This window comes from Littorina saxatilis, linkage group LG12, assembly GCF_037325665.1.
Source record: "Littorina saxatilis isolate snail1 linkage group LG12, US_GU_Lsax_2.0, whole genome shotgun sequence".
NCBI lineage: Eukaryota > Metazoa > Mollusca > Gastropoda > Littorinimorpha > Littorinidae > Littorina > Littorina saxatilis.
In genome coordinates, this window is record NC_090256.1 from 80,840,902 (window position 1) to 80,894,452 (window position 53,551).

The window sequence follows — 53,551 nt, forward strand, 5'->3', positions numbered from 1 at the left end:
ACGAACTCGAGATGAGATTTGTTTCTTCTGGTTGCTAAGCCTACTGTTTACAAACGCATGCGCACTAATTGGGATTCCCCCAATTTTCTCGACCTTGACCTCCGGACTCTCGAAGCCACTACTTCGGCGTTCAAGTTAGCTCGTGCATACCGAGTAGCAGGCAACTTTGCTTCCGAAGTTCCCACTTTCAAAGTTAATTTTCAGGGTCTCTCACTTGACATCATTATACGACGATATCGCATCTTAAAGGGTCCTTACCCATCTAAATGAACCCCCCAACGCATACTACAATTGCAGGACATTCCGGTTTTAAAGGCAGCTCATTGGGAAATGAGCTCAGACACAATATCGAAGACGTGAAATGCGTCAATCGAGCAACTGTCGTAACTTGGCTACAATGCAACGGTCGGCTACCTTGCACCATAGACACGAACTGTGACATTCTTGTTTGATTTAGGTGAAATGCTTGAAACAGAGTGGCTCAAAACCGACAGTTCGATCAGTTACTGACCGAAAAAAACGTGCTCGAGTCATTCGGCGAAGGTGGCGAGCTTTCAAACTATCACGACTGAATAACTCATAACACATCTTTTCATCATGCTTTTTTCCACACGAGTAGCATAGTGCAGTGGTTACGGTTTCGGAATTTTAATTCGACGCTCTGGATTCAAGTGCCGCTGGGAGCTAAATATTTTTTTATATTTTTTTTTATTAATCTTTTTCTTTATCGCATCTCAATTGCATTCAGGCTGCAACATCCGGTTTTTGCCTCTGTGTTCATTTTGTTTAATTGCGTACAGAAACTGTCCTATGCTTTCAAAAACAAATCCAATCTTGACTTTCAAATGTACATAACCATGTATCGCCATCGTCATCGGAACCCCAGGAACCCCCCCCCCCCCCCCCCCCCTCCAGATCCGGCCCTGCACACACATACACACACGCACACTCTCACACAAACACACACTCACACATGCACACAACGACGCCCATTTACATAGAAACACCACCTGTATAAGCGGGGATGAAAGAGTGGTGGCCAGTGACCCAGAACGAACAAAAGTCAAAGCAGGCAACTCAGGTTTGTATTCAGGGACATTTGCACGAAATGCACGCACGAGATACGACTTTTCCTTATATTTTCTCTCTTTGGGACTTTCATTTGTGTTAGCTCGGTTTGATATGAAAAACCGAAGAAAAGCCCTGCCATTTTGCACTGAGAAACGTTGGAAGTAGCGTGTTTAACTCTTGGGTCTCGCTGTAGAACAATTACCCTCACTTACTTCCTCGTTTGCTTCCAAAGTAAGCTCTTTTTCCGTCCCATGCATGCGAAAGTGAGAATGTACTTCCGATGTCGCTCAAAACTTTGGAAGTAGTCGCAAACTACCCTCAGTTACTTCCTCGCTTTGCTTCGAACTAAGCCCTTCTTCCGGCCCATGCATACGAAAGTGAGGCAAGTACTTCCGATGTCACTCAAAACTTCGTGAGTTGTCGCGAATTACCCCCATAAGCATACGGGTTCAGGTGTGTTCCGAGTAAACATTTCGTTCAAAAATGTCACTCCCCTGACGAATAAATAACCAATAAATTACTCCACCTTAACACGAGCAATTTAACTGCCCACGCCAGGTGTACGAAACTTTTACTCCCGTGTCCCCTGTTAGTCCTGGCAGTGTGGAAGGGGTGGGGGGGGGGGGAGGGGTAGCGCTATATTCGTTTGCGCAAGAACGCATATTGGCATTATCCCTTCGCCCGCATCCCGATTTCGCGTACGAGATTTTTACTGGCAGTAAAACAAATGGGGAATAAAAATTTCGTGGAGGGAGTAATTTTTTCGTGCCTTGGGGAGTTCTTTTCTTGTACGACGAGCCAATTTTTCGTGGAGTAAAAATTTCGTCTTACACCGGGGCTTTCAAGAAGAACAGCGACACCGAGAAGACGCCAAGTTAAAACATAAAACCGAGGAGCGACATATGAACACAACAAACTGAAACTGTTCTGTACGTGTACAACCACTCCCACGGCGGCACTAGCTTATGTGAAACAGCTAATTTATCAAAGCAGAATATTCGTTCCAGACACACATGCAATCAATAACAGCTACAAAAATCCGTGGATATTGTTCCCATTCCTGGACAAATCAATACAATGTAATATTGTCGAGTCAAGTCACAGTATTTCCTAGAGTTTACTCGTAAATTTGGTTTCAGACAGAGAGCTTTGCTATTTTTAGACTGCAGAAGTTGTGCATGTCTACCCAGTATCACGTGCCTGCGCATTCTGATTACATCGCTCAACGGCTATTGCCAATTATCTCTCTGACCGGACGCGAAAGTCCTACGCGAATCTATCAAAACAAGTTATCTCCCATATGTTGTTTGCGAGCCGTGTTCGCGAGACGAAAATCATTGCAGATTGGCCGACTTCGACAGTGATCTCCGTTCTGTTCTTCACAGTTATGATAAAGACATCGTTCTAAGGTCAAAACAAGTCGAAATTTTGGGACTGCTGCCGGAAGGAGACCGTAATATATGGTTGTATCACTACAGAAAAAATCGTCTGCTTCAGCGAACGCCGAAACCAAACGGTTGATTATCACGTGACACTTTTGCCATATTTAGAGTTGTTTGCACAGTAAATACAGCCGCGAAAAAATAGCTCGCTTGAAACAGTCTTACATATCAATTCCTTTGTAATTTAAAAATTACACAACACCATGACAAATCATTATCGACGATCGCGAATCTGCTTATATCCATAATACATTACAAAAAGCTCTAAATATGTAAAAAAAAAATCGGTTTCCTTGCCAGACAGGGAAACTCAAGGCATCCTGTCAGGGAGAGAATGAGTCGAACTCAGTTTGACCTGAGGTCAGGATGGTGCCTGCGGTGTTTTTGTGGCGGCGCCAATACCGTAACATTCACAGTAAAAAAAAAAAAGCAAAATAATTAAAATTAAAATTAAAATGTTAGAGGGTTCGGGGGCGGGGACAAACATATTGTGTGTCTGTGATGGGGAGGGGGGGGGGGGGGGTCAGTGATTGGTGGAGAATCAAAAGCATGTGATGTTTTAGTATCACAAACTTGTGAAATGTAAAGAATGCTAAGAAAACGATTAACATCTTCCGTCGTACACTACAATGCTTTTTACACCCCCGGTATAGGGGTGTGTATAGGTTTCGGTCGATGTGTTTGTTTGTTTGTTTGTGTGTTTGTGTGTTTGTGTGTTTGTGTTCGCATATAGATCTCAAGAATGAACGGACCGATCGTCACCAAACTTGGTGAACAGGTTCTATACATTCCTGAGACGGTCCTTACAAAAGTTGGGACCAGTCAAACACACGGTTAGGGAGTTATTGGTGGATTAAGATTCTACAAGGACTTATAGAGAAACATATTCATGGTCAAAGGGAAATAACCTTCTCAGTTGGTGGCAGTGAGAATGGGTGCAGTGAGAATGGTTATTTCCCTTTGACCAACGGGGGTGTTTTTCCTACCTCGAAGGAATTTCTTGTTTTTACATTTAGTCAAGTTATGACTAAATGTTTTAACATCGAGGGGGGAATCGAGACGAGGGTCGTGGTGTATGTGCGTGTGTGTGTCTGTGTGTGTGTGTGTGTGTAGAGCGATTCAGACTAAACTACTGGACCGATCTTTATGAAATTTGACATGAGAGTTCCTGGGTATGAAATCCCCGAACGTTTTTTTCATTTTTTTGATAAATGTCTTTGATGACGTCATATCCGGCTTTTCGTGAAAGTTGAGGCGGCACTGTCACGCCCTCATTTTTCAACCAAATTGGTTGAAATTTTGGTCAAGTATTGTTCGACGAAGCCCGGACTTCGGTATTGCATTTCAGCGTGGTGGCTTAAAAATTAATTAATGACTTTGGTCATTAAAAATCTGAAAATTGTAAAAAAAAATTTCTTTTATAAAACGATCCAAATTTACGTTCATCTTATTTTCCATCATTTGCTGATTCCAAAAACATATAAATATGTTATATTTGGATTAAAAACAAGCTCTGAAAATTAAATATATAAAAATTATTATCAAAATTAAATTGTCGAAATCAATTTAAAAACACTTTCATCTTATTCCTTGTCGGTTCCTGATTCCAAAAACATATAGATATGATATGTTTGGATTAAAAACACGCTCAGAAAGTTAAAACGAAGAGAGGTACAGAAAAGCGTGCTATCCTTCTCAGCGCAACTACTATCCCGCTCTTCTTGTCAATTTCACTGCCTTTGCCGTGAGCGGTGTAGTCAATCTGTTTAGCACCAAAAAATGCCATCAGAAGGCATTTTTATATAGCAATCTGAAATTTGCTGTGATGATACCTAACACCATGCTGAATATAAAAAATGGTAGCAGCCAATCTTGAACACTCTAAGTTAGACAGGGCTGTGTCCGCAATCTAGGTCAAATAAAATACCCTTAGAATGCTCGTATTTCTAATCAAGAGCACAGGTTATTACTTTTCGTACACGTTTGATGCTAATACAGCTTAACAATGATAAGAGGTAAACATTTACTTCACACAGATAACAAGATTCAAGAATACAATTTTAAGTGTCTGGCCTGACCCCATAAAAATATACCCCCCCCCCCCCAAAAAAAAAAAAAAAAAAAAAAAAAAACATTTCGTGAGTTCGGCTTTCACAAACAAGTTGAGTATGAATTTTCACACTCGTTAGGACAAAATGAAATATGTTATAGCTCTTACCCAGTCAGATCTCTCTTAACTCTACAATGACTGAGCATGACGTACATCTGTTTTCACTCACCCGAGTATGCAGTTAATCCTGATGACAATCCCCACCACAGCCACAAAGCGCAGTACACTTCAGATGCACTGATGCACACTTACAGCGGCCTCTGCACACTTTCTTGCAACCACACTTTATGAGTTCGTAGCAGGCATCCTGGGCCTGACACAGTGTCATCCACACAGGCTGCCAGAGCTGGCCTTCCTTTTTCCATCCATACTCAGAAGGAGAAGGAAGCTCCGGAGTTTTTTCAAGGCACTGGCTCCACACGCGTCCTTGAAAAGCTGCTCGGAGGACATGTTGCCTGAGAGCATCAGATGTTGGTGGAATGAACTCGATGGATCTGTTCCGCTGAGAAAAGAGTTTTTCTCGTGCCTCGTTCACTTTCAAACAAGAGCTGCTGCGGTCATACATCAAGACCACAAAACGTTCTATGATTTCAAAGGTTGAAGCAGTCACTTGCTCGCTGCAGGATGCGATCCGAAGAAATGCTTTTGTGACTTCAGGATACACGCTCCACGTCTGCCATCCCTTAGCTTTTCCGTGCCCTGCAAAGAAGGAAACCGTATCACACCCCGTAAGGGCGTGGAATACTGGTAACGACGTGCACTTGTCCGGGCCTAAAGCTGACGCAATTTCGTGCGCTGGGATGTTCCTGAAATGCTTCCCAGTTCCAAACGCCACCCGCATCTCCTCTGCTTGAAGTTTACGTGCAACGGAGACGGCAAGTACGATGACGTCAGTGTCTGCAGTCCTGATGATGATCCTTGTTTGGCCCTGTTTGACACAATCCGCAGCATGCAGAAAGAGCCTTGTGTCTGCCTCCTCATGCGTGCACGGCTCCAATCCTTCGGTTGTGTAACTGTTATTAGAGTAAACAACTTTGAGGTAGACATCTCATGCTCAAAATTGCTGACTAAACGTGCAATTTCAGGACCTGCTGTCACCCACCGCCGCAAAGCTCCTGGATTGTTGGTTAGTCCCACAGCACCACCGTCACCCTTCACTGTTGCATTGCACTGTTCATGGGCATGATCCAAGGTTATTGCAGAGAAAGGGCGTTTTGTTTTCTTGATGGTGAAAGCTCCACAACAGAAAGCTTGATGAACACAAGGATGTCGCCTCCTCATTTCAAACAGATCTCGGAGATGCACAGAGACCCAGCGTGCATAGTGCACATGGTCAAGAGAAAACCATGGCATTTGACTGGTGAGGGCTTCGATGAACTGTTCGAAGTCTGATGTTCTGAGTGCGTGGATGACCTGCAGCACAGAGAGTTCCAGATCTAGGACCAACCCCCAAAAGGCAAACATTGGTTGTTCTTTACTTGTCTCAAGGCACCACTGTTCAAAGTCTGATCTGGCATTTTCTGTGGCTTTCTGTTTCTCAAATGCTTTGTGTTGGAGAATGTAGAGTGCTGCAGCAGTTGTTTGGTGGGCAAGTCGTGTTCTTAGGACATGGGAAACCTTGAGAAGTGAGTCAGCAACACCTCCCCTGACAATTCCTGCTGTTTCAAGCATGGCGGTCCAACCACTTCCCTCGAGCCAGTCGCCGAGAAGTCGCAGTGCAGCCATTTCAATGTGGAGTCCTCCAAGCATGACTACAAATTTGTCTTCTCCAAGTTCCTCAGGAAATGACCACTGAATTTCTTTAGCCAGTGCATACAGCGGCTGATCCATTGCCAAGACAGGTGTTTGACCTGGATTGAGGTGAGTAATGCCGTTCTTTATCACTTGCATCACATGTTTTATGAGTGCTGGAGAGTGTGCATTGTCCATCAGAAGTGGCAACAGTGCAACCCTTTCGTCTCCTTGCTGCTGCACACCTGCGTGGTAAGCTCCCCAAGATACTGCTTGCCTTCCATCATATTCTTCAGAGGTATCAACACGTTTTTTCACCGTTTCCAGCCAACGATACTGTTCGGCCTTACGTGTTGTGTCGGAAGAAACAGGAGGCCTGCAAGGTCCGAACACAACAGGGACTTCAGCTTCTCGATTCAGTTCCACAGGTGACAGAAGTGTGTAGGTGATGGGCAAGGGTACAACAGACCTTCGGCCTTGAACTGCTTTGTCGATCGACAGAAACTCTGGCTTTCCGTCACAATCAGAGGGGTGTTAAACCATAGAAATGCTTGTTCCGTGAAAGGACTCTGTAGCTGTAGTGGAGCTTGGATTGTGGTCTATGTTATCGACCATAGCAACTGTGAAAACACCTCCTACAAGCTGTGGGGGGACAACCACACCCTCTCTCTCAAACTTTGTGCACACACTGTTGGCCAGGTCATTGGAAATGCTTATAACCCTATCATAGGACACTGACAGACCCAGATTGTACAGAATATCAATAATACCATACTTCCTGGTCTCGGCGTGTATTTTCAGTCCAAGGTAAACAGGAAGCAGAGTTTCCTTCTCTTTTGCATGGTTACGACGGGTGTCCTTCAAGGGATCTCTTGGTGCATGTTTTCTGCTGTTAAATACGAGGAGCTGAGAAATGGTAAGCGCTGCCTGTGACTGCTTTTGTCCTAATGCAGCCTCCTCTTGTGATGGATTGATTGTTTTGGTGGAGTTTCCTGGCCCATCCAAAATCATACTGACGAGAGCTTTCAACAAAGATGGTGTTGCATTTTCTTGGCAGTTTTCAAGGAAATCCCCATTGAAGTTTTGCTGCTTCGAGAAAATCTCTCTGCGGACAATCTTGCAAGCAGCAAGGCGTCAGAATCATGATCAACAACCTTGCTCACTGCATATCCCAGGTCACGTTTGAAGACAAGAGTAGCATCTCTTCCGCGACCTGTATTGCATTCTTGAAGCTCAGGGCATGCATCCAGTAGTTTCTGTCTGAGTCTTGTGGTATGCAGACTGCAACTAACTCCAAGTTCCTGTAGTCGAGTTTTGTACAGTGTGCAAAGTTTTGACATACGGAACACAGGGGCTGTTGTTTCGTCATGTTCAAAACTCTGGATATATGACACCAGCTCAGCAAAAGCAATGCCATGACAAACAGAACTGTTGCTCTGGTCACAGTTCAGTTCATTTTCGTATTTATTGGCACGATTGTACAGGGAAATCAAACATTTCAGATGATATTGTGAATCTGTAGCAATCATATCTCCAGCAGCAAGCTTTTTAAGCAAGTCCTTGTCTTGAAGAAGGTTAGCTGCATGTCTCACCTTATAGTCCAGTCCAAATGTTACTGCGCTGTACAACTTGCCAGAGCTCTCATTACAAAAGAAACAACTATCTTTGGATGACGCCGGAGTGCCAGCAGATCGTCTTGTTTTGGCTGAGCTGCAGGTGCTTGCTCTGTCCTCTGCCTGCCGTTTCTCAGCTTTCTTTTGAAGTCTTTCCAAACTTCGCTTGTCCATTTTTTCTCTGCAAGACTTATGCCACGATGCACTATTTTTCTGAACAGTCTCTTTAATCCCAGATTCATCATTTAGTTGAGATACCCCCACAGTTACAGGAAGGTCAAAACCGCATGCAAGAAACTGTTGGACATTTTCAGCAAACAAAGTGTATCCTTCGCCACTCCTTGTACCCACTGCTGGGCAGTTCAGATGTTCTGTTGTCTTGTTCTGACAGAAAATGCATCGACTCCAGTCAACAACAGGTGACTGTGAAGTTGAGGGTTCACAAAATGGATCAACATCTTTGTAGTCTTTCGCCAGAAAAAAAGTTAACGTAACTTAATAGTTTTTCTCAAATATGGTGTAAGCCTTTTCTGAGAGCAAAAGGGTCTTTTAACAAACAAACAAATAAACAAAAATATATATACAAGATTTTTTTTTCAAACGCACTCCGTTTATAGAAGACAGAACTGCTCCTAAAAACAGAAAAACAAAAATAGATAAATAAACAATGAAAGACGAACGTTGACACTGAAAGCCGTAGGGTCTGGGAAGCAAAACCAACTGTTTTTTCAGTATAATATGCTATCCTTACCAAAAAAACGAAGCTGTTTTGTGACCTTGCTCTCTTCTCAATATGTCAAAAGTCGCGTACCATACTTTTTCACTCGGCGACATGGGTTCGGCAGTCCAGCGGTGTACGTGACGGCAAAGCACGCGCTCGAATCGCGACAGAATATCGCTACACTGCTCTGTTTTTCCATTCTAACCTTGCTTTGGTAGGTGTCGTGTGTGTTATCCACACAACAGCTGACTGATGAGTGACATTTCCCTACATGAGCGTTGTAATGACGTGTCAAATCATGGGATGCGTCTGCTCTCAAAAACCAAAACATTGGCGGCAGAAAACGGAAGTGGCCCGCCACATTGATGGTCAGCCATCAGTGCCGCAACTTCATCGCGTGTTTTTTAAGGGTGGATTACACCCAAAGTAGGACTCTACAAGGTGGCTGCTACCAGTTTTTATACCAAACTAAGTACACTTTATCGTTTAGAAAAAAAAATACATTGCTATAAAGATTGTCATACTGAATGTATGGAACAGATTGACTGGTGGACTGACGATGTTACGAGTTTTCGGTCTTGCTGCGTTGCATTGCGTTTAGTTTCATTCTGTGAGTTCGACAGCTACTTGACTAAATATTGTAATTTCGCCTTACGCGACTGGTTATTCCTTTATTTATTATGAATGTATTCATTTATTCATTTGTTTGTATACGCATTTATGTGGACAACATTCCCGGTGGAAGGGTGTTTTATTTTGTTCTTGTAACCGTTCGGAATAATACTTTATTTCAAACTGTTCTTTTGTTAATACATCGACTGGATCAGCAACAACAACAACAACAACAACAACAACAAAAACAACAACAACAACAACAACAAAAACAACAACAACAACAACAACATGCGCCAATAAAGCTTACTAGCATAACCAACCCTAACTTTTGCTTAAGACGTACATTATAAAGTCGATCAAAACTCCATGTGTGATATGAATACTCCTCTTTTTGTGAATATCTTGAGTAAATGACTGTCAGGCAGGCCTACTTTTTCACAAAGTGATGCAGCAAAACAAGCACGAACACCCCACGCATATCCTTTCATTTCACGGTCAGGAGAAAACCTCTGCCTATGACCCTCAGTGTGGCTTAAATAAGTTCAGACTATTAATATATTGATGTATCGTACACAAGAAAAAGATAACAATGAAAATGTACTCTTCAGATGCATGGACAATAAACAAGTCGCGTAAGGCGAAAATACAACATTTAGTCAAGTAGCTGTCGAACTCACAGAATGAAACTGAACGCAACGCAACGCAGCAAGACCGTATCGTAGCATCGTCACTCCACCGCCCGTGGCAAAGGCAGTGCTAGTGGAATTGACAAGAAGAGCGGGGTATTCGTTGCGCTGAGAAGGATAGCACGCTTTTCTGTAGCTCTCTTCGTTTTAACTTTCTGAGCGTGTTTTTAATCCAAACATATCATATCTATATGTTTTTGGAATCAGGAACCGACAAGGAATAAGATGAAAGTGTTTTTAAATTGATTTCGAAAAAAAATTTTTGATAATAATTTTTATATATTTATTTTTCAGAGCTTGTTGTTAATTTATATGTTTTTGGAATCAGCAAATGATGGAGAATAAGATGAACGTAAATTTGGATCGTTTTATAAAAAAAAATTTTTTTTTACAATTTTCAGATTTTTAATGACCAAAGTCATTAATTAATTTTTAAGCCACCAAGCTGAAATGCAATACCGAAGTCCGGGCTTTGTCGAAGATTATTTGACCAAAATTTCAACCAATTTGGTTGAAAAATGAGGGCGTGACAGTGCCGCCTCAACTTTCACGAAAAGCCGGATATGACGTCATCAAAGACATTTATCAAAAAAACAAAAAAAACGTCTGAGGATATCATACCCAGGAACTCTCATGTCAAATTTCATAAAGATCGGCCCAGTAGTTTAGTCTGAATCGCTCTACACACACACACACACACACACAGACAGACAGACACACACACACACACACACACACGCACATACACCACGACCCTCGTCTCGATTCCCCCCTCTATGTTAAAACATTTAGTCAAAATTTGACTAAATGTAAAAACGAACATGTACACGTTATCTTCCTCTCACATGCCCGTAAAGAAGTTACTTTCCTTTGTACTGTGCTTCCCTGGAACTAATTCAATTAGTAAATGCTCGTCAATATGTCCAGGTGAAACCGTTATAGTGTGTGTGTGTGTGTGTGTGTGTGTGTGTGTGTGTGTGTGTGTGTGTGCGAGAGAGACAGAAAAACAGAAAGACAGGCAGACAGAGAAAAAAGGTGCGAGAGAGAAGGTGCGAGAGAGGGAGAGAGAGAGAGAGAGAGAGAGAGAGAGAGAGAGAGAGAGAGAGAGAGAGAGGGAGAGAGGGAGAGACACACACACACACACGCACTCACAACATCACTCACAACCACACACACACACACACACACACACACCCTCTCCTCTCACATAGACACTGCAGTTCTGGGAATAGCAATATAACAGAGGTATTTTACTGCTTCTGTCAGTTTATGGCTCGGGCAAATGTCTGCAGCTGTAGGCGGAATGTACATGTATATATATGCTCTTCTTTCAACTCACTATGATCTGCTTCTTTTTCTGCTTTGAACAAGAAAACAGCAGCTGCAAAAATATAACGGCTTGTCGCGAATTCACTGCACAAGACTGAAATTAAAATCCACAGGCATTACATTTATTCATTACATCAGCGTTATGGGCAGAATATACCTGCGCAGTTTCAGCGGCACAGACGACGCACTGCCTGTTATTTATGCCGCGATAGAGATTATGACAAGTACTTGGCCTGTTTTCCTTTCACGCAACGTGTAGCGGGCTGGGTTAATCAGTCTGTAGTTACATAGGTGTGCGCCGGGCCTTAGGTCTCCGCTCCCGGTCAGCAGCGGCGGTGTGGCTTGCCTCACTGTCGCCTAGCAACCCTACCACATCGCTTGAACATTCTGACAGCTATTTCCGAACATCGTCTATCGGTTTGGGGCTTAGCAAATGAAACTTCGAAGCAGAACCCATCAGCATTACGCCCGTGTCACGAACGAAAACTCTGCCTGAACAATCCCTCTCAATGCGGTCAATGCGGTCGTGAACAAGTCAACCTAACCCTAACCCTCACCCAACCCGGCCTAACCCTAACCCGGCCTAACCCATGGTTCGTTCGGTCAAAGGGTCGCATTTTTTAAGTCCACAGCATTGAGAGGGATTGTTCAGCAGAGTTTTCAGTTCGTGACACCGGCGTTGGTCACAGTCAGTGTTGTGTTTGTAAAACGAGTTCAACCGTTCATGCGCCTATGTCCATTTACGTTCGCTCTGGTACCGGTAAAGCGCACGCGCCAGTCAGTCGCCACTTCACGAGCGATCGAGGTGACGTCACACAGCCAGGCTTCAACCAGCGCTAACCGCCTCTCTTCGATTAGCTGGCAGTACTAGCAAGGGTTTGGGAAAAGCGAAGTCTATTGCACTATTGCGTAGTTCGAGAGAGAACCGGCAAGACTGAATCGCTTTCGGTTGTGTCATGAAAATATAAGCAACCGACAGTTGTTTTTACGGCAAAGCGGCGCTGAGAACTAAACTGGGGGCGAACGATTTGAGATGAAAACAGTGGCGTTATCTCTGTGGTCGCGTACGTGCCGCCTCTCTCATCGGCGCAACTGATAAGAAAGGGATTGTTTGGGTTTTGACATTGAACTTTTTGTTAGTATCGGCGGCTAGCCCAAACCATGTGACTTTAGAGAGGGTAAATAAAAAGAACCAAAACGCAAGACATCGAGACAAGACTGAGTGAGTGAGACCGAGAAACACCTATAGGCCTGCAGGCCTGAGAAACGAGTCTGATGTTGTGTTTTTTGCCAGCGTGCGTGTTCATGTGTCTAGTTTTTTAAGTGTCCAAGCGGTTGCGTAGCAGACGACATGTTCCGAAAACACAAGGTGACTGGTAGAAGAAGCAGAAGCATCGGCGAGGACGTGGTGTGGTGACTGTTGACAGAAACTCAGTGAAAGTGTTTGAAAATCATCACTGAGTGTTTACTATACACAGAGAGGAGAGCAGGCTAATTCTTCGCCGCTGTTGTTGCACGAAGGTTCGACTGACGCACTGTGAGTATGGGAACATGATGTGGGTGGTTTTTTGTTGTTGTTGTTGTTGCATATATATCCGTGATGCTATGCACGTACATGCTAGCTCTGTGTCGGTCTGTCTGTTTGTCTGTCGGTCTTTCTGTCTCCTTGTTTGTCTCTGTGTCTCTGTCTCTCTTTCGGTCTGTCTGTCTGTCTCTCCGTGTCTGTCTGTCTGTCTGTCTGTCTCTGTCTCTCTCTCTGTCTCTCTCTCTCTTTCTCTCTCGCTCACTCATAAGCATATATAATTATGCACTCTAAGCAGTCATGCACACACACTAACACACGCACGCACTCACTCACACCCATACATGTACTATCGTCAACACAGCCGTGTGTGTGTGTGTGTGTGTGTGTGCGTGTGTGTGTGTGTTTTCTTCTTCTTCTTCAGCGTTCGACGTTGTGATTGTATGTGTGTGTGTGTGTGTGTGTGTGCGGAGGAAAAGATAACATTGTTGCCGGCGAATTTATTACTAAATACATTAGCACTGTTTAAGTCTCCTGCGTGTGTATAGAACAAGAACAACAAGAACCATTCTTTATTTAACGAGGGTAATAGAGTAAGCAGTGATCTGCTTTTTTACATCTGGCCCTCGCCCTAAAGAGGGACTACTCTAAAATTGCTAAAGAATAAACAAGCTCCTGTGAGGTACTGCGAACGCGCGTTGTGTGGTTTGTGCAATCATGTAAGATTTCTTACATTACCTGCATCGAACTACGTTCACACAGTTATTTTCTTTAAACTTGAAGATTAATTTATGAGTTATTGCTTTGATGCTTCAATTGTTTTTGCATATCAATATGAGACATATCGCATGATCTGTGTTCTACGATTGAAACAATAACAACTGAATCATTTAGATACAGCGACAGCAAACACAAACACACACACACACACACACACACACACAACACAGAACACACACACACACACACACACACATATATAAACACACACACCCACACACGTACACACACACACATTTACACATCCACACACTCACACACAACACACACACACAAAACACATTTGTTTGAATGGAAATTGGAAATGATGGCGACACGTGATATGGCCGGCGTTGATGTTCTAATGTAATTCTCTGTGTATGCATCTTTTTGTTGGCACTTCTTCTTCTTCTTGTCGATCACTCAGATGGAAACGCCGGTGTAACACGAGAAAATTACTCCCACGAGATTTTTACTCCGGAGTAAACATTTCGTACGAAAAAGTTACTCCCTTTACGAAAAAAGCACTCCCCCATTGCACGAGAAAATTACTCCCCAAGACAGGTGAGTTCCGAGTAAACATTTCGTACAAAAATGTTACTCCCCTGACGAATAAATAACGAATAAATTACTTTACCCCAACACGAGCAATTTAACTTCCCATGCCAGGTGTACGAAATTTGTACTCCCTTGTCCCCTGTTAGTCTTGGTGGTGGAAGGGGTGGAAGGAGGGTAGCGCGACATTCGTGTGCGCGAGATCACTTATTGGCATTATCCCTTCGCCCGCATCCCATTTTTTGCGTACGAGATTTTTACTGGAAGTAAAAAAAATGGGGAGTAAAAATTTCGTGGAGGGAGTAATTTTTTCGTGCCTTGGGGAGTTCTTTTCTCGTACGAAAAGTGTACTCGGAGTAAGAATTTCGTACGAAATATTTACTCTGGAGTACATTTTTCGTGGAGTAAAAATTTCGTGTTACACCGGTTCTCCGCGCAAATGTTGCCGTGCGCTGTAGGTCGTCCAGACTGCCATAGAGCTTCCCTTGCACCGTGGTCGCCTCCGCCCAGATCTGGCTCCTGATGCCATCGTGTAGTGGGCAAGTCTGCAGCAGGTGTTCCGCCGGTTGTCATGCTGCCTGTTTGACAAGGGCACTGGTCTGACTGGCCAATTCTGAACTTGGTGAAAAGGTGGTGGTTCATTCGGTTGTGGCCTGTCCGCAGCCTGAATATGAGGACCTGCTCAGACCTTGTGAGCAGGTGAAAGGCGTCGTTTTTGTTGTAGTGTGGGTGCTGCTGCAACCACTTTTTGTGTTGCTTGGCCTTGATGATGGTCTTGGCTTCTTTGAAGGTGGTTGATCTGTCATTCTGGTCCTTCGTAGTGCCCTCCTTTGCCAGAGTATCTGCGGCTTCGTTGCCTAGTCTGTTGCAGTGAGAGGGGACCCATTGCAGCACGACTGTGTGGGCTCTGCACAGGGAGGTCAAGGCGGATGACAGGTCATTCAGTTCCTTGTCTCTGGCAGTGTCTAAGGCCTGCAGGAATGACTTTGCGTCGCTGAAGAACACAACGTTGTTGGGGGAGAGTGGACTGTGCTCAATGTGGGCTGTGCACCTGTCTGGAGCGCTACTGCTTCAGCCTTGAAGTTGGTGGAGTAGAGGCCGGTAGCGAGGGAGATGTGTTCTTCTTCTCGACCTCCTGGGTACTTTATGTAGATTCCGGCACCACCACTTCTGACAGCCTGGTCGGCAGATCCGTCAGTGTATACATGAGTCCATTGGCGTTGGGGGTAGGAGTTGTGGATGTGTTCAATGGTGAGAGACTTCAGTTCAGCACAGCTCTGGGAGTCTTTCTTGGCACTTAATTAATATTTTGTTTTTATTGTGATATGGGGGTGATTGTTGCGCTTTATTACCTAAATACTGAAATGCTGCTGCTGCCTTTTCTGCTGTTATTGCTGTTAATGTTGATTATAATTACCACCGTTTCTCTTAGTTCGATCAGTAGTACATATTAATATCATCGTTTCAGTAATAACGACAAGGAAAAACGTCACCGCCGTAAATGTCATCCCAATTAAGGTCATCATCATCATCATTATCATCATCATCATTATCATCATCATCATCATCATCATCATCATCATCATCATCATCATCATCATCATCGTCGTCGTCATCATCATCATCACCATCATCATCATCATCGTCGTCGTCGTCGTCGTCATCATCATCATCATCATCATCATCATCATCATCATCATCATCATCATCATCATCATCATCATCATCATCATCATCATCATCATCATCATCATCATCATCATCATCCTCGTCCTCGTCCTCGTCCTCGTACTCGTCGTCGTCGTCGTCGTCGTCATCATCGTCGTCGTTTAAGAACGACAAGGAAAAACATAACAGCTGTTAATTTCATCCCAATTAAGATCATCATCATCATCATCATCATCATCATCATCATCATCATCACTGATCCATCATCATTATCATCATCATCATCTACATCCCTCACCCCGATTCAGTTTTCCACTTCTTCAAGTCTCACACTCAAAGAAACGTTTACATCATACCCACGCATATCGGTGGAGTATTCCCACATAACTATAGTATCACACCCTCGGGGTTACATCCTCACAACTCATTCACACTTTGAAAAAAACTCGTTCTCAGAAAATCTAATGGCATGTACTGCGAATAAATAATTCAAAAGCTGTGTGTGCTTTGTCGAGTGCGTCCTTCGACAGCTGTGCACAGGCTAGCAAAGCGGTATTTCTTTTCTCAAATTTAAACCCTGATGCGTATAACCTGATAGGCTTGTATGCTTTGCCTTTTGGCCATATATTTTCTGCATTGTGTCATTTTTGGTTTCTACTTTTTTGGATTGATTTACTTTTTCTACCTTGGCGTTTATGATTACGAATTCTGCGGTAAGCAAATACGTGTGCAAATATTCGGAACTCATACATGGCCCGGTAAACATTCGTTTGCCTTTGTCCTCAAGACATCTTTTTTTTTCCATCGACGACACTCCCGAAGAGAAGGGACATATTTCAATTGGGGACGACTGTCTACCGTAAGGGGCATATTTCAATTGGGGACGACTGTCTACCGTAAACGTAGCGCGTTCTTTCTTTGTTTTTCCGTAAGCATTTTGTATAGTTATTTTATGTAATATTTGATCATCAATATATTGTTATATATATATAATTATACCGTGGCGTCTATTCACCTTAATTATTTGAAACAAACAAAATATCGACTTTCTTGATTCGAGGGCTTGTTGGCTGACTAATGAAGTGTATGACACTCTGCCATTCGTAAAGAAAGTTATGTTTGTTCTGAATGTTTTTTATTCTGTATTGGTCATTCAGTAACTGAAACGCTCTTTTGCACCATCAACGAGTTTGTACTCAGCTTCAAGGCTCTTTCCAGCTCGTCACCAAACACTTTTATCAAGTGCTGTCATTCTTTGCTTGGCTGGAAATTAAACACAGCAGAGAGCTCTAGACTTTCACAAAACGCGGCGAAGGAGAGACAAAAATGAGGTTAACAGACTGATATTGCGAGAAGAAGATGTTGTTTGATACATTGTAGGAGAACAGAATTTCTTAAAAATTCGTATTGTATACATGTAGATTGTATACAGGTGTCTTCGTGTTATCCACGGTATAGGCAGGTGGTTGATGTATCCCCTTTTGTGTACACTTGTACAACTTTGTGTTCACAACTGATATGTTCTATCATGTAGCGTGGGCTGAGGCTATTATTCACCCTGTAGGGGAAGGGCTCCTATTATGGACCACTTTTTGTTTCATGCTCATAACTAGCTTGTTTTCTTGCGAAAAAGTTTCATTTTGTGTTTGGTAGTCCTTTTCACTTAGGTCAACCGTTATAGGCCTAGTTAGAGTAAATTAGCTTTGATAGATATTCAGCATAAATTAAATACAGAAACAATCACAAATGGCCCATATTAGGAGTCTGGGCGCCCAATATGGACCAGTGAAGAGGCATTCACGAATCACCGTTAAAAGCCCTTCATAGGCTTACGTCAAAATAACATGATACAACTTAGTGTGTAAGTCAGACTAATTAAAATACAATTTAGATTTATCTGTTTCGGGTCGATGAACACACCGGGAAACTTTTAAGAAGCTTATCAAAAACGGAGTGAAACTGAGTGAAATTATCAACTACCACGAAAAGATGACTATTTGATATATTTTTTGTAAATCAAAGGGGGCTAGTGATAGGTTATTTTCAGCAAACTTCTCAATGAATTCATGAAAATAGCTTATAGCTTTTATTTTCTTCGATTTGTTGAAGGTGGTCCATATTAAGGGACACCGTGACATACTTTTATAATTTGCTATTATTTTTTGTTTGTAGTAGAAACTCGGGGTCAACACCGCTAAAATGTAACAAATACGGTCCTAGCTGTCATATTTAGCCATTTTTGTGTGATAAGAGTTTTTGCTGTGGACAGAAACGAGTCCGTTTTAGGCGGCAAATTTAGAGTGAACGCTGCCAAAAGTGACAAAAAGAGAAAAAGCCTAACGGTTTTGAGGTTTGTGTTTCTGCAACTGTTTTGACATGTGCAAGTTATCCAGAGAATAAAACTTTTTTGAGCGCTCTAGCGCCGTTAGTTTGTCAGATCAGGAGGCGGTCCATATTTGGAGCCGGTCCATATTAGGAGCCCTTCCCCTACATCACAATTGCAGCATTTAAACACCTAATGTCTACAGAGGCATTTACCTTTAAAATACATCCAGCAAATTGTACAGTTACATTTTGAATACGTGTTTATGTCACTGGATAAAGGAACGTAATGGTTTTGCTCAAATTAAGTCCTGTTTTCCAAAAGATTATTTAAAAGTTGACCTAGAATCTCTCTTTTTAAAAATATTTATTGCGAAATTTCATCAAAACAGAAACGCGGGATCCTAAATAGCGAAAACAACGCTGTTGTAATTCTTTCTTTCATTTTTTCCCCCCACGGAGCTATGTGCTATGTTTCTCTTTTGTAACGCGAGCGTTGCCAATTAGCCATGCAAACATGTAACATTCACACGCAAAACGGACAGATCAACACACACAGCACGAACTTAACACATGGGAAACAAAGACCCTACAAAGGTAGTCTCGGCCAGCCTGGCACATTGTATCGTTCTCCGAGAGTCGAAACGTGATGGCGCGTGAATGCATGGATGGTCATGCAAGCCAATGTTTGCTTTGAATGCAGAGTGATTGATGTGTGCAAAATATGAGAGCCAGACTCTGCATTTTCTAGTCAGTGTTATTTGTAAGAAACAGTTACTTTTAATCCTGTCCGGACCATGATGTAAAACCAAAGTCATATATGTCGAGGCTTTTACAATGGGTAAGAGCGTATTTCCACATAATTATACCACCAACACTCTAATATAATAACTTGCTGCTTTGTTTTTTGTGCATAGCGAGTAGAGCCGATCGGCGAAACTTCAACCTTCTGAGGATGTTGCTTTGTATTTAAAGGCCAACATCCAAAAGAATTTTTCTCCTGGAGCGACCTAAACGTGAACCCGTCGCTATTCTTGCATGTCTGTTTACTTCGTGCTGCACGCAAAAATCGAGCGACTTCTTTGCCGCGTGGATTGACGAAGCTATTTTATTCTCGTGACTGAAAACACTGCAGTGCGTGCAGTTTTTGACGAACCGCAGGAGCGGCGACTCATATGGTCTCGGCTCGAAAGCTGTCTGTGGAGGCTGCGTGCTATAATTAGCTGACCTGCTGCGCGAGCAGTCACTGCAGAGTTTTGAGATAACTTTGTAACACGTTTTATTTTATGCTCCTCAAGAATACAACTTTGGGCAACGTGCCACGTAAAACTACACGCAACAAGGATTCAGTAGGTACCAAACATGCCTTGGTCAGAAGTAGAATGTAAATGAATCTTTATAAAGAAGTAGGCTACTTCAAACGACAGCCACAGCCACGGTTGGGTTCACGGCATCAAACCGATGCGACTCTCCGTCATATCATACACGTAATCTATCAAATAGATGACTAATAAACATGTAAACTACATGTATACGTCTATCGTCGGACATAAGAAAGGAGAGCTTCCCCCGGGCCTGTGCATGTGTTGTTCGTTGTGCGTGTGTAAATGTACACAACAAACTGACGACAAAACTGAGACAGACCTCTTTCGCTTCAGTCTTGCAGAATTTAAAGACGAATACAGGTAAATCGTGCATTATACTAACTGTTTGGTAAAAGTATCAAACGTTTCTTTTTATAAATAAGTGGCAGGCTTACAGGAATACAAAGAGGCGCAAGTTGAAAGTAATGGATATATCTCTGGAAGATGCCATCAGTCCAAGTTGTCAAATGAAATCAAAGATGACAGAAACAGAAGTTTTCCATACAAATGTTGGTGTTTCAAAGGAAGTTGGCATTCTTTCAGATAATGATATAGACGAGGTGGCTGTTTGTTATGAAGTTTCAACAAGCCAACATTCAAATGATTTTACTTCATCTACAGATTTTTTAAATTCAGCACTTTCTGTCATTATGAACTTGGAATCAGAGAGAGACCGTCTTTCCATTGTCATTCATGCCATAGATTTTTGTTTCAGAATCAATGTTTCACATGGCGTTCACAAGAGAGCATGCGAAGTTTCCGACAGTCTTTAGGATTTGTAAAAAAGGCCGTGTTTTGCTGTACATGCAAAAACTACCTGTCAAAAGGGAAAGTGCCTAACAGATTGCAACAACATTCCTATTTTAAGCTCAGCCACACGCCGACATGGAAGTTCAATGGTACTTTCAAACTTTTTCTTCTCTTCGTCGTATTTGATTTCTTTCTATTTCATAAGTCGAGTGCATATGATTTCGGCTCGTGTTCATCGTGAGATGGACTTAGTTTTTTGTATTCTGTGGGTTCGACAGATTAACTAAATGTTGTCATTTCGCCTTACGCGACTTGTTCTCTCTCTGTTGGCAGCGTGTAATGCAGCTGGTTAGAAATTAGAGTATTATTTTGCAAAGTGTGTACCAAAAGTTTGTCATGAGCTGCTTTAGGTTTGGGGTGTGGGTTGGTTTGATATTTCCTCCTTGCAGATCAAATCTGTATTCATTTTTGATGTTGTGTCTTATTTTGTGAAAGGAAACATGCAGACTGACTGAACGCATATATATAATTATGTAACTCATAAACACATGGGTGTAGTTATGTTCAAGAACACACACACACACACTCACACACACATACACACACACACACACACACACACACACACACACACACACACACACACACACACACACACACACACACACACACACACACAACTGTGTAGATGTATCGTACACCTGATATATTAAATTGAAGTTCACGAAGAAATCGTGTTATTTGTGTGTCATTCAACATCTATCAGACAAATTGAAACTGGTACAAATATTCAATAATGTTGCGATGTGGAAATGGACATGATATCGCAAAAGATAGACAACGGCAAGATCATTCAAGTATGTACATGCTTGTTGATGTCTACTTAGGCGATGCTCAGAACACTAGTTAGATCTTCCGAGATTAAAAAATGACGATGATCTGTAAACAAACCAGGACAAGGAAAGAAAGACAAAACGTATTTGAAAACAAATCATACTATACAGATTGACAAACTGAAACTTCGAACTCTGTTGATATTTCACGGGAGATGAGGTATGGTGCAAACGTATATAATTATACTGACTACATTTTGTTACGTACTCATCAACAACAACAAAAACCGATATAACCAAAGGCACACACACACACACACACACACACACACACTTTGCTGGTTTGCTGATCAATGTCACAGGAAACGAATGAACAACAGAAAGCGTGATGAATTCCTGGCCAGAAATCAGTCACAAAGACCTGGAAGTCTGCTGAATGGAACTGGTAAATGTACACATTTGAACTGCTGTCAAAATTACTATGTAATACGATATTCGGGTTTTAAAATTGGTAGCAAATTACAACCAATAGTGATGTTTTTTGCTTCGGCATTGAAGCAATGTTCACTATTTACTAACAAAATAATTACGAAATAAACACAAAACCAAATCAGTGAGGCAGAGGGGACAAAAAGCCGAGCGGGTGTGTGCAGGGCCGGACCCAGGGGGGGGTTCCAGGGGTTCCGGAACCCCACCCCTGGAAAAAGCATGTACCTTGCTTTGAGTGTTTTGTTTTTTTTTTAATAAATTTTGTGTGTGTCTCTAACAAATTTTATTCAATGTGAAATCCGATGAGACAATGCTGCTCTTAACCCTCAAAACAAGGCCCAGAATGCACCAGATTGCACAGATTTTAACCGTTTTTCAAAAATGTTCCCCGGACCCCCCTAGTTCGCGCGCGCTTGTGGCTTCGCCACTTCAGTCGCTGATTTGCCCCCCCAAAAAAAGGAGGAACCCCCCCCTTACAACTCATTTGGTCCGGCCCTGGTGTGTGTGTGTGTGCGTGTGTGTGTGTGTGTGCTAGTGTGTGCCTGTGTGTGTGTGTGTGTGAGTGTGTGTGTGCCAGTGTGTGTATGTGTGTGTGTGTGTGCGCGTGTGTGTAGAGCAATTGAGACCAAACTACTGGACCGATCTGTCGAACCCACAGAATAAAACTGCACGCACTGCAGTGTTTTCAGTCACGAGAATAAAACAGCTTCGTCAATCCACGCGGCAAGGAAGTCGCGCAATTTTTGCGTGCAACACGAAGTAAACAGACATGCAAGAAGAGCGACGGGTTCAAGTTTAGGTCGCTCCAGGAAAAAAATTCTTTTGGATGTTGGCCTTTAACACCATTGTTAAGTTTGCAAATACATCAGGCTCATTGCATTTCTAACAGCAGCCGTTGAAGGTGGAAGTAAAGCTTGAGGCTGGCCAAAAAATAACAACAACAAAGCCACAAATTGCGACACCGCATCTCTATCCGGTGTCTCACGTCTTAAATATGTCTTACTAGATGAATACCCGCTTCGCCGGGTACGGCTGCGCCGGGAAAAAGTCGAGCCGAAAACCCGGCTGCGCCGGGGACCCGGCTTAGCCGGGTGTACGCCGCTTTGCCGGCGCACCGCACGAAGGAAGGGAGATAAACGCGCAAAACACTGGAGAAGAGTAGTGACCTTCTAAAAATAGTATAACGGGAATATGGATTGAGCGTTGTCGACAGTGACCTTCTAAAAATAGAAACGGGAATATGGATTGACGCCACACGAAGGAAGGGAGGTAAACGCTGAAAACACTGGAGAAGATAAGGAAGAGTTACTGGAAATGGATCCAGAGAAAAACCAAAATCGGTTCAGCGCTGCGCGCTGAGAGCACGTGTTGATATATCTCATCGATGAGGTTGTGTCCGGGATGTAGCTGAATATGGCTTCCAAATTTGAAAAAGATCGATCGAGAACTTTTGCTTGGCATCGCGGACACACACACACACAGACACAAGTCGTATCTATATATATATACGACTTGTGTGTGTGTGTGTGTGTGTGTGTGTGTGTGTGTGTGTGTGTGTGTGTGTGTGTGTGTGTGTGTGTGTGTGTGTGTGTGTGTCCGCGATGCACGCCCAAGGTTCTCGATGGATCTGTTTCAAATTTGGTGTGCATATTCAGGTAGACCCCGGACACAACCTGCTCGATGAGATATTTCAACACGTGCTCTCAGCGCGCAGCGCTGAACCGATTTTGGTTTTTCTCTGGATCCATTCCCAGTAACTCTTCTTTATCTTCTCCAGTGTTTTCAGCGTTTATCTCCCTTCCTTCGTGTGGCGTCAATTACAATCCATATTCCCGTTTCTATTTTTAAAAGGTCACTGTCGACAACGCTCAATCCATATTCCCGTTATACTATTTTTAGAAGGTCACTGTCCCGGCGAAGGCGGGTATTACTCTTCTCCAGTGTTTTGCGCGTTTATCTCCCTTCCTTCGTGCGGTGCGCCGGCAAAGCCGGGTATTCGGCTCGACTTCTTCTCGGCGAAGCCGTACCCGGCGAAGCGGGTATTCATCTATATATATATACGACTTGTGTCTGTGTGTCTGTGTGTGTGTCTGTGTGTGTGTCTGTGTATCTGTGTATCTGTGTATCTGTGTATTCGCCATGCACGGCCAAAGTTCTCGATGGATCTGCTTCAAATTTGGTGGGCTTATTCAGAGAGACCCCGGACACAACCTCATCGATGAGATATTTCAACACGTGCTCTCAGCGCGCAGCGCTGAACCGATTTTGGTTCCACCTCAGCTACCCGGGCCCCCATACCGACACACCAAAGCCGCTACACCACATCACAACGCCAAAGTTCTCGCTGGATCTTTTTCAAATTTGGACACCGTATTCAGCTACACCCCGGACACAATATCATCGATGAGATATTTCAACACGTGCTCTCAGCGCGCAGCGCTGAACTGATTTTGGTTTTTGTGTTCATTTCACCATTATAAGTAACTCTTCCTTATCTTCTCCAGTGTTTGGCGTTTATCTCCCTTCCTTCGTGTGGCTTTCCCGTTTGTAAGTTACTATTACTATTTTTAGAATGTCACTGCGCTGTCCACTGCGCTGTCCACAACGCTTCCCTTGCACCCGTAAGTTGTTCTTACTGTCAAAGTGAAAAGGTCGAATCAATTTATAGCCACGCGAAAAATACACTCTCACCTATCTCTATATATTTATAGATACAGATATGCATATATATATACGGCTTCTCTGTGTGTGTGTGTGTTTGTGTGTGTGTGTGTGTGGGCAAAAACCTGTGTATTGTAGAGTTCTGTTTGTGATGTGGTCTAGCGGCTTTTGTCTGTCTGTACGAAGGAAAAAAATATGAAAGCCTTCCTGAAAAAGCAGAACTGTTTGCAGATATTTTTGCAGCAGCAAGCCAAACAGATAAACTGTTATGTGAGCAGGAACTCTTCCGTAAGAACTGGGAGGATAAACAGGACTTAAACGACCCAGAACTCAACCCTTCCTTAAAAATAAATGCTCCCTTATCCATTCAAGAACTGAAAACGGCTATAGCATCGGTGACAAAAGTCCGATCCGCCTGTGGTTCTGATCCAATAAACTATCAGGTCATACAACATTTACCAAACCAAGGATTAAATCTTTTACTGGATTTTTATTCAACATGCTGGAAGTCTGGCCTGATTCCCACAGCTTGGAAAGAGGCTGTTGTGATCCCCATTTTAAAGCCTGGAAAACCAAGAGCTAACCCTTCCAACTGGCGCCCTATATCTCTGACCTCCCATCTGAGCAAAATCTATGAAAGAATACTAAAATCCAGACTAGAAGATGAAATGGAAAGAAAAAAGGTAATACCCCTGTGCCAAGCCGGTTTCCGTCGAGGCAGGGGTGTCTCGGATCACATTGTAAAACTGTCCTCTAAAATTAAGAAAGCTCTCTCACGCAAGAAGTCTCTCTTTGCTGTCTTTTTTGACATCAAAAAAGCCTACGATACAGTATGGCACCAACGATTGTTGTTCAAATTGAAGCAATTAGGCATCAGTGGTAATATGTTTCAATACATAAAAAGCTTTCTACTGAACAGATCCTTTCAAACTGATTATAAAGGTGCCAAATCATCCACTCGCAAAGTTGACATGGGAGTGCCACAGGGCTCAGTAATAGCACCACTGCTTTTTAGCATTATGCTGCATGACATATCGACAATTAAAACACATGGAGCCGAACTGACGCTTTATGCGGATGATATTGCTCTATGCAAAGAGTATCAAAACAAAACCTATAAAACAGAACACAAATTCTCTAAAGAGTGGCAAACAGCTATAGATAACATTGCGAACTATATGCGGGAGAATGGCTTCACTCTCTCTGCCGAGAAAACTGTATTCGTTGTCTTTACAAACCGAAAACTGGAAGATCGAGAAAAGATACAGTTCTCACTAGATAAATCTGTTGTCTCACCCAGTCAGCAGGTGAAATATCTGGGCGTAGTTTTCACCTCAAATGGACTATGGACTGCTCACTTAAAGTATCTTTTAAGCAAAGCAAATAAGACCATCAACCTTCTTAAAATACTGGCTGCCCAACCATGGGCAAAGTGCCCAGTTATTCTAACAAACATCACCAGAGCTCTTATAAGATCAAGACTATCATATGGACAGGAGGCCTACTTCTCGTCGGCTCGAAAATGGCTTGATAAGCTACAGTCAGCGGAATGTCGTGCCCTTCGGCTTGCCCTCGGACACCCAAGGCATTCAAAGCAGGCCATTGTATACCACCAAGCAGGATTCCTCCCTCTTGACATGTGGCGGCGTAAGTGCTGCGCAGATTACAATGTTCGAGCCAACACAGTGCAAAACTCAACAAAAGAGGAGCTACAACCGCATTACAATCATGTCCAAAACAAAAAGGCCCACTTTGGCACTACTTTCTCCTCACTGGCTCAATTCAATGCTTCACTCTTTAGTGAAATCAGTGTCGACCCAAATGATGTGGCCCAAAACCCCATATCTCGTGATCCCTCATGGACAATGAAAGAAATGAATTTTGACACAGAATATTGCACAGCTACAAAGGATGATCAGTTATTACTCAGGATACAAGCCCTTGAGCACATTGATACTGTATACAAAGGCCATGTTCATGTTTACACAGACGGGTCAGTGTTGGATGACAAGAAGGCTGGCGCAGCTTTTGTAATCCCCAGCGATGACATGACTGGGAAATTTAAACTTTGCAACAGAAACTCGATCTTCTCAGCTGAGCTCCTTGCCATCTGCATGTCGCTTGTTCATCTCAATCTCAAGAACACTCCTCCTCAAAAGATAGCTATATTCTCTGACTCCAAAGCAGCCATTGAAGCATTGAGATCTAACAAAAGATCAAAAAGACATGATCTTGTCATTGCCATAAAGGAGCTGGCAAATAAAATTATAAAAAAAAGGAAGCGAGATTAACCTGGTCTGGTGTCCAGCACACGTGAACGTGCCTGGCAACGAGAAAGCGGACAAAGCCGCTAAAGAAGCTGCCCAAGGCATGGGCGCCTCCGAGGTAGACCTGCCATTGTCTGCTTCTGAGATCAGTAGCCTTACAGGCTCTCTTCTCTGGAGAGAATGGAGGAACAAATATATGCACAAGGCTATAAGCTCTGGCTGGCTCATTCGGGAAGCCCCATCAAAACAGATGAACACCTATAATGCATGCCCACGTGTAATAAAAAGGATTAACCGCCTAAGGGCAGAAGCTGGGAGTTACCAATTTCTAGAGCTTAAATGCACCTGTCAATCCGACCTCACCATTGCTCATTTGACTTTGGAGTGTGATTTGAACTCATGCTACTTTCAACCCCTGACTCAGTTTATAAACTCAAATAGAAATATTCTGCCAAATACCTCAAAGGAAAAATTAAGCTATCTTTTAAGTTTTAATAAAGACCTTGGGTGGCAAGGTCCCAAACTTATCGCTGGACTTATGCACACGCACCCACTTGGTCCCTGGATATGAAGAGACATTGCTGCGGCTGACGCCATTGCTTCTCATACAGCTACTATATATTTTTATCAGATCTTTTAAAAATACCATTTTATATCCAAGTATCTCTTAACACCATTTTTAATTAGATGAGCGAGAGTGTGCGGGGGGCGGGAGGGTGGTGAACCACTGTACATAAAGGGAAAGTTTGTGTGCGTGCCTGTGTGTGTTCTTAATCTAAGACAAATGTCGCCAATGTTTTTACAGAGTGACGTTAAATAAACGATTTTATCATCATCTGTCTGTATGTTCTGGCATTTGAGAAGCCACAGCAGATAATATAGGGCTAAGAAATAAGCTCTAAAATTCTCAATCCCGTTTGACAGGACTTCGCCTTCAAAGGTAATTGTGGTGAACCGCCACGCTGTCTGTCTCTGTCTCGCGATTCACCCCGGCGAAGCCGGGTATTCCTCTAGTCTAGTATATATATAGATTACTCAAGTCAAAACTTGTTGCTGGATGAATAAAAAAAACAAAAACAAGAAAAGGTAGGTTGTTGGAACGTTTGTTATTGACAAAACGATACATTCACAAATAATAACAAACGTTCCAACAACCAACCTTTCTTGTTTTTTTATTCTGAATTTTGGAACGTTGGCAGTCTCTTTGTTTTTGGATTTGTTGTTGGATGACAAAAAGCGTTATCTCGAGATCCGTCCGGAAAAAAAGTTAGTAGGGCCTACGTACTTCAAGCCACAAAGCACGTAGCCTCAGCCGCGTGTCTGCATTTGTATGAGTTGATTTTCTGCCTGTCTGGGCGTCAATGATCGGCCATTGAATAGCGGCACGAAGTCTGTGCTCTGGCAAAATCTTCTGCTTCTTCTTCGTTCATGGGCTGAAACTCCAAAGTTCACTCATGTTTTTGTACGAGTTGGTTTTTACGTGTATGACTGTTTTTACCCCGCCATTCAGGCAGCCATACGCCGCTTTCGAGGAAATCAATGAAGAATCGTTAGCTGTCTATATAAGTATTTCACCCCTCACCGATTGTCTCAAGAATTTCAGGCTATTTCACCCCTTACCGATTGTCTCAAGAATGTTAGGCTAGCACGTGTGTGTATATATAGCTAAGTGCCATTGTCGATCGGATACAGCTGTTCTCTTCTCAAAAGAATCAAACATGACGACTCTCTCTCTCTCTCTCTCTCTCTCTCTCTCTCTCTCTCTCTCTCTCTCTCTCTCTCTCTCTCTCTCTCTCTGTGTGTGTGTTTCGCTCTCTCTCTATTTCTCTCTTTCTCTCTCTTTCTCTGTTTCTCACTCGCTCTCTCTCTCTCTCTCTTTCTGTTTCCCACTCTCTCTCTTTCTCTGTTTCCCACTCGCTCTCTCTCTCTCTCTCTCTCTCTCTCTCTCTCTCTCTCTGTGTTTCGCTCTCTCTCTATTTCTCTCTCTTTCTCTGTTTCTCACTCGCTCTCTCTCTCTCTCTCTCTCTCTCTCTCTCTCTGTTTCCCACTCGCCCTCGCTCTCTCTCTCTCTGTTTCCCACTATCTCTCTCTCGCTCTCTCTCTCTCTTTCTCTCTCTCTCTCTTTCTGTTTCCCACTATCTCTCTTTCTCTGTTTCCCACTCGCTCGCTCTCTCTCTCTATCTCTCTGCCTATCTCTAATTTCCTCTCTCTGTCTCTCTCTCATTTTCTCTCTCTCTGTCTCTCTGTCTGTCTCTCTCTCTCTCTCTCTCTCTCTCTCTCTCTCTCTCTCTGGCTGTGTTCCCCTTGCCTCCCAATTCCCCTGCCAAGCCTCTCTTTGTTTATGTTGTAGATTTACCGAGAACAGGTTGTTACTTCGCAGTAAGACTTCAGGCGTGTAACCAACACTGTTTTTTTCATTGATGTACAAAAAGTCAATCAACTTTGCTCGGCGATGCCCCACTGGGCAATTGGAGCACCGTCGCATGCGCAAATCATTCAGACAGACAAACGAATTGACAGATAGACAAACAGACAAACAAGCAAGCACGCAAACAGACCTATACGCGCACGGCACACACCCGGTACCCTCTTTCACACACACACACACACACACACACACACACACACACACACACACACACACCCTACCCTCCCCCTCCACCCCCACACTCACACACACACACACACACACACACACACACACACACACCCTACCCTCCCCCTCCACCCCCCACACTCACACACACACACACACACACACACACACCCTACCCTCCCCCTCCACCCCCACACTCACACACACACACACACACACACACACACACACAACAGCACCTTCGTAAACAGTAACACGCAATCAAACACTTATTTTTTTTTTCGCATGTTGCTACGCAGAAACACTTCCTGCACGTGCATCACGAATGAAAAGCTCTAATTACCAAGACAACGACAACGACAGATCGAGTCATTGGGCGGTGTCAAAGTGAGGGGGAAGCCGTCACCGCTGGTGAAAAGGAAGCATCGTTCCATCTCCCTCGCCAATGCCGGGAAGCCGTCACCGCTGGTGAAAAGGAAGCATCGTTCCATCTGCCTCGCCAAGGCCGGGAAGCCGTCACCGCTGTTGAAAAAGAAGCATCGTTCCATCTGCCTCGCCAAGGCCGGGAAGCCGTCACCGCTGGTGAAAAGGAAGCATCGTTCCATCTGCCTCGCCAAGGCCGGGAAGCCGTCACCGCTGGTGAAAAGGAAGCATCGTTCCATCTGCCTCGCCAAGGCCGGGAAGCCGTCACCGCTGGTGAAAAGGAAGCATCGTTCCATCTGCCTCGCCAAGGCCGGGAAGCCGTCACCGCTGGTGAAAAGGAAGCATCGTTCCATCTGCCTCGCCAAGGCCGGGAAGCCGTCCCCGCTGGTGAAAAGGAAGCATCGTTCCATCTGCCTCGCCAAGGCCGGGAAGCCGTCCCCGCTGGTGAAAAGGAAGCATCGTATATCTGCCTCGCCAAGGCCGGGAAGCCGTCACCGCTGGTGAAAAGGAAGCATCGTTCCATCTGCCTCGCCAAGGCCGGGAAGCCGTCCCCGCTGGTGAAAAGGAAGCATCGTTCCATCTGCCTCGCCAAGGCCGGGAAGCCGTCCCCGCTGGTGAAAAGGAAGCATCGTTCCATCTGCCTCGCCAAGGCCGAGAAGCCGTCACCGCTGGTGAAAAGGAAGCATCGTTCCATCTGCCTCGCCAAGGCCGGGAAGCCGTCACCGCTGGTGAAAAGGAAGCATCGTTCCATCTGCCTCGCCAAGGCCGGGAAGCCGTCACCGCTGGTGAAAAGGAAGCATTGTTCCATCTGCCTCGCCAAGGCCGGGAAGCCGTCACCGCTGGTGAAAAGGAAGCATCGTTCCATCTGCCTCGCCAAGGCCGGGAAGCCGTCACCGCTGGTGAAAAGGAAGCATCGTTCCATCTGCCTCGCCAAGGCCGGGAAGCCGTCACCGCTGGTGAAAAAGAAGCATCGTTCCATCTGCCTCGCCAAGGCCGGGAAGCCGTCACCGCTGGTGAAAAAGAAGCATCGTTCCATCTGCCTCGCCAAGGCCGGGATCGAAGCCGTCACCGCTGGTGAAAAGGAAGCATCGTTCCATCTGCCTCGCCAAGGCCGGGAAGTCGTCACCGCTGGTGAAAAGGAAGCATCGTTCCATCTGCCTCGCCAAGGCCGGGAAGCCGTCACCGCTGGTGAAAAGGAAGCATCGTTCCATCTGCCTCGCCAAGGCCGGGAAGCCGTCACCGCTGTTGAAAAAGAAGCATCGTTCCATCTGCCTCGCCAAGGCCGGGAAGTCGTCACCGCTGGTGAAAAGGAAGCATCGTTCCATCTCCCTCGCCAATGCCGGGAAGCCGTCACCGCTGGTGAAAAGGAAGCATCGTTCCATCTGCCTCGCCAAGGCCGGGAAGCCGTCACCGCTGTTGAAAAAGAAGCATCGTTCTATCTGCCTCGCCAAGGCCGGGAAGCCGTCACCGCTGGTGAAAAGGAAGCATCGTTCCATCTGCCTCGCCAAGGCCGGGAAGCCGTCACCGCTGGTGAAAAGGAAGCATCGTTCCATCTGCCTCGCCAAGGCCGGGAAGCCGTCATCGCTGGTGAAAAGGAAGCATCGTTCCATCTGCCTCGCCAAGGCCGGGAAGCCGTCACCGCTGGTGAAAAGGAAGCATCGTTCCATCTGCCTCGCCAAGGCCGGGAAGCCGTCATCGCTGGTGAAAAGGAAGCATCGTTCCATCTGCCTCGCCAAGACCGGGGAGAAAGTGCGCACTAGACTGCAGACCAACAAGGTGGAAGAATTAAAGAAGGTAGAGAAATAACAGAAAGACAGCACATTGTTTACACCATTTGCCGCACAGCAGACGACCGGAGTCTAGGACATCATAATGGAGACATCCATGAGCGGCATAACTTTCATCGTCTTCTTCCTCTTCTCCTTGTTTCCCGTGGTTAGTGTTTCGTTGATTCTGTCCGTTGTTCTGTCCGTTGATTCTGTCCGTTGTTCTGTCCGTTGATTCTGTCCGTTGTTCTGTCCGTTGATTCTGTCCGTTGTTCTGTCCGTTGTTCTGTCCGTTGTTCTGTCCGTTGATTCTGTCCGTTGATTCTGTCCGTTGCTCTGTCTGTCTTGTCTGTCCGTGCCTTCATGTGTATGTGTATTTTTGTTCCATCTTTTCATTTTCTATGTATCACCTTCTCGATTCGTTACGGGTTATTTGTGTGTGCATGCGTACGTTCCTTTTGCTATCTTTGTTTTAAATGTAAATACTGTTTTTGCGTCAATCTATCATCTCTTCTTTAGGGTGGATGTTCTCTGCAGTACGCAGATTCTTTTTGCTGAGAGATACTTATAGCAACTGATGTGCAGGGCTTGTAACTCATGGCACCTGAAAGTAATGTCTCCTTTTATTACTCTGTCTCTCAATACGGTGTGAACAAATTGCACGCACGCAAACACACACACACACATACACACACACACACACACACACATACATACACACTCACACACACACACACACATACATACACAAATACACACACACACACACACACTCACACATACATACACACACACTCACACACACGCACACACATATGCATGCACGTATGCACACAGACACACACACACACATGCGCACACACACAAACATACACACACACTCACACACACACACACACACACTGTGAGACACACATACACACACACACACATGGAACTGCTTGCTTATTGCTTACATACATACAATATCATGCAGATGCATTACACACCAACATAATGCAAACAGTACCCAACAACTGTTAAAGGGCACCTGGCACCTTGCTCTGCACAATGTGAACCTAGTCACCCCAGCTTACCTATGCATTCGGGTGGCATTGGACGGGTATGCACGGTGTGTGGGGTGGGGAGCTACACGCTGTTGATCACGTATAACAGCCACCCTGATCCAATGCTGTTTGTGCCAAGAGGACTTTGAGTGTTTGTGGTTTGGGGGGGGGGGGGGAGAGGTGTGCGGGTCACAGGTACCTGACATTGTACAATACACTTGGGAAATTCTGTTGAGAATCTTTAAGCGCGCAACTGTTTTCAGATTATTAGTTCTGTAATCAATGTGTGTGTGTGTGTGTGTGTGTGTGTGTGTGTGTGTGCGTGCGTGCGTGTGTGGATATGTGCGTGCGTGCGTGCGAGTGTGTGAGAGAGAAAAGAGAGAGAAAGAGAGAGTGTGTGTGTGTGTGTGTGTTTGCGCCTGCTTACATGTGTGTGTGTGTGTGTGTGTGTGTGTGTGTGTGTGTGTGTGTGTGTGTTTGGAAGTATATGTGTATATCGAAGTTTTTACCAATCATCTCTCACTTACACCTTAATTACGCGAGCGTATAGCCCGGTCACACCTTGAGCGGATTTAGCAGACAGCGCGCGGTGTCCCAGACTTAAAAGCAGGAGCGTTTAATAGGTTAAGTGGACAGCGGTACGCTTCAACCATTGGTTGAATTTGACAGGATTTGCATATGCACTGATCTTTCAACTTAAGACCCGTGACCGTTGTTTGATTTCTATCGTCAGACTGTCAAGCTAATTTCACAGTTTGGTCAGTGATTGAGGTAGGTTGAAGGGATATAGAGAACAATACATGGCTTGCTGTGTCGTACCAGATTTACACGAGTTTTATTTTAAATATTGAACTGCGAGCGAAAGCGAGCTGTTCACTATTTGAAAAAGCAACGAGTGTAAATCTGGTACGACACAGCAAGCCATGTAGTATTCTGTTTATCCTCTCAAAGTGTGGCGTGACGTGTTATTTCTAACAATTCATCGAGGGTAATTAGCGAGCGCAATTTTTGTTTTCTATAATGACGTTTGTCTCTGTGACTTTGGCATCATAAGCAGTGAAAAAACAGGTCCCTGCCAGACTTGCTTGACATGACCTCATTTACATGATATACACACGTGTGATTTGAACGGTTATTATCTCGATCTCACGAGTGTCTCTCTCACGTATGTAGGATAAATACGTATTCCCCATTACCAGTGAAGCGTGTGTAATCGGTAATCTAGTAAGGTAATAGCGGGACAACACTGTGTACAGCAAACTACCCTCTGCACCTGCCATTCCTTAGATTCATATCGTGACTAGGAATGATCTCCCCTGTGAGGGGCAGAAAGCTGTGTTCCAGACAGGAGCGAAAATCGGTCTGACTAGTATAGTTGGGATCTTTTACAATAATTTCTTCTTTTTTTTTACGACAAAAGAGCGAAAATCGGTCTCACTAGTTAGGATCTTTTACAATAATTTCTTCTTTTTTTTACGACAAAAGAGCGAAAATCGGTCTCACTAGTTGGGATTTTTTACAATCATATCATTTTTTTTTTTTTTTTACGACAAAAGAGCGAAAATCGGTCTCACTAGTTAGGATCTCTCACAATCATTTCTTCTTTTTTTAACGACAAAACAGGGGAACGTGTCGTTCGCAGTCCTGAGCAGTAATTAGTCAGAGACTTTGAATCCGTCCAGTGTCGTTGTAGTGACAAGGAAGGCTTCTGGGCATAGAGTGCGGTGGTATGGGGAAAGTCTGAAAATTAATTACCTTAATTGTCATGCTAACGAAGGACATAGGGGACATTTGTTGCAAGCAATTTCAATGAAGGTGCAACGTATGCACACATTCTGACACACGAGAAAACAGCTCCAAACGGGACCCTTGGACATAAGAGACAATCGTTTTACTTGTGGAGAGGCAGAGAAACAAAGGTATAAGCACGTTTGTATTTGAAATTAGGCATACACACAGACAGACAGACACAGACACACACACACACACACACACACACACACACACACACACACACACACACACACACAGACACACACACACACACATACACATACACACACACACACACATACACACACACACACACATACACACACACACACACACACACACACACACAGACACACAGACATACACAGACACACACACACATACACACACAGATACACACACATACACACACACACACACAAAGACACAGACACACACAGATACACACATACACACACACACACACACACACACACACACACACACACATACACACACACACACATACACACACACACACACACATACACACACACACACACACACACACAGACACACACACACACAGACACACACATACACAGACACACACACACACACACACATACACACACACACATAACACACACACATACACACACAAACACACACACACACATACACACACACACACACAAAGACACAGACACACACAGATACACACATACACACACACACACAGATACACAGACACAGACACACACACAGACACACACACACACACACAGACACACACACACACACATACACACACACATACACACACACATACACACACACACACACAGATACACACACACACACAGACACAGACACACACACACAGACACACACACAGATACACACACGCACAGACACACACAGACACACACATACACACACACACACATACATACACACACCCACACACATACACACACACACACACACACACACACACACAGTCACGATCAATCATGTCTCTCCCAACCCTGACTGAGGCAGTGTGTACGTGACAGAATGAACATACCGCTGATGCTTACGCTGTTAGCCTACCTTGCGTGACCGCCGAACATCGATCACAGAGGATCAGTGGAGATGAAGATATGTGTTTGTCAATATCTTCCTTCCATCCAGTTGACGTCCGTCTCGTAATCACCTTTACCCGTTCATTTCTGGAACTGTCTGGCTCTTGCAGAGCCCACCCGAAAGAGAGAAGAGGTTCGCTCAGCCGAGGACAATCTGATTTCGTCTATTCGATAGTTCCATCTTTTCCGTCGTCTTTTTATTTTTGGCACAGAGTCTATCATCTTAAAATCAACGCACTGTCCTTGCCAAAGAATTTGGTCAGTTCGGTCGAAGAGGGATCTATATGTCATGATATAGATATAGATTTCCACAGTTATTGCAAGTAAAAACAAGTTCCGTTTTACTGTCTTCTATTGCTATACGCCTAACACCGTTTATGTATTTTGTTCAAGTTTAAGTTTAAGCTTTTAGGATTTCGTGTTATGAGATAAAAAATAAGAGTCCGTATGAAGGTGCGTTTGGTGAAGTCAATGCAGAATATTTGAACGAACAAATGTTTTGCGCCTGCGTGGTCATCACGCTAGCAAGTGAACGCTCTCTCTCTCTCTCTCTCTCTCTCTCTCTCTCTCTCTCTCTCTCTCTCTCTCTCTCTCTCTCTCTCTCTCTCTCTCTCTCTCTCTCTCTCTCTCTCTCTCTCTTTCTCTCTCCCCCCTCTCCCCCTAATGAGTCTTACTCACTAACACAGTGTTGATCTGATTCTAAGAACGAAGACCGACATAATCAAGAGTTGCTGGTCGAGTTGCTGATCACCTGTCTGCGTTGACCCCCAAGTCAGTTACCTAATAAGGAAATGTTGATGTCCCTTTTATGCAAATGACCTGAGATCAGTGTATTCACATGAACTGTAACATGACCAGCAACTCTGAATTCAGACACGGCTTTAGGAACGGCGGATATTTCCTTTAACTCCCTTGTAATGTAATAAACTACTGCTTGATTAGAATCCTCGGCTCTTTATTTTTTCAGTAACGCTTTTCGCAGAATGTCCCTTCGCCCGCAGGAAATAGAAGGCTCTGTTGTAAATCCACTTTGAGAGAAATGGAGTCCATTTTCCCTGGGCCCCTGAACGAGCACCAAAAGCGTCGTTCCGTCTTTTTACCACCACTCCATCCAAACAGAGGGCTGAGCGTACGTGCTGTGGCGGCCATCAAATTAAGTGCAGCGCCCGCGTAAATTGAAGTGACCAGAAGGGCGTGAAATGCAATCGCGTAGCAATCACGGCGAAGCCGTCTACACTTAGTGAGGAAATTTCCAGGAAGTTTGATACTATGCGAGGAAGCTTCTAGAGAGAGGGAGACATTCTGTGGGGATATATGGACGAGTAATATTGGTGGTCTGTGGGCGTCGTCGATTGGCAGCTTGTTGTATGTTGGCTGATTGGTTGCTCAATGTCGAGGGTGTGCCTGTCTGCCTGTGTGTTTGTCTTCTTTTGTGTTTGTCTGTGTGTGTCTGTGTGTATGTGTGCACGCGCGCGCGTGTGTGTGTGTGTGTGTGTGTATGTGTGTGTGTGTGTGTGTGTGTGTGTGTGTTTGTCTGTCTGTCTGTCTGTCTGTCTGTCTGTCTTTCTGTATGTCTGGTTGCATTCTCGTTTGTCTGGCATGTGTTTTTTTCGTTGTATCGTCTGTTTTTCTAGAGCTCTGCGCGAACAAACTGTCATTGCAAATGCCTGTTTTTAGTCACTCTGTTATCTTGCTCTTTCAATGAATAACGATAGGGTTGATTATTAACAAAAAGTGCTCCCCTAACCATCTAAACATGTAGCGTATTTTCCCCCAAAAAAAAAGAAAAAGAAAAAAAAAGATTGGGACGATACGGGGGAAGTGATTTAGATATGAATAAAATCACTGAAACTCGTCCTGTATGCTTTCGGGATAGGTCAACAATTTGGAGTAGCTATGCATTGTCCTCATGGTCTAATACTTAAACTCCATGTGTTGCAGATGGATGCTGTGGAATGCTCTGTGTTAACCAACGGACGCATGGTGCAATTTGAGTAAGTTTGGTTCAACCTTAATGGTGTGTATTCGATCACGTCAACTCGATGAAATTATATTCATAGATAGGATATCCATCAAAATAACAATAATCGGTATAATCATCATCGATCTAGGTACCAGTGACAGCAGCAGCAGTGTCGTCATCGTCATCGTCGTCGTCATCATCATCATCATCATCATCATCATCATCATCATCATCATCATCATCATCATCATCGTCGTCGTCGTCGTCGTCGTCGTCGTTGTCTGTGTTATCATTAGCACCAACGTCATGACCAATACAGTCGACAGAAGTGTGACGATATGCAGTCGTAAAATCAACATAAATATGACTTACAAGAAATAATGAGTCACGAAAGTAATGTTCGTGCTCACGTTCATAGGTTTTGTACGAAGCAGCTTCTACGCACGGAAACAATAGAGAGAGGAGAGAGAGAGTGGGGGAGGGGGGGGGGGGAGGGGGGGGGGGGGGGGGGGTAGGGTTGGAACCATTACATTGGAACCAGATTACACGCTGATGTCAGAAGTGTACGATCCAAAAACAGTAGTACCGCCTGCTGAAGCTATACATTGATTTCCTACTCGTGTGTTTGTTTGTTTGTTTGTTTGTTTGTTTGCTTAACGCCCAGCCGACCACGAAGGGCCATATCAGGGCGGTGCTGCTTTGACATATAACGTGCGCCACACACAAGACAGAAGTCGCAGCACAGACTTCATGTCTCACCCAGTCACATTATTCTGACACCGGACTAACCAGTCCTAGCACTAACCCCATAATGCCAGACGCCAGGCGGAGCAGCCACTAGATTGCCAATTTTAAAGTCTTAGGTATGACCCGGCCGGGGTTCGAACCCACGACCTCCCGATCACGGGGCGGACGCCTTACCACTAGGCCAACCGTGCCGGTCTACTCGTGTGTGCGATAATGTTGACCGATACAGATCTGTTGAGACTTTCACGCGGGATTATAAGCTTCTTTCACCTGGACACTTGCCCAACATCTACTGCCGGGACACCCTGTGCGGGGAATGGTTTTTGTTGTTGTTGAATTCCTTTCGTAACGGTCATTTATAATTGTCTGTAAATAGACAGGGGTGGGACTCTCTTGTGATGAAAAACGAGGAAATCCCCTTTTTTCTAGGGGGGTTCGGGGGCATGCTCCCCCGAATTTTGGTTAAATGGTACATTCAAATCTGTGCAATCTGGTGCCTTCTGAGACTAAAATTCAACTCGTTTGGATCAGGTAAAAAAGACATTCTCCTCCCCCCCCAAAAAAAAACCCCACCAAAACAAACCCAACCCCCCAAAAAAAACACTTTCACACAACAATGGTACCATTTTGATGGTGCATACTTACTAATAAACCATGTATCCATAATCCAATACTGGCAATAGTATGATCCAAGTGACGCCCCAATGCATTGAAGCTCAACATGACTATTAGTTATCAGGAGTTTTCAGTCAGCACAATTTAACTCTCAAGCCTCCAGTGTTCTGTTCCATCTTCACTTCCCTCCATATCATTCAGTCAACAAGTTATAGATACTGTGATGAAATGGGATACGAAAAAATAGATTACTCCAGCGGAATTCGTAAGTTGTGTCCGCGAAAATCCGCGGATTCGCGGAAACGTCCCACCCCTGATAGGGCCCAACGTTGACTTCGTGGAAACGTCCCACCCCTGATAGGGCCCAACGTTGACTTCGTGGAAACGTCCCACCCCTGATAGGGCCCAACGTTGACTTCGCGAAGTAAGAATTCAGCGCCTATTGCTTCGTACAGCGAGCTTCATGTAGGAGAATTCGCTTTGTCGACTTCGCCCAATTAATATCATGTTTAATCGGAGGATAAGATGACACCTCTGCCTGTCTGCTACATTTTGATTCAACAAGAACTTCCCACTCTGCCCAGCAAGTAGCGTGGAGGCTGTTGATTCTTGGGATGTGTCCAAGTTGACGAATGCTCCATTTCCATCTTAAAACCTGAACAGATATGTGTTGGTTTACGTGACGGTTTACACGGAAAGCAACTAGTGTGATTGAATGGAGATGATGTGTCAATTAATTGTCAGCTGGTGATGTTCAAACAGGTGCGGTCCCAGCCAGACGTGTTGTGGGTCGCAGTGCTGTCCAGCGGGTGGTCCCTTCTACACTCACTGGTACTTCTGGTCAGTGGGCTTGCGTGTCTGCTTGCTTTTCTTGGACTTGCCACAGTCCACCTTCCCGTCTTATTCATACGGAAACCCGAAATCTTAATGATAATTGCAATGCCTATCTTTAAAGGCACAATCCTTCCCGTGTTCGGGTCACAATCTCAGATCAGGCTCAGCTTCAATATGGGATAAGACCATCCCTCCGCGCACGCACACACACACACACGCACTCACGCACGCACGCACGCACGCACGCACGCACACACACACACACACACACACACACACACACACACACACACACTGCATGCCTACACACACGCGCGTACACACACACACTGCACACGCACAGACACACACACACACAGGTCTATATATACAGGTATATACACCTTCACATACACACAAACTCACACACAGGTATATATACAGGTATATATATACACACACACACGCACACACACACACACACACACACACACACACACACACACACACACACACACACACACACACACACGTACACACATACACACACACACACACACATATATATATATATATATACACACAAAGAGGCAAATACTAATGAACGCGACAAGTTTCTTATACACTTCATTATGTCTCCCGGTCGGTGGTATGTTTGTCTTTCAATGAGAATTTGTGTTGTGTTTACGGTTGGTTGTTGGTTTTTCATGTCCTTTCAATGCAAATATATTTGGATATTTGGGGCCCATTCAATGTCGTTTCCTTTCTCAGTTTTCATAGTGTTCTACTAGTTTGAAACCACTGTATTTACACCCCCGGTATAGGGGTGTGTATAGGTTTCACTCGATGTGTTTGTTTGTGTGTTTGTTTGTGTTCGCATATAGATCTCAAGAATGAACGGACCGATCGTCACCAAACTTGGTGAACAGGTTCTATACATTCCTGAGACGGTCCTTACAAAAATTGGGACCAGTCAAACACACGGTTAGGGAGTTATTGGTGGATTAAGATTAAGACTGACATATTATTTGGGTGTGTGTTGGTGTTCGCATATAGATCTCAAGAATGAACGGACCGATCGTCACCAAACTTGGTGAACAGGTTCTATACATTCCTGAGACGGTCCTTACAAAAATTGGGACCAGTCAAACACACGGTTAGGGAGTTATTGGTGGATTAAGATTAAGACTGACATATTATTTGGGTGTGTGTTGGTGTTCGCATATAGATCTCAAGAATGAACGGACCGATCGTCACCAAACTTGGTGAACAGGTTCTATACATTCCTGAGACGGTCCTTACAAAAATTGGGACCAGTCAAACACACGGTTAGGGAGTTATTGGTGGATTAAAATTATACAACGACTTATAGAGGCACACCCCCGTTGGTCAAAGGGAAATAACCATTCTCACTGCCACCAACTGAGAAGGTTATTTCCCTTTATAGGGGGGTGTTTTTCCTATCGGAGGAATTTCTTGTTACATGTAGGTCTATCAGAGGAAAAAGACTAGCCTCCATTACCTGCTGATACGTCCAGGCACTAATGACAAACCAATTTGTCTCTGTGTTTTTTTTACAGGCTGGCAATGTGCATGTTCCTGATGGTGGTGTTAGGCTTTATGATCTCCGCCTGTCGTCACTTCCGGAAAGAGCGGAAGTTACAGCAATGTTGCATGCGCACCAAACGGGAGATTGGATCTGACTTACTGCTGAATTATCATCTAATGCGTACTGGTAAGTGCTAATTCGGTCGGATAAGATATTGCGTTTAAAGGATACATGTAAGAATGTAGTAAGTTTAAAAAAAAGTATCCCCGGCTTAAAGAACAAATATCGCAGCTGAGTGAGACTGCGTTCGGATCAAAAATTTGCAATTTAACGTTACCACTTTTCGAATTATGTAACTAATCTCAAGAAAAGACGTAGAGGTTACATGCCGAGTCTCAGTGATTATTAAAAATAATGGTCGAAGTTGGCGGATCATGAAAAATGCGAGCTTCAGCGAGCTTTTTCATGACCGCGAACTGAGACCATTATTTTTAATAATCACTGAGACGAGGTGTGTAACCTCTTTATTCCTCCTTTCTTCAGTTATTCAAAGAAAACAGGAGTTTTTGTGCGAAAGTTTGATCGAATCCGAATCACTCAACCAGTCAACCTGCGCAGGCGATCGATTAATGCGCGGTTGTATAGTTCCGTGCAAATCATTCCATTCTGTTAACACTTCTTGTCAGTTTCCCTGTTTTAGACTAAAATCAAGTACACAGATATGCTGTTATTCTGCTGTGGCGGTAAAGGCAGATATTGTGTGTTCTGTTTATGTTTTAGTATAGTTTAGGATAATGTTCTTTCGTCAAATGGGACTAGCAGACGAACTTTTGCACCCGTGTTCCAACGTTAATTACTGTATGAAGTTCAGTTTTCTGGGGAAAATAGTGTATAAACCGCTTTATGTTGTTTAAATTGATGAGATGTGTGCATTTGGTTGCGTGTGATCTGTTTATAAAATGAAATATTGTTGAAAACTGACCGTCGGATTGCAATCAGTGTTGTCGAAGAAACTGCGTTAAAAGAAGGGGAACTACTCTTGTCGGCAAGAGTATGAGTTACTTGCCTTGGGAATTTGCTTGTGATGAACGGTGTGTGCACGGCAGATCTAGATTCAGAAAACAACCTAACTCACGGATTTTATATGGAGATTCATGTGTTCAGGCCTGTAGTTGTTAATTTAAATGCGGTATGTGTGTATTGTTTGCTCCAGAGATGTATATTTCGTACGTATAGAGCGTTCGGAACTTTTCAGTCGCAAAAGTAGTACCAAAACAGAACAGCTTCTCAACCCATTGCACTATCGAGGATTCAGGCTGTTGCTGGCTCGTTATTTGTTTGGTTGCTGGGTCATTATCGAAAAATAACTAGCTCTACAAGTTTACAGAGGTAAAGAAGCAGAGGGGGGAATAAGATCGGTTATTCGTCCCGTAAGTCTGAAAATTAATGTGCACGTAACTGTAACATCCATGGGCTCTTTTGAGAATGTCACAAATTTCTGAATATTTACTGGATTATCATTCCTGTTTAAACGGGCTTCTGAAACTCGTCTACAGCAAAGGTCACATAGAAAAGCCGGACAATACATATCTCTCTAAGTTTGCGTTTAAGCATCGCATCGCATTTGTACATGATAGCAGATATTGGCTTTTGCTCACGGTCTTACATTTTTCACCATGCGAGCACTCTGATCGCTTTCCCGTTGTTTTAGTGTCTTTTGCCTTCCTGTTGTTTTTCAAATTCGTGTATTCAATGCCGTACATAATCGGATAGGAATAAATGGCCTCGTGTAATTAACATCTGTTGCGTTCCTGTCGGTTGCCTTCAACAATTGTTCGTATTTTAAATAACAACAAACCTATGTAATGTACGAGTATAGTAGTGCAGTGTTTTATATTGTAGTTTTTTTATATTTTGTTTATACATCATTGCTTTGTATTGTGTTGTGTTGTGCTCTGCTGTATTGTATTGTATTGTATTGTATCATAGTTGTATTGTATTGTATTGTACATTGAAGAAAATTTTATTTCTTCACAAAAATGCATTGATTTTCCCCGCTTGTCATTCATATTCTCATCTTTTTATATTTAGTCAAGTTTTGACTAAATATTTTAACGTAGAGGGGGGAATCGAGACGAGGGTCGTGGTGTATGTGCGTGTGTGTGTCTGTGTGTGTGTGTGTGTGTGTGTAGAGCGATTCAGACTAAACTACTGGACCGATCTTTATGAAATTTGACATGAGAGTTCCTGGGTATGAAATCCCCGAACGTTTTTTTCATTTTTTTGATAAATGTCTTTGATGACGTCATAACCGGCTTTTCGTGAAAGTTGAGGCGGCACTGTCACGCCCTAATTTTTCAACCAAATTGGTTGAAATTTTGGTCAAGTAATCTTCGACGAAGCCCGGACTTTGGTATTGCATTTCAGCTTGGTGGCTTAAAAATTAATTAATGACTTTGGTCATTAAAAATCTGAAAATTGTAAAAAAAAATAAAAATTTATAAAACGATCCAAATTTACGTGCATCTTATTCTCCATCATTTTCTGATTCCAAAAACATATAAATATGTTATATTTGGATTAAAAACAAGCTCTGAAAATTAAATATATAAAAATTATTATCAAAATTCAATTGTCGAAATCAATTTAAAAACACATTCATCTTATTCCTTGTCGGTTCCTGATTCCAAAAACATATAGATATGATATGTTTGGATTAAAAACACGCTCAGAAAGTTAAAACGAAGAGAGGTACAGAAAAGCGTGCTATGCAGCATAGCGTAACCACTACCCCGCTCTTCTTGTCAATTTCACTGCCTATGCCGTGAGCGGTGGACTACGAGTATACGGTCTTGCTGCGTTGCATTGCGTTCAGTTTCATTCTGTGAGTTCGACAGCTACTTGACTAAATATTGTATTTTCGCCTTACGCGACTTGTTATTTCTCGTCTTGCTCGTCTCATCTCGTCTCATCTCGTCTCATCTCTTCTCGTTATTTGTCGTTTTATCTCGTCTCGAGTATATGCTTCACATCTGATCTCATCTCTTCTGTTCTTTTATGTGGCATCTCATCTTATCATTTCTCTTTCATTATTGATGTGGGGGGGGGGGGGGTAGCTCAGTTAATAGAGCTCTGGATACAGAGATGGTACCACGTCCCACCCCAAAGTCACTGTTGTGGCTAGTAAAAGACCTCTGCCATTCTGCCAGACGTGCATATGGCTGATTACACTTTAACACGCACACACGTGGGTAGTGCGACTCTGTTGCCGCTAGCTTTCCACTGGGTTTGATAGGACAATGAAGTAATGAAAATAAAAACAAGTCGCGTAAGGCGAAAATACAATATTTAGTCAAGTAGCTGTCGAACTCACAGAATGAAACGCAATGCCATTTTACTCGTAGCATCGTCAGTCCACCGCTCATGGCAAAGGCAGTGAAATTGACAAGAAGAGCGGGGTAGTAGTTGCGCTAAGAAGGATAGCACGCTTTTCTGTACCTCTCTTTGTTTTAACTTTCTGAGCGTGTTTTTAATCCAAACATATCATATCTATATGTTTTTGGAATCAGGAACCGACAAGGAATAAGATGAAAGTGTTTTTAAATTGATTTGGACAATTTAATTTTGATAATAATTTTTATATATTTAATTTTCAGAGCTTGTTTTTAATCCGAATATAACATATTTATATGTTTTTGGAATCAGCAAATGATGGAGAATAAGATAAACGTAAATTTGGATCGTTTTATAAATTTTTTTTTTTTTTTACAATTTTCAGATTTTTAATGACCAAAGTCATTAATTAATTTTTAAGCCACCAAGCTGAAATGCAATACCGAACCCCGGGCTTTGTCGAAGATTACTTGACCAAAATTTCAACCAATTTGGTTGAAAAATGAGGGCGTGACAGTGCCGCCTCAACTTTCACGAAAAGCCGGATATGACGTCATCAAAGACATTTATCAAAAAAATGAAAAAAACGTTCGGGGATTTCATACCCAGGAACTCTCATGTCAAATTTCATAAAGATCGGTCCAGTAGTTTAGTCTGAATCGCTCTACACACACACACACACAGACACACACACAGACACACGCACATACACCACGACCCTCGTTTCGATTCCCCCTCGATGTTAAAATATTTAGTCAAAACTTGACTAAATATAAAAAACGAAACAAAATCTTGTCTCGCTTCGTTTTTTTCTCGTCTTTTCTTTCTCGTCTTTTGTCTGCCTCGTCTCGTCTATTCGTTCTTCTTTTCTTAATTTTTTTTCTCGTCCTCCGAGATCTCGTCTTTTTGCATTTCGTCTCGTCTGTTCTGTTTATTTCTCGTCTCGTTTGACATCTTCTCGTCTTTCCTCTGTTCTCGTCTCGTCGCTTGACATGTCGACTTATATCTTCTTTTACTTTATTCTTACCCAGCTAATGCTTTGTTTTCCTAATGAATAAAGTTTTCCAAAAAATAACAATTCTTGTTGGTATTTTTATTCTTTAATTTGGAACGTTAGCAGCCTATCTGTTTGGGGTCAAGTCTCCACTGATATAAACGCCTCTTGTTTCAGACTTGCTACATCTTCCTTTATACGACAACGCCAGCACGAGTCATCAGTGCCACGTCGGTCCTTTGATCTACACTTCCTCCACTCTTCTCCCCTCTCCTCCTCCCTACACTCTCACCCACAACGACGACATCAACACCGGACATACACCAGCGGAGCACCACGACCAGCCGCCTCCGTCTTACACTCAGTGTCTGCAGCAGGATGGGTCACACTCAGTTCTCTCCCCTCCCACGGATGGGACGTCACGGACAGAGTCCCACAGATTACGTCACAGTGCTGATGACGTGTAGGCGTGAGTTTCAAAGGAGGCAACACCACGTTACCAACGAAAACCAAGACTCACCGCTTGACTCTTCGGTCCTAAGTTCGTGTACCGTCAAAACCAAAACGATTCAGAAAACGCGGCACTGTCTGATTAATAACCTCACGTACAGTGCAACCTACGATGACAGGACACCTTCGGGAACGTCCAAAAATGACCCATTTTAGACCTGTTCGGTATCTGAGCTGCTCTCGCGAGATATCCGCGAGACACGCTCTTTGCTATGCTTTGAACGTCGCGAGAACTTCGAACCTCTGCTTTTGCAGCCCGCACGAGATAGCTACACCACATGCTGTGCTATGCTTTCAAGTTTGCGAGAGCTTGGAACTGATGCCGATAGGGTCTATTGCGGTCCGACTGTCATGACAGGTATGACTTGGTGAAGTTAATAGGCAAAGGGGATACAGAAAGTGTTCTTTCTTGGGAGGTGTCCTCTCGTTGGAGGGGCCTCACATCGCAGGTACCTCAGTAAAATGTGTGTCATCTCAGTTTGTCTCGGAGGAAATGACAAGAAGGAGGTGTGCGAGAGTCAGGCTGATCTCGGTGATCAAGTCAAGACAGAAGTGGAAACGTTAAATGTAAAGTCACTGCCGGACTGTGCAAGCATCGGTGTCGTATAGTTTTTAAGAAGGCAGTATAACGACGGACATGATGAGAACAAAATGTTACGGCAAGTAGGGAAAAGATTTGTGTAAGCAAATGCATGTTCACATAACACAAGCATTTGAATATGTTGACTTTGTAACTAAACAGTTGTTGTCGTGTCGTACGATTAATTTGCGCTTTCGTTTTCATTCTAGAATTATTTTTTTCTTTCTTTCTGACATAGCAAAAACAAAACAAATATAAGCACACAGGTAGTCCAGCCAACTAACACATATACAAACAAACGATCAAGCCAAATTATTGTTCCAGGTTGGACGATCTCAAAACTAAAGCCTCGAATAAATTGGGCAAAGTCGACCTCGCGAAGTTCACTTCACGAAGCTATGGCATTGCATTTTCGGTAGAAAGACTTCGCGAAGTCGACTTGGGCCTGAATTAAGGCCCGCGTTAACAGCTGACGTACAATGGGTGTTTGCCCAGGCAGACACACAGCGCGTGGAGACCAAGTGTAACCTGTTCCTAACGTTTCTGTGTGGTTATTAATTCACACACAAAAAAGGAAATTTTTTTTTTCAATGATCAGCATAATTATAATGTATGGAGCAGCTGTTATTTCCACCTTCTTTCTGCAATAAACTTGACAAAGAATCATTGCATTTTTTTTGTTCCATGGAGAACCAATTCATACATGTGGTATTGTATTGAAACTGTGTATGCTATTTGTCAAGGCGTGGACTTGATACGGTGTTGCAAACAGCGCATGGAAGCCTGTCGCATGCATTACAGAACATGATGCCTGTTTCCACATTTGTTTGTTTGATGCGTTACTGTGTGTCGATGAATTCTGAACAAAGCGAAATACATTTTTTTTTAAATAAAGAAGAAAAAAAGGAAATCATCAATATCTATCACAATGTTCCATTCGTTGTTATTTTTAATGTCCTTCTTATGACCCCAAAACTAATTGCGTATGGTTTTTATCACAGAGAACCAATTCGTACGCGTGGTATTGGATTAAACCTTTTTATGTTGTTGTTGTTATGGAAAAGACTTGACACTGTTGTGCACACATCGCGTGACAATAACATTGTATAGCACTTGTTCTGCCGGGAAAACACCCGAGAAACCTCTTCCCAGAAAAACGCTGAAAAAGGAGCGAATTTAAAACCGGGTAGCTCAGGTGGTAGAGCACTGGACTTGTGATCGAAAGGTCGCTGGTTCGAATCCGGGCCGGGACGGACACGGGTCAACTTTATGTGCAGACCCAGAGACGGTATCCATCTCCCACCCCCGTGTCACCACAATGGCACGTTAAAGATCTTGGTCATTCTACCATAAGTGCAGAAGGCTGATACCACCTAAACACGCATACATCAAAAGCCGTGAGGGCGTAAAAACTCGAATCGTATAAACCAATTCATGTCCAATATAGGCAATTAAGACCTGACGGACAATAAGCCCCTTAAAATTGACTTTGACCAAAGAAAAGCATAAAATGTATGACATTGTTGAAACGGATGTTATTTTTATTTTCTGTTTTGTTACATTATACAGTTTGTTTTATTGAAAGACTTATAAAACGTGTGTGGTATCTATTCGTGTTAAAGTTTGGCCTCTGCATTTCAAAATATTGCGGGTAATTAGCCAGAACACTAATTGTGTGTGTGTGTGTGTGTGTGTGTGTGTGTGTGTGTGCGTGTGTGTGTGTGTGTGTGACGATGTGTGTGTGTGTGCGTGTGTGTACTGTGTGTCACAGTGTGTGTGTGTGTGTGTGTGTGTGTGTGTGACGGTGTGTGTGTGTGTGTGTGTGTGTGTGTGTGTGTGTATGACGGTTTGGGTGTGTGTGTGTGGCGATGTATGTGTGTGTGTGTCCGTCTGTGTTTCTGTCTGTCTGTCTGTGTGCTGGCATCTTTGAGAGAGACAGTCTGAGTGGTACTTTTGCTCTCAAACTGTGCATTTCATCAGTAAGGAAAAAGAAAACCGCGTGTTAGGGGGAAGAATTTACCCGATGCTCCCCAGCATGTCGTAAGAGGCGACTAACGGATTCTGTTTCTCCTTTTACCCTTGTTAAGTGTCTCTTGTATAGAATATAGTCAATTTTTGTAAAGATTTTAGTCAAGCAGTATGTAAGAAATGTTAAGTCCTTTGTACTGGAAACTTGCATTCTCCCAGTAAGGTAATATATTGTACTACGTTGCAAGCCTCTGGAGCAAAGTTTTGATTAGTGCTTTTGTGAACAAGAAACAATTAACAAGTGGCTCTATCCCATCTCCCCCCTTTCCCCGTCGCGATATAACCTTCGTGGTTGAAAACGACGTTAAACACCAAATAAAGAAAGAAAGTAAGGAAAAATCGTGGGAAGAACGTGTTTTGCGGGTTTAGCAATAAAAATTACAGTTGCAATATCAATATATTATTATCCATGGCCGGAGGCGCGATTGCGAATTGTAAACGGCTACAACAACAACTAAACCACACACACACACAATGTAGTACTACACACATAAACACGATAAAGGTTGATGTTGCAAGAGCGGAAAATTGTATTGCAATAATGCAAGTAACATTCTCTAAAACTCTTGTGGCCACCCTTCTGGTTTAGAACCATTACAGACTTCATGATTTTAGTCTCTCTCCCATTTACCCTCCCGAAACATTCAACATTCAACGCTGCAGCCACATTAATTTTAACAAAGGCTATCTCATCATTATACTTAGTGGACAATCGAGCCAAATCCAACCTCGAAGGACGACAACTCCGCCGTGATAATGAATGTGCGCGTATGCAGTTGCGTCCCTTTGATCAACCAGACACGATTGTCCGGCCGCCCTTTTTCCAGCCCATTGCCTTTTCCGCCTGTTAGTGGAGAAGAAATGGTTATGGTTAGCGGTGAATTCAGGATGGCACCCGGACACCGCCGGTCGTTGTATCGCGAAAAACACGTGCACAGCCCCGGATGTAAGTTTTATCTCTTTCGCTCAGCAGGGGTGTCTCTAATCTGAAAATGATAGGCAAACCTTTTGTTGATATCTATTTAAGGGTCCGTGATAACGTGAACACCTGATTGTCCTTAAAAAGGGGGTACGACGGAGGTTTATTGTTGTTCCTCTCTCACAACAACGCCTCACTATCCCTCCCCCCCCCCCCCCCCTCCCGTTTTCCTCTCGCGTTTTTACATTTAGTCAAGTTTTGACTAAATGTTTTAACGTAGAGGGGGAATCGAGACGAGGGTCGTGGTGTATGTGCGTGCGTGCGTGCGTGTGTGTGTGTGTGTGTCTGTCTGTGTGTGTGTGTAGAGCGATTCAGACTAAACTACTGGACCGATCTTTATGAAATTTGACATGAGAGTTCCTGGGTATGAAATCCCCAGACGTTTTCTTCATTTTTTTTTTTAATAAATGTCTTTTATGACGTCATATCCGGCTTTTCGTGAAAGTTGAGGCGGCACTGTCACGCTCTCATTTTTCAACCAAATTGGTTGAAATTTTGGTCAAGTAATCTTCGACGAAGCCCGGACTTCGGTATTGCATTTCAGCTTGGTGGCTTAAAAATTAATTAATGACTTTGGTCATTAAAAATCTGAAAATTGTAAAAAAAAAATAAAAATTTATAAAACGATCCAAATTTACGTTCATCTTATTCTCCATCATTTTCTGATTCCAGAAACATATAAATATGTTATATTTGGATTAAAAACAAGCTCTGAAAATTAAATATATAAAAATTATTATCAAAATTAAATTTTCCAAATCAATTTAAAAACACTTTCATCTTATTCCTTGTCGGTTCCTGATTCCAAAAACATATAGATATGATATGTTTGGATTAAAAACACGCTCAGAAAGTTAAAACAAAGAGAGGTACAGAAAAGCGTGCTATCCTTCTTAGCGCAACTACTACCCCGCTCTTCTTGTCAATTTCACTGCCTTTGCCATGAGCGGTGGACTGACGATGCTACGAGTATACGGTCTTGCTGAAAAATGGCATTGCGTTCAGTTTCATTCTGTGAGTTCGACAGCTACTTGACTAAATGTTGTATTTTCGCCTTACGCGACTTGTTACATTTAGCCAAGTTTTGACTAAATGTTTTAACATAGAGGGGGAATCGAGACGAGGGTCGTGGTGTATGTGTGTGTGTGTGTGTGTGTGTGTGTGTGTGTGTGTGTGTGTGTGTGTGTGTGTGCGTGTGCCTGTCTGTCTGTCTGTCTGTCTGTGTACGTGTGTGTGTGTGTGTGTAGAGCGATTCAGACCAAACTACTGGGCCGATCTTTGTGAAATTTGACATGAGAGTTCCTGGGAATGATATCCCCGGACATTGTTTTCTTTTTTTCGATAAATACTTTCGATGACGTCATATCCGGCTTTTTGTAAAAGTTGAGGCGGCACTGTCACACCCTCATTTTTCAATCAAATTGATTGAAATTTTTGTAAAGCAATCTTCGACAAAGGCCGGACTTTGGTATTGCATTTCAGCTTGGTGGCTTAAAAATTAATGAATGACTTTGGTCATTAAAAATCTGAAAATAGTAATACATTTTTTTTTAAATATACAACGATCCAAATTTACGTTCATCTTATTCTACATTATTTCCTGATTCCAAAAACATATAAATATGTTATATTTGGATTAAAAACAAGCTCTGAAAATTAAAAATATAAAAATTATGATCAAAATAAAATTTCCGAAATCGATTTAAAAACAATTTCCTCTTATTCCTTGTCGGTTCCTGATTCCAAAAACATATAGATATGATATGTTTGGATTAAAAACACGCTCAGAAAGTTAAAACGAAGAGAGGTACAGAAAAGCGCGCTATGCAGCACAGCGAAACCACTACCGCGCTGAACAGGCTCGTCAGTTTCACTCCTTTATGCACAAGCGGCGGACTACGGTCAATCTGAAAAAATGCAGTGCGTTCAGTTTCATTCTGTGAGTTCCACAGCTTGACTAAATGTAGTAATTTCGCCTTACGCGACTTGTTATTTAAATACTTTTGATATCTCAAACCACGCACACTTCTCATTAGACTGGATAAGGGGTAAAGACAACACGGAGGTTGTGTCCCGGGTCAAAAAGGCTATTTTTCTCGGGCGAAAAGGATGTTTTTCTGGGGCGAAAGGGCATTTTTCTAGGGCAGAAGGGCAGTTTTTCTTGGGTGAAAGGAAAATGGGGCGAAGTGCCAAGTGGATCCCTTTTATTGTTAACATGTCAGTTTAACTTTTACCTGCGGAGACCGAGTTCGGGTGACTGTGACCTCAGCCACACAGAACACAGCGACATCTTAAAGACTTTGTCCTTCCCAGGTAAACAATTCGACTCACCATTTCAGATCTTGTCAGGCTTCTGTATTGGACTAGCCACCCCTCGACTTGGACACGTACCAAAAATCAACACCCTGTGTGTTCTATGTGATGAGTTGGATTTTATTTAATGAACTTTAAAAAAAAAATTAATGAACAAATTGTTAAACGGATACCAGTGGCTTTGTTGTTATAAACTACTAGATAATAAAAATGCTCACTCTGCACAGGAACTGAGCACTCAGGGTGTTGATTATTAGCATGTCTTCAAGTCGAGGCATGCTCTCATTGCGTGTAAAAGTCTTGCCAGATCTGAGATGGTGATCCGTGTTTTCATGGAAGTGACTGTACGTGCCTTTAACTCAGGCTTTCTTTCATTCACAAAGCACAACAGGCTACTGTCGCGGCAGGGGTGTTTGTTGAAAACAAAGTTAAACGCCGGATAAAAAAAAAGGCACACAGACTGACACGCTTTCTTTTGACCCAAAGTTCACTCATGCGAGCCCGTCAAACACTCGACAAAAGACACAACGACATACTCGAATTGGACCCTCCATTTTGCCTCCGAATTCATCCATGCGAGTCTATAACGATGAGACGGGGTAGGGGGGTTGGGGTTGGGATGCATTATATATAACTCAGATTTCCGTGAATGAGTGTCGTTAGACCCCAGTGAACTTCTACAGCGGCGGCCCGGGTTCTTGTTCACAGGTGATCAGAGAGGCAACGACTGGTTAGTGTTATACTGTGTGTATTGAGGTACTTAGCTTACTTTGCGAGAGGCTTCAACAACAAAAGCTAAGGGACCAGTACTTGCCCGTGCCGCTTAATCAAGACTAATGTGAAGCTCATCTGACGGTGTTCATAATTATCATCCTGCCCGCTTCAAAGGACAACTCCGCCTCCCGTAGACAATCAGATTCCGATCACAGATACCACCAGGCTTTTTCATACAGTACAAACACCCTTTCGTTTGAACGCTTACCGCTAGGGAGCACCCTCTCCATAGAGAGCGAGTATTTTTCAAAGAATCTTTTTTTGCGTGAACGTGTAGGTCTCGGTTTGAAGCCTCGATATGGCGCTAGACCTAACTTTTAAAATCTAAACACAGCACGTTAAGCCTGTTCTTAACTGCGCAAAATCGACTTCGTAAAGTATACTTCTTGAAGCTGTCCCCACGAAGCTTTAGCCATGAGATGTCCATAAAAAAGACTTTGAAGCTGTCCCCACGAAGCTTTAGCCATGAGTTGTCCATAACAAAAGACTTTGAAGCTGTCCCCACGAAGCTTTAGCCATGAGTTGTCCATAAAAAAAGACTTTGAAGCTGTCCCCACGAAGCTTTAGCCATGAGTTGTCCATAACAAAAGACTTTGAAGCTGTCCCCACGAAGCTTTAGCCATGAGTTGTCCATAACAAAAGACTTTGAAGCTGTCCCCACGAAGCTTTAGCCATGAGTTGTCCATAAAAAAGACTTTGAAGCTGTCCCCACGAAGCTTTAGCCATGAGTTGTCCATAAAAAAGACTTTGAAGCTGTCCCCACGAAGCTTTAGCCATGAGATGTCCATAAAAAAGACTTTGAAGCTGTCCCCACGAAGCTTTAGCCATGAGTTGTCCATAAAAAAGACTTTGAAGCTGTCCCCACGAAGCTTTAGCCATGAGTTGTCCATAACAAAAGACTTTGAAGCTGTCCCCACGAAGCTTTAGCCATGAGTTGTCCATAACAAAAGACTTTGAAGCTGTCCCCACGAAGCTTTAGCCATGAGTTGTCCATAAAAAAGACTTTGAAGCTGTCCCCACGAAGCTTTAGCCATGAGTTGTCCATAAAAAAGACTTTGAAGCTGTCCCCACGAAG

At 43.4% G+C, this 53,551-nt stretch overlaps 1 protein-coding gene across 2 annotated transcripts; it reads left to right on the forward strand.

Annotated features, from left to right (window-relative positions):
* Positions 1 to 12,169: 12,169 nt before the first annotated feature.
* On the forward strand, positions 12,170 to 47,990 carry LOC138982903 (uncharacterized). 2 transcript variants are annotated; one of them, XM_070356300.1, is made up of 5 exons: positions 12,170 to 12,855; positions 37,160 to 37,212; positions 39,306 to 39,383; positions 40,937 to 41,091; positions 45,470 to 47,990. In XM_070356300.1, exons 2-5 carry the CDS (start codon positions 37,160 to 37,162, stop codon positions 45,757 to 45,759), a joined length of 576 nt encoding a protein of 191 aa, XP_070212401.1. In that variant the 5' UTR covers positions 12,170 to 12,855; the 3' UTR covers positions 45,760 to 47,990. The 2 variants fall into 2 exon arrangements, with proteins under 2 accessions (XP_070212401.1, XP_070212400.1); XM_070356299.1 differs by lacking the exon at positions 12,170 to 12,855 and adding an exon at positions 31,261 to 31,462.
* The last annotated feature ends 5,561 nt before the right edge of the window (positions 47,991 to 53,551 follow it).

What these genes read in the sequence shown, in the direction of transcription:
- LOC138982903 (XM_070356299.1), top strand. Translation starts at nt 31,400, where the DNA reads ATGGAGACATCCATGAGCGGCATAACTTTCATCGTCTTCTTCCTCTTC. An exon ending in TACACTCACTGGTACTTCTG is followed by an intron (nt 39,384 to 40,936) that starts GTCAGTGGGCTT and finishes TTTTTTTTACAG; the next exon opens with GCTGGCAATGTGCATGTTCC. An exon ending in TTATCATCTAATGCGTACTG is followed by an intron (nt 41,092 to 45,469) that starts GTAAGTGCTAAT and finishes CTCTTGTTTCAG; the next exon opens with ACTTGCTACATCTTCCTTTA.